We start from the raw sequence: 72089 nt of genomic DNA on the forward strand, positions 1-72089 counted from the left end.
TCAGTAAGTACTTGTTTTAAAAGAAAGATGTTCCAGGTATTTGTATTGATGACTGAACATTCACGCATGTATAATTATGGGATTATATATATATCGATTTTTACTGTTGAAGAAATCAGGGGCGTGACAAACACGTCCTGGCTAGGTTCGAGAATCGTATCCAGGATTCCATCGGCCTTGAGATGCTGGCGGACATCACAAACCCACTTGTGATATCCAGAGCTAGCTGTTCCCAATGGAGCAAAGTCCAGTTTGTTCAGGTTACTCATCTTGAAAGAGAACAAGAAAAAGGGTTAGTTTTGGAGAGAAAAAGGATACCATGAAAACATATAAAATTTATGAGCGTAGTCACTCCTAAGAAATTAGGGATTTCTAAGCGTAGTCGCTTCCAAGAAATCCGATTCCAAGAGGTATTGGATTAGATTGAAACAATGATGTAAGTGGTCGATCATAAATTCTCTACAAACTCTAAGTTTGGAGATCTCAACAATCTCCAAGCTTGGAGTAAGCATGAACCCCCACAGTTTGGCTTTTGGTCTACCCTATGAAGAAGAAAGGGCGTAGAAGAAGGGAGGTTGTAAGTCCCCGAGAAAAAGAAGAGAAAAACAATAAAAAAAAACTTCAAAAAGGGGAACTAAAAGAACCTTTAAAACATACCTCAAAAAGTGTCAAAAATTTGCAAGAAAAATTGCCGGAATTTGGTCTCCGAAGGTGGCTTGAAATTGTCGCCGGAATTTAGTAGCCAGAGGTGGTTGGAATTGTTTAGTGGTGGGCTGTCTTTCCTCTTTTTTTTTCTTTTTCTTCTAGCTGTGGCCTAGGCCTGATTCCCTCCCCCCTCCGCCTCCCTTTTTTTTTTCTTTTCCTCAGCCCAGGCTTGCTGAGGATCAGATGGCAGGACCTTGACTTCTTCTGGCCTGCGTGTCTTTTTCTTTTGCCCGCTGCCCATTTTTTTCTTTACTTCTTTTCTTTCTTCTCTAGGCCGTGCGTCTCCTTCCTTTCTTCTAGGCCGCACCTCCCTTTTTTTTTTTTCTTCGTCTCAGGGGGGATCTGGGCTGGGTGCCGTGCAGGTGAAGAGATCAATGGGAGGCTGGCTGTTCAAGAACGTGTAGCGGTTCTACCGGCCGGTTTTGGCCCTTATTTTCCCAGTTCTAGGTTTCTGGATTTAGGACGTCTGTGATGGAAAAATTTCACAGTAGGAAGCGGACTGGAAGGATGCGAACCGGGCAGGGGACCTTTTGTTTCTTTCGTGGGCCGATTCGGTATTTTTCTGGCCGGTTCTGGTGACTCCGCCGCCAGTTCTGGGCTTCTGGGGTTGGGGGATTCAAGGTGTGCGGCGGTGGTTGCTCGGATTTGAGGGCTATGAAATTAGGGTTTCAGGGTTAGAGATTTGTGCTGATAACGTGTTTTAGGAAAACTGAAATTGGGAGAGAATTGAGGCGTGCTTTCATTGATAATAGGGGCCTCTTTATATAGAAGATTACAAGCATAGAGATAGAGTTGTACATGGAAACATAATAGTATATTGATTGGATATGTACTAAGATTCTCCGAGATTGTCTCTAACATAAACTCTATTTCAACTAGAGCAAGTAACCTAGTGTTTGAGCCAGACACATATTCTGGATTTACTTGAACATTCAAATTTTTTCCTTTCAAAACACACTTTTTTTTTTTTTTACTTTTCAACACTTTTTCCATATCCATGTTTTAATCTGGTCAAATATAATTAGTTTTCTATAAAAGTAAAATGAGAATTGGAATTGGTCTACTCATTTCATTTCATAGTCCCATTATATAGGGAGAGAATTACAATGGAAATATTGATTAACATTAATTACAATAATGATAGTAAATATTTATTGTGTTGTGATTACAATTCCTTGATTCCCTCTTTCGTCAGTTTCTTTGACGAAGGCGCATAATGTATTTTTCCTTTAACACTCCCCCTTGTACCAAAGTCAAAGATGAAATGGTGCATGAGTTGTTGCCTCACTAAAAACCTTGCCAAGTAACAATAAAAACCCTGTGAACAAAAAAATACACCTTGGTCGAAGGAAAAGAGCACAACGTACCTTCTACATTTGAGGATGACATGTGTGTGTTAGACTCCCCCTAACGTGTACACTGATACGCGCATTTTAATGTGATATTTTAAATGTTAATTCCTTACATTTTGCTTAGTTATTCCTTAACGAATCGATTTTTAACTTAATTTCTATTTTTAGGTACATTGGAGTACATGAAGAAGAAATGAGTGTTACGTCCATAATTACCTAGAAATGATGGAGAAGAATGAAAATGCACTAAAAAGTCAACCTTGAATATTTTCTTACTCCGGCTAGGAGAATCAGAGCCAAGCAAGGGAGAAGAAGAAGAAGAAGGAGCCGTGAGCATCATCATCCATCCTCCACCTTGAAGCTTGCTTTCGAGATTCAAGAATCCATAACGTTTCATCCTTCATCCCCATCTCCATCTCACGGTGTAATTCAACCTCTTTCTTTGTAATCTTGCTTAGTTTCGTGAGAATTGTTTTTAGTTGACATTTATGTTTGAACAAGGTTTATATTCTGAAATTTTATGATTGAATAAAGAATTTCGATTCTTATGTTGTGATTCCAAAGTTGCTTATGTGTGATTGTTCGATTGAATTTGCTTTATAGATATTTTTTGTATTTTAATCTTATGTGGTTCCAAACACTTAGGGTTTTGATATGAATGGTGCTAGATTTAAGAACATGATTCAACTTTTTGTGTTATGAACTTAAATCAAAAGTAGTAAAGGTTTTGGACAAAAATCAAATTCAATTGACGAGGATTGCAATTAGGTGAACTTATTCATACTAAGTTGTACACTTGAGTTGATAGCCTTTCTATGTGTTTCATGCGTTGAACATGTCATGATTGACTAGCTTTCTAGAGCTTGATTACATGTTTGATAGGATTAGTCTATGTGCTTTCACTTAGATTAATTAGCATTGAAAAGTAAAATATGGGAAATCGTTTGCTTTCGAATGTTTCACATGATCAACTCGTTTCACATGACTTGGAAGAACAATGTATGGTTAATTCGAATTCAATGATAAACTTGGGTTTAATCTTTGTTTCTTATGTTTCATTCTTGTACATCTGTTTTTATATTTTCTTTATTTTAATTTTCAATTCTATAACTCTTAAAACCCCCCCCCCTTATTTTTGTTCACTTGTATATATTTATTCTTTATTTTATTTTTGTAAATAATACTTTTCTTTATTTGTTACACAATTACAGGTGTACCCTCAATCCCCGGATAGAACGATCCCTACTTACTTATACTACTAACGATATTTTCAGGGTTAAATTATGCGCTTGCTTTGAGCGCATCAATTTTTGGCGCCGTTGCCGGGAATTGAAAAATCACTTGCTAAATTGTGTCATTTATTGTATATATTTGTTGTTTAAAAATTGTTTAAAACTTAGTTTAAATATTATTTATATTATTGAACATGAATTTTAATTATAGGTTGTAAATTGAGAGGAATAGGTGAAGTCTCTTTTGTTAATATTGGCCTAAACCCCTTATTGGTACCTAGCTCAGGTCCCTTAAGGTTGAGGGCGGCCTTTATTAACACTTGTTGAACTGTCTTCACACTTATGAACTTTTTCATCTTAGTAAGAAAGCCAATGTGAAATGGTGTCTAGGAAGGGGACAACGTTCATGACGGGTTTTTGAATCCAGAAGTGCTTGCAAATGGGCCTAAACCACTATGTGGGAGTAGCTCATGCCAAAATGGATTTTTCCTCTCGTGTTCATCCTCCCCCACCTGGCCATTTCAGTAAGGTTGCCCAAACGATTTGAAAGGGAGTTTGTGTCTAGGCGACTATACTTGGGCCGCACGTCCACTTGATTTACCGCTTGGAATTTGATTCGATATCAATAATGTTTATAACAAAAGAAATACTTGTGAATACTCTATACGTGTAAATTATTTTGTTGTTTCACACTTTAAACTTGTAAAAATACTTTTCACGTTTTATACTCACTTGTGTACTTAACTTGTGTCTTATGTACAATATACTTGTTAATTATACTTGTAGTTTGTAATTAATAGTTATACTTGTTTTTATTTTGTATTTCTTTGTTAATTATAGTTACTAACTTTATTTAATGTAGGTACCGTCTGGCTGCAAGACGTAAAATACAAGCGCTACTTGGGAGGCAACCCAATTCAGAATATAATCAGATTTGCTTTCTCTTTCCCTATTTCTTTTTATTTTTCAATTTCTCTCTATTGTTTTTATTTTAGGATTTGTTTTCGTAAATGTCTTCTATCTATGCTTACTTATTTCATTGCATGCTTTTAATTGATTACATTGAAGATAATGCAATATTTAAGTGTGGGGGAAGAGATTTATATAATTGTCTGTCATTTTGAGTCCTATAAATATTTTTGTCTTTCATTTTGAGTCCTATAAATATTTTTGTCTTTCATTTTGAGTCCTATATATATTTTTGTCTTTTATTTTTGAGTCCTATATATATTAAAAAAAAAAACCTGCATTCATTCAGTCTTATTAAATTCAGCTATTTACAAAAATATATATATATATATAAAATAAAAAATATATATAAAAAAAAATTTTACACTATACTAAGCCATGTCTGCATCTCCGTAGGAGTTGAGGCTGAGCTCAAGGGAAATGCGAGAGCCACCGCCATAACCGCTACCTCCCTCGGAAGTAGTCTTCATGTTGCCAAAGATGTCCTCACCATGCATGGGGAATAGTGGAAGGGTTTCAATCTCCTGGTGATATTCTCCTCTTTGTTCCATGATCGATCCATCAACACCATAGCCGACACGTAACCCAAAATTTAGATCAATGGATCTGTCAGTACTAGTAGAACCAGTGGAACCAAAGTTCAGATCAATAGACCTACCATCATCAGTAGAACTAGTGGATCCAAAATTGAGATCGAGAGATCCACCAACCCGAACATTCCGAAATTCCCTCAACTTCTGCCTCTCACGAGCCTTGAGGTTCTGGAACCAAAAGAAGACATTCTTGTTCTCGATCTGCCCATACGGTTTCAGATGGAGACAGATCCCTTGAATCTGCTCTGGAGTTGGGTTCTTAAGCGCCCTGTCGTAGTAAAGCTCCTGGAGGATTCTTAGTTGATCTGGTGTGGGAGTCCACCGGTTATTGGTCGGCCTGATAGGCGTGTTGGCACTACTCCCGGCTGCTTGGATGCTTCCTCCCTCCTCGGTTGGTTGCTGGGCTTGTAATTCCATTTGTTGCTGGGTTTGTAACTCCATTAGTTGCAGAGTTCGTGGTTCCATGTTGATGAAGAAAGGATTTGAGTTTCGAAAGAAAGGATGAAGGGTTGAGAGAGAAAGGCTGGAACTCGGAAGAATTTTCTTTTGGAGTGAATAGTCGCTCCCTCAATATGCACCTATTTATAGAACGAGTGAGCAGATCTCCACCGTTGGATGGACGATCTCTGAGATTAAATCTACGCATTGGATTAAAGTCACCCGAAAACACGGAAAAGCTGTTGGCACGTGGAGGACACGTGGGGGAACCAAACGAATCTCGAGGAGCTGTGACAGACAAGCTACAGCCGAAAGCAGGTTTAATTGTTGTGAATCAAGGAAAAGAAAGGACGCGTGGGGGAATCAAATGAATCTCGAGGAGCTGTGACAGACAGGCTACAGCCGAAAGCAGATCTAAATGCCATAAATCCAGGAAAAGAAAGGAATATTTACACGTGGGGGAGTTTCTCGGGCCGTGAACTGTCATAACTCTTCTCCTTCCCGGAGAAGCTTTGTTAAAACCGTGTGCCTGTTGAGATTTCTACCCTATTTTGTGCTTTACATATACATCCTTTTTTTGTCTCCTCCAGATTTTACTAAGGTTTGTCTAAGCGTGCAGTTTCAAATTCCTTCTATTTCCTCATGGCTCGAACCAAGGTTACCCCTCGCAGGGGCGTCAATCAACGCCGTGTTCTCTCTTTGGAAGAAGAAGGTCGTCAAGCGACCACTAGAGCTGGGCTTACTGATCTAGGGGACCATCATCCTATCCGTGAGCGTACCCGCAGTCCCCCTCCTCTGCCTCGTCGCTCTCCCAGACTGCATCCCAGAGAGTCTTCTTCCTCACCAGCTGCTAGTGCTCCTCGACCTGTGGCCACCCTGGAAAGCTTGTCAGATTCGATTGATGATTTGCGCTCCTCTCTCCGCGATGGTATTATGGTGACAGATTGGAGAGTCACATGCATGATCGATTACATCTCTGAGATGAACTTCTCTTTGATCCGCTGTCACACTGCAATAAACAAGCTTGCTCAGGAAGTTAATAACTTGCAGAGTTATCCTCCTGGGTTTCCTCGCAAGGACGCTACTGTATCACACCATGAGGACCCTCCTCAGGAGGCTGAAACCAGCAAGAGGGCTGCCACTCGCCCACACACCGTTCCTCCAAAGGAGTAAATGGAGGTACAAGTCTAGGCTGAAAGACTTTAAACATTAAGCGCTGCATGGGAGGCAACCCATTTCAACTGTAGCTGTGGTGGAACCATCAAACGCAGATTTTCTTTCTTGAACTCTTCCTTCTATTTTATTTTCATGAATTTTAAGTTGTTTTAGGTTTCGTTGTGTTAACTTTCTCTTCTATGCTTGATTTATGCTTTGCATGCTTTATATTTGTTTATACATTGAGGACAATGCATGAATTAAGTATGGGGGACGGATTATTGCTTTTTTGTGTTTTTAGTAGTCAGTATATAAAAAAAAAATGTTTATAACAAAAGAAAATGTTGTGATACACTAAGGTATATTGGATTAAACATAGTCTTGAAAAAGGGTAGCTGTTTCAGTCTCATTGCACATCGAGACTCCCTGTTCCCGTACCTAAGTGTTGAAATTAAATTTTAAAAAAAAAATGTTGGTTTTAGAGTGTTTTTGTTTGTTTGAGTCTTAGGATGCCTCTAACGTCTAGGATGAACATGTCTCTGAATTCATGGCTGAAGGTTTTCACAATCGAAATAGGACTTAATTGAATTCTGTGGTTAATCGACATTGTGATGCTTGTATGAAGATTTGAGATAGGATTGTAACTTGGTTCATTAAACATGCTAGGATTAAGTCTGATTCATTTGACCCTTAAGTGAGCTGTTGAGCTAAAATACTTTCTTTTCGAGTGCTTACTGATAAATTCAAAATTTCATGGCTGTATTTGCAAAACCTCATCATTCTTTGGAAATCCAATGATCATGTGCCATAGATTTTAATGGACTAGAGAGTACTAGAACTCGGCTGTTGTGACTGTCAAAACTTGTATGCCATAATATGCACTGATCCTGGATAGGATAGAAGGCATTAGGATAACCACCATAGCCAAACAAGCATGTGTCCCCAATTGTGCCCGTCGTGGGACTCCTTAGAATGAACCCCTTTGAGCCTACGTTGAAAACCTTTGTTTCATCACCCTCACTACCCTACCATGAGCTTAGTACAGGATATCTCTACCCTTGTCTTAAGGACTTAGTAGAGCATGACATAGTATGTAGGGGTGACGATAAAAGACAAGTGTGGGGTGGGGAAAATCCAAGAAAAAAAAGAAAAAAAAATTTCCTTGAAAAAGAAAACTCTTGGGAAATTGTTGAAGTGTGATTTTGGACTTTCAAATTTGTAGAAGGCTCAAAGTTGAAAATTATGTCTTTGTCCATCCCCATGTTTGTTAGAGTGAAACTGGGCCCAAAACAATGATATTTGGTTTACAAAAATGATGACATAAGGTGGTCCTTATATGCTCTGCTAGGTCCTTAGGATTTTTTGTATCCTTAATCTTCATTTCGAAAACCTGAGCTTAGCCCCATTACAACCTGTTTTAAGTGTTGACTTGATCCTTGAGATGGGCAGCCTTTGGTTAGTGGAGTCAGTTACGCAGTCGAGCTTATGGTTTAGGTCCATTTGTGCACTTAGTCATTTCATGAGGTCTTTAAAAATTCTTCACAAAATGCTTTTATTGATGAAATATGCAAACTGTTTGTTGCCTTACAATTTGTTCTCTTGCATATACTTGAGTGTGAAGCTTTTAAGCATAGCTATTTCTGAGAGAAAAATCGAGAGTATGCCCTGTGAGTTTGGATTGGACTTGTTCGAAACATGCTATCATTCACTGTATAACTTAAGTTCTCCATATCTTACTTAGTCATATGAGTGTCACACGTTTATTAACTTTGGAATTATCTATGTGATTTTGATTAAGTGTTTAACGTGAAAGCCATGAGTTTGGAGTCTCTGAGACAACAGTTAGGGGCAGTAGAGTCATTTACTTACTTTTTGTTGAGTCTTTATTTTGTTTTGTGTTTTGATTTTGCTAAGGGACTAGCAAAAGCTAAGTGTGGGGGAGTTTGATATGCGCATTTTAATGTGATATTTTAAATAGAAAATTACAAACAAGTGTCATTTTGAAACTTATATTAGCCATAAGGCCACCTAAATTGTTTTGTGCAAATAAGGCCACTTGCCTCTTTAAATTATTTTTTCTTTGTCCATTTTACCCTTCTACCTAAGAAAACTAACCGCCTGGTTTCTTTATCAACCTAACGTACGACCTGAACGGCAAGAGGTCTCATCGTTCCAAGCACAGGGTTTAGAGTTTAGGGTTTAGGGTTTTATTTTAGGGTTACCTTCGGTTTCTTTATCAACCTAAGGTACGACCTGAACGGCGAGAGGTCTCAGCGTTCCAAGCACAGGGTTTAGGGTTTTATTTTAGGGTTTAGAGTTTTAGGGTTTAGGGTTTAGGGTTTAGGGTTTAGGGTTTAGGGTTTAGGGTTTTATTTTAGGGTTTAGGGTTTAGGGTAGGGTAGGGTTTAGGGTTTAGGGGTTTAGGGTTTAGGGTTTAGGGTTTACGGTTTTATTTTTGTTGGGTTTAGGGTAGGGTTTAGGGTTTAGGGTTAGGGTAGGGTTTAGGGTTTTTATTTTTGTTGGGTTTAGGGTTTAGGGTTTAGGGTATAAATGATTATTGTTAACTTTTTACTCTAGTGGCATTTATGTAAATATATTAATTTTTATATCCAAAATTTAATACCTTTTTTATTCTAGTGGCCTTATGAGGGAAAAAAACAGTTGGTGGCCTTATGGCTAAAAGAACATTCAAATATGCACTTATATGTAATTAACCCTATTTTAAATGTTAATTCCTCACATTTTGCTTAGTTATTCCTTAACGAATCGATTTTTAACTTAATTTCTATTTTTAGGTACATTGGAGTAGATGAAGAAGAAATGAGTGTTACGTCCATAATTACCTAGAAATGATGGAGAAGAATGAAAATGCACTAAAAAGTCAACCTTGAATATTTTCTTACTCCGGCTAGGAGAATCAGAGCCAAGCAAGGGAGAAGAAGAAGAAGAAGGAGCCGTGAGCATCATCATCTATCCTCCACCTTGAAGCTTGCTTTCGAGATTCAAGAATCCATAACGTTTCATCCTGCATCCCCATCTCCATCTCACGGTGTAATTCAACCTCTTTCTTTGTAATCTTGCTTAGTTTCGTGAGAATTGTTTTTAGTTGACATTTATGTTTGAACAAGGTTTATATTCTGAAATTTTATGATTGAATAAAGAATTTCGATTCTTATGTTGTGATTCCAAAGTTGCTTATGTGTGATTGTTCGATTGAATTTTCTTTATAGATATTTTTTGTATTTTAATCTTATGTGGTTCGAAACACTTAGGGTTTTGATATGAATGGTGCTAGATTTAAGAACATGATTCAACTTTTTGTGTTATGAACTTAAATCAAAAGTAGTAAATGTTTTGGACAAAAATCGAATTCAATTGACAAGGATTGCAATTAGGTGAACTTATTCATACTAAGTTGTACACTTGAGTTGATAGCCTTTCTATGTGTTTCATGCGTTGAACATGTCATGATTGACTAGCTTTCTAGAGCTTGATTACATGTTTGATAGGATTAGTCTATGTGCTTTCACTTAGATTAATTAGCATTGAAAAGTAAAATATGGGAAATCGTTTGCTTTCGAATGTTTCACATGATCAACTCCTTTCACATGACTTGGAAGAACAATGTAGGGTTAATTCGAATTCAATGATAAACTTGGGTTTAATCTTTGTTTCTTATGTTTCATTCTTGTACATGTGTTTTTATATTTTCTTTATTTTAATTCTCAATTCTATAATTCTTAAAACCCCCCCCCCTTATTTTTGTTCACTTGTATATATTTATTCTTTATTTTATTTTTGTAAATAATACTTTTCTTTATTTGTTACACAATTACAGGTGTACCCTCAATCCCCGGATAGAACGATCCCTACTTACTTATACTACTAACGATATTTTCAGGGTTAAATTATGCGCTTGCTTTGAGCGCATCATACACCTCTCCTGATACTTACTTTAATCAAGGGAGCTTGGAAAGTCTTCGCATTCCTATGTTTTTCACATGTTTCTCAAATGTGGCCTTAGGCAATGATTTGGTGAACAAATCTACCATATTCTCCTAAGACCTTACTTGATTCACTTGAATCTTGAGGAGAGCCTGTTGTTGCTGATTGTAGAAAAACTTTGGCGATATGTGTTTTGTATTATCACCCTAGATATATCATAACTTCAGCTGTTTGATGCAAACTGCATTATCTTCAGAAATGCAAGTAGGCTCTTCAGTGGTAGAACTCAAACCACTAGTCCCTCGAATATATGTAATGATAGCTCTTAACCATACACACTCACGAACTGCCTAATGTAGAGCAATGATCTCTAAGTGGTTCGAGGAGGTAGCCACAAGGGTTTGCTTGGTTGATCTCCAAGATATCGCCGTGTTTCCAATGGTAAATACATAACCATTTTGGGAACGACCTTAATTTATGTGAGTCAGAGAGGTACCCAGCATCAGCAAAACCAGCCAAAACATCATTTGGGGTTTCCGTGTAGTGAGTGGCGCTTTCACCATCAACATTTCCTTTAGGAATTGCAGTTCCATCTGCAGTCCCTCTTGTCTCTCTGTAGGGAAAGAACAGTCTCAAGTCAATGGTTCCTTTTAGGTATCGGAAAATGTGCTTCATATCACTCTAGTGACGCTGCGTTGGCACTGATCTAAATCTAGCTAACAAGTTCACCGAGAATGCAATGACTGGTCGAGTACATTGGACTAAGTACAATAATGCGCCTATTGTACTTAAATAGGGAATTTCAGCTCCTAACACCTCTTCGTCATCTTCCTTTGGACGAAATGGATATTTCTTTGCATCCAAACTTCAACCGATCATGGGAGTGCTAGCAGGATGCGCTTTGTCCATGTTAAATCCCCTGAGCATGTTTTGGACATACGCAGACTGGTGGATTAGTATTCCATAAACTCAGTGTTCTAGTTCAAGTCCTAAATAGAATCTAGTTTTCCCAAGATCCTTCATCTCAAATTCTGATTTCAAGTAGCTCGCGGTTTCTCTTATTTCATCAAGAGTACCTATTATGTTCATATCATCGACATATACAGCTACAATTACAAATCCGCAACTTGTTTTCTTTATGAATACACAGGGGCACAATTCATCTTTCTTATATCCCTTCCCAATCAAGTAGTCACTTAGACGGGTATACCACATCCGCCCGGATTTTTTCAATCAGTAAAGTGAGAGTTTCAACCTAATTGCAAATGCACTCCATGGTTTAGAGTCACTTGACTTGGGTAATGTAAGGCCTTCAGGCACTTTCATATATATCTCTGAATCATGATCCCCATAGAGATATGCAGTAACCACATCCATGAGCTGCATTTCCAGTCCATGAGCTGCATTTCAAAGTTAACTAAGTAGCGGAACGTTATAACGTTCATTACGGGAGAGTATGTCTCCTCGAAGTCAATTTCAGGGCGTTGTGAGAAACCTTGCACCACAAGGCGAGCCTTGTACCTCAGGACTTCATTCTTCTCATTACGCTTTATGACAAAGACCCATTTATGTTCTACAGGTTTTACACTTCGTGGGGTTAGCACTATTATACCAAATACTTGTCTCTATGCCAGAGAATCTAGTTCTGCCTGGATTGCTTCTTTCCATTTAGGCCAATCTGCTTTTTGTTGACATTCTGCAATAGAGCGTGGTTCGATATCATCGTGCTCTATGATTTCTTGACCAACAGTGTATGCAAATACATCATCAATGTGTATGGAAGATCTTTCCATTAACTCATCTGCACTCTCATAATCCATTGAGATTTATTTTTTCTCTGGAATTATTTCAAACATCGGAGCGTTCTCCAGTATTAATTCATGGACATAACTATAATCAGAGACAATCTCATGAGAGGGATTCTCTACATTGATGATTAATGGATCAGTTTGTGCCTTACTTGTCCTCTTCTTCCTTGGGTGAGTGTCAATCGAACCAAGTGGCCTCCACTAAGTGTGGTTGCAGTGCCTCTATCTGCAGCGCCATGCCCCTTGTTGGGGACTTCTAACCTTGCAGGCACATTTGCAACAGGTATATGTGATCTCGTCACTTTTGCGATATCAGGCATCGAATCTGCTACGTTCTGAAGATCGATAATTCTTTTCACTTCAATATCACATTATGAAGTGCGGGGATCAAAATGAGACAGAGTAGGGACAAACCACGACAATTTCAGTCGTTCCCTTGGAAAATCATTTTTCCTATCTCCCTCTAATGACGGGAAGACTGTTTCAGCAAAGTGATAATCCGCAAATCTAGCGGTAAAGAGATCACCTGTCAAGGGTTCCAAATAGCGGATAATTGTTAGAGATTCATATCCAACATAAATACTTAATCGTCTCTGAGGACCCCTTTTGATGCGCTATGGGGGCGCAATAGGCACATATACTGCGCAACCAAATACGCGTAAGTGTGAAATGTCAAACTCATATCCAATTACTAACTAGTACGCAAAAAATGGTTGGCTAGCAGTGGGTCTGAAATGAATAAGTAAAGCTGCGTGCAATATTGCATAACCCCAGGCAGATATAGACAGGTTAGTGTGCATAACCAGTTCCCTAGCCACCATCTGTAGCCTTTTGATGGTGGCTTATGCGAGACCATTTTGTGTATGCACATGGGGTAAATGATGCTCTACATCGATCCCAATAGACATGCAATATTCATCAAATTCTTTTGATGTAAACTCTCCAGCATTATCAAGCCTTATAGACTTGATAGTGTGATCAGGGTGGTGAGCCCTTAAATGTATAATCTGTGCTAGGAGTTTTGCAAATGTAGCATTTCTTGTGGACAATAAAGTGACATGTGACCAGCGGGTCGAAACATCCACCAGAACCATAAAGTACTTGAATGGTCCGCATTCTGGATGGATAGGTCCACAGATATCTCCTTGTATCCTTTGTAAGAATGGAATGTTTTGTTTTGTATCTTTAGCATAGGAAGGTCTCAACCCTGTTTTTGCTAAAGAGCAGGCTTTGCAAACTAGTGATGTGCCTTTGAAATAGTCAATGAGGGGCATAATGGGAGCGAGGTAGTGCTTCTGGTACTTCAGAAAGCAATGGCTGCATTTGAGCAGTACTAGGACCGACACCTTGCAGTGTGACGGATTTTTGTCCCATTTTTTTTTTCACTCGAAAGAAGGGATGTTCATGTGAGTTCTTTAAAATACGGATCATCATGTCACGACCAGGATGCACTAAGCGATCATGCCAAAGCCTGTATGAGTCAGTGTCCCACATTTCATTGTTGGTGACAGCAGAGGATTCAATTATCTGAACAGTCCACTAGATTGACTCATTAGTTTCTCAAAAATGCGTTTCTTCCACATTTTTTAGAGGTTATATAAAGGTATTCAATTTCATTCTCACAGTGCGTTTATGGATGATAACCGTTGGCACGAATATCTTTGAAACTTAACAAGGTTCGATTAGCTCTTGGTGCATTCAGAGCGTCTGTAACATTAAATATATCTCATATTCTTTAGAGTATATGTATTTTAGGTAGAATGATAATCTTTTCATTCAAATAATTTTTTTTGCTAGATGTATTGCTTTACATCTTTATAGTGCAATTTCGAACTATGTAAATATGTGTAGTAAATAAATTTAAATAAATTCAGTGCTTCAGAATAAGATTTGAAATTTATTAATAAGCCAACGATAATCAAATCAAGATATTGTTCAGAAATCTAATTCATCAAACCATTATTGAAATAAACTTTAAGACCAAGTAATAGTCTAATTAAAAAAAAAGAGGCATTATGCCTTCACAACTGTTTTTGAAAAATAAAATAAATAAATCAGATCAGTCAAAATCTGGGCATCGATTGACTGAGGAAGTTCCTTGTTGCAATTAAAGTCTGCAATTATGAGGTTGACGTCTGAGTCATGGCCTCCTTCTTCCATATAGTGAGTCTCTTGTTCTTTAGACTCCCTATACCTCTTGTAATTGGCTACTACTCTGTTGCTTGCTTGGCAGTTCTTATACCAATGCTCAAAGACTCCACACCTATAGCATGGTTCATTGCCAACTCTATCCTATTTGACTGAAGGATTCTTAGGTGATCTTTGCACCTTGTTTCAACTACCACTAGGGCCAGCACCACCATCTCTACGCCATACATTGGGAGGGCCTCCAAGGCCCATACCACGACCCCCACGTCCCTTGCCGCGTGGTGCATTGTTGCCATGTGGGTAGGGATCAGCACGTCCAACCCCCTTTGTATTGGAGTTCTTTCCACCTTTCACTTTGCCATAATTAGCCTCCAAAATTTTCTTTGTCCCAACATGCCTGACATTGTTGTTCAAAAGAACCTCATTATGCCTCTCAGGGACTTGCAGTAGGTTGATCAGCTTATTGAATGTTGTGATTTTTTTGTTGTCATACTCCAACCTATACTGGTTCGCTAGTGTAAGTGCTGCAGTAGGAAAAGTAGAAAGAGTTTTTTGGATCATATCATCTTTTGTGAGTTCCTTTCCACACAAATTTAGACGTACTTTTAGGCGTAACATGTCCTTGTTGAAGTCCTTTTGTAGTCAAGTAAGCGGATTTTTCATTCCACTGAACGGTCAGTTCTGGGAGCAAGGTGTCATGAATATTCCAAAACGTCCTTTAAGGGCATCCTAAAGTTCTTTGGGTGTCTTCAACTGAAGGTACTCCCAGCGTAGGCTAGAATAAATATGTCACCTTAGAAACATTAAGGCATTTGATTTCACCTTGTCAAACGGTCCATCGTCTTTGGGGTCAGTGAGAGTTTTGATGGTGGCAGTGTAGTCTTTTGCCACAAAGGCAGTGTCTACATCAGAAACCCAACGGTGGTACTCAAGTCCTTCTGAGTCCAAAATGTCAAATTCAAGTCAAGTTGGATCAGCCATCTACATAAACAAGAGAGAAGATATATAATTACGCAGTCATAAAGACATCCTCGTAAATTATTTTCCAAAAGTATGAATTAGATTTTAAGACCAAGATTCGTAATGGTCACATTTTTTCGATGCTATGTGAAAATGCTTTATCACGGTAAGTATGTATTTATAATGCGCCTGAATTTTCATTATCATGGCAAAATGCAATTTATATGTAGCATTCTAAATGAAATAATTATAATATAAAGGCATGCGTATGAATAATTATATAAGCGTAAATAAATAAATAAAACACAAAAGATGCTCAAAATTTCATAAATAATATATATAACAAAATACATATGGCCTGCTCAAAAATAATATATAAACAATAGCATAATTAAAACATGCTTAAACATAATTATGTAAAAATCACAAGGCATGCTTGAAAGTTTACAAAAAAAAAATTGTAAACAGTAAAATATATAAATCATGCTTAAAGATAATCATATAAAACATAAATTAAAGTAACAAGGCGTGCTTAAAAAAGATCAATGTTATCTAACTAAACATGCTCAAAATTTATAATTCTAAACAATTAAATATACTGGAGTATAAAAGAGAACATACTTGGTTTTGGGAAAAAAAAACAAGATCTTAGCCCACGCGCGTGTTGATGCAGGCGTGCGTAGCGATGGTTTTGGGCTTGAGAAAAACTGGGCCGCTTCCTCTATCTTTTCAGAAATGGGTCTTGTTCTTTTTTTCTTTCTTTTCTTTGTTTTCTGTTTTTTTCTTTTCTGGGCCGGGTCTTTTCTTTGGGCCTTCTTTTTTTTTCTCGCTAGGCCTCAGGGCCTTTTTCTTATTTTGGGCCTGCTCTTTACTTTGGGCCGAGTCACGTTTTTTTTCTTTTTTTTCTCTTCTTCTTCCTTCTTCGCGTCTTCTTTCTTCCTTCTGGTTCTCTCTTCTCCTTTTCTAGCAAAGCTGCTGCATCGGGCCAGTGCAGCAAGCCAGGCGAGAGTGAGGTGGAGCGTTGGACGATGAGCCGCTGGAGCTGGGCTGGGATGGGGAGCAGCAACGATGGGATCGCTGGGATCTGCAGGTTGGTGGTGTGTTGCAGGAGACAAGGTTAGGATGCAGGCTGCTGCAGGGGCTTGCAGGGATCACGGTGGACTGATGAGGGGTTGGCAGCGTGCTGGGTGAGGAAGGAGCGGGGGTTGGCAGCTTGTTGGAATAGGAGGCTCGAGGGGAGGTGATCCGGTCTGGACGGGAAAGAGATTTTTTGTTTTTTTTTGTTTTGTTTATTGTGACGGCAAAGAAAACTTTTTTTTTCTTTCTTCTAGGGTTTTGTTTTTTTTCTCTTGGCTATTTGCTCCGAGCGTGCTAATAATGTGTAAAAGTGAAATGAGAATTGGAATTTGTCTACTCATTTCATTTCATAGTCCCTTTATATAGGGAGAGAATTACAATGGAAACATCGATTAACATCAATTATAATAAGGATAGTAAATGTTGATTATGATGTCATTGCAATTCCTTAATTCTCTCTTTTGTCAGTTTCTTTTACGAAAACACATAATGTGTTTTTCCTTTAACATTTTCATTAATTTTCTGCCATGTATAGAAGGGATGGACGAGAATGGCTTATGAAAATTGATTTACACTTTTAAAAAGTAGTAGTCAATTTCCCCCTAGCTAGCCAGCTAAGGTTTGAAAAAATTTATGACGGAACAAGCTAGTAACTAATCCAATAGTCAGTAAATTTAGCCGCTACTACTCTTTGCAGTCGGCGATTACTTACTATTCTTTGCAGTCAGCGAGTAGTAATCAGGTAGTGGAATGAGGTATACCTAATCAAATATCATCGAGAAAATAGCAAAGCATGGACATTTTCTTTTCAACATTAATCACCGAAAGTGATTAAATAAAGTGTGTTCCTTTAAGTACTTAAGCAAGCACGGTGAACGATGATTTCTTGCACTTTTCTATTTTCGATTTGGGGATTTAGACTTGAAACCATCAAGATTCACAACCTCAATCCTCACTTAAATTAATCAGTGAGGAATTCATGCATCACAAATTTTTCTTGCTTAAATTTTCTCACGGATTAGCATAGATGAAGACTTTGGGCTTCCCCACAAATTAGTGATTGCAAAGAATCTCACAGATTAAGAATTTGATAACGAACCTTGATCACGACCTAATTATCCAAAAACATGCGTTCGCTTTTGATCTTTATCCAGCCATTGTGAGAATTTGACTTTAAGTTCACTACTCTTTAGTTACAAAACGTCAATTTTTGGTTCTTCAAACAGAACCCCTCATCATGTGATAATATACCAATCATTAATCTCCATCCGGTTTAGTAAATTATGACTGTTGGAGTCAGCTGACCAAACAAAACAGAAACAAGGTGGTTTAAATTAGTACAATGACACACTAGCAACAAGGTGGAATCTCTAGTTAACTCAAGTCTAGAATTCAATCATGAAGATTGAAGGGAGTTGAAAAGTATTGTAGATGAAGTAGAAGCAGACCCAAACTTGTCGTTATATGTAAGATCGATGAAACTATAGCTGCTACGTACATCATCCGTTAGTTAAGGTTGATAGCACAATCCAAAACAAAGTAGCGATGAAACTATGACATCATCCGTTAGTTAAGGTTGATAGCACAATTCAAAACAAGGTAGCCTGCGCAGTTGCTATCGAGTATTGGAGATCTGTATAGTTTAACTGCTCTAATCATTTATATTGATTACTATACCAATCAGTCAGCTTGACATCTCTTCCATGCTGGCAGTGCAATATTTTATTATTATTACTATTATTATTATTATTATTATTATTATTATTATTTTGTGTGCCTCAATAGACTTAAATTTCTGGCTCCGCCACTGCATCCCACTCTAATTGTAGAGGCGAACTGTGTAAAGTGTGACAAAGCACTGTACAAAGGATGGAATAGAGGGGTTAACTTCTTAGAGAGAGTATCAGTGCACCGATGTAAACTTATACCAACATAAATGGACAGTTAGAGATAACATCAAGTACATTTTTGTATTATTAAAAAAAGTTATAAATATCAATGACTGAGATCTGTTATAAATATCAATGACTGAGATCTGTTGAATTTGTTGGGTCACTTACACTGACGATGCATAGAAGAATTTTCGCTGCTCTTATTAATCTTTTTCGCTTTTGGCTCAAAACGAGGAGAAATTTTAAATACACACCCCTAACTACTTAAGGGTGTGTATTAAAAACTTCTCCAAAACGAGGGATAGAGAGGCAACAAACATCTTTATACGCAATGTAATATTAGAGAAAAATGAAGAGATACAAAGAGACAAATCAAAACCTTCCTAATGAAACACAACATACCAGGATGAAACAAGCTAACAAAACGAAACTGTGGAAGACCTAAATGGTCACTGTTACAGCACAGAATTCTGCTCTATTCATACTAGAATCTTCTACTCTTCAGCTTTTATTATCTTGGAAGTGAATGGATCAATGATTACCTCCGACTTAGGGCGCTTTTCCTCACATTTACTCAAGGATCAAACCGGACTCCTGGGATCTATTTGAGAGATCAGCTAAAGGACATTGCATCTAACAGGCTGAGAATTATCCTTCTAGCTAGCTCCAGTACTTGGAAATGAGTTCTATCTAGAGCTCATCTAGAAGAAGTTGGAGAAGAAAGAGAAGGTAGGGAAGGAAGCCACCCGGAGTTAACATTATGGTTTTTACTCGTTACTTTCGGTTCACGCCTAATTAACCTAGAAAATGTCAACAGAACAATATCAGCATTTTCTATTTTGCTGGTTTCACTTCAGTCTACAATGAGCATATTAATATATTTGTTAACAACTGAAGTACTGAACTGTTAAACTTCCACTACACATCAGAAAAATTGAAGTTTATATCCATATTACATTATCAGTGCATTTAAAACCACTCAGGGCAACTAGAATTCAGAAGAAACATAATCCATCCATCATACAAGTTCCCTACCACGTCCTACAACCATGTCACCTAGCAACAACAAAAAGCTGGGTCTCCATGGAAAAACTTCAACTGATAAGATTGTAGACTTCCCTTGCTCTATTACTCTGATTCAGGGGAGCCACCTGGGACCAGCTGCATTGTGCCCATAATATTAGAAGATTGATGAGTTAAAGCTTGCAGATAATAGTTTAAAGCGTAGATGATCAGATGCAAAGTTTAATGGGTGGAGAATTATCGGCGATATTGGAATTTCTCCTGCAAATCTTTTGCAAGGGTTTCGAAACGAGGTCACAGAAATTGGATCAACCACATGAAGACGAGCCGAACTGAATTCAACGGAAATCCCAATTCTTACAATGGCAATGTTGTTTCCGTTGAATAAAATCTGATCAAGCTTGGTTATCCTTTTTCCTTCTGCAGTAATCTCACTGCAATACAAAGAGATAAGCACACATTAAACAATATAAAAGCTTTCCGATATTAGCAGGTACAAAAATAACACAAAATGTTAGGTAATTATTCAAGTAAGTAGTCTAAAATGCGCACGCACACGCACAACAACAAAATAAAATAGAGAAACGGAGAGGAAAGGGGCCTGAAAAGCCAATAAGAGACTGTGACTAATCGGATATGTCTACATTCTATTGAGGAGAGTTTCCTAGCACCTCATATTAGCAAAGAAGCCAAATAGCCAAACAATAAGACCAAACATATGAGGCTATTAAGTATGGACAAGGGACTCGTCAGAACTAAAGATAGACAACTGTAAGACTAAATATGAAATGAAAAAAATCAAAATTGCAACTTGCAGGTGCTTGCATCTGTTATTATGTTCGGTTCACTGGAATTATTGACAGTGTTAAAATCGGCACAAATTTATTATCAGAATCTGCAGCTACTCTTTCTTATCTGCATTTTTCTTCTGCATAAAATCACTTGCAGCCGATCATTCATGGAAATATCAAGTCTTCTGATATATTATCCACAGATCGCTTGGTGGCCGAAGTCACTGGTTTTGAGCTTCTATGCTCGTCCCTAGCTACTACTGAATCCTAGATAAGCACATTGGTTCAGAGGACATGCACATAAAAGTGATGTCTGTAAGGCTTTGGATCAAGCGGTTTTGTTGGACAGGGGAGATGCCTGTGTGCTTAAAAAGACCTGAAAGTCAAAGAATCATAACTTCACATTTTGTTTAATTTGTCCGTGGAGTGAAGCTTGCCTACTTCAGATTCTTGTGCCACAAGTAGTTGTAATTGAGGGAAACAGAGAACTAAGTGAGAGAAGTTGAGTAGCGCAGAAAGGCCTGGAATGGAATGTTGTATGACACAGAGAGCAGCCTACATAGTTCAAATAAACAGCCCCTACATTACAATGAAAATGTATTTAAATTTGACTCACCCTGTATCTCAGTTACCAATTTTCTCATTTCCCATTTCCCATTTTCTTTTAAATATAATTAGGAGATGCTTTTTATGTAACAGTATTGGGTTAGGTTACTTGTATATTACTTGTATATCACTCAAACGTCTATGTTTTATGTTGTGTTTTTAAGTTTGGTTTGCCTTTGAAGGAAAGTTTACTGAACGTGAGGTTGTCAAGTACGCAAATTTAAAGACAAGTGGAGGAGGGCAAATCAATCTTTTTATAAATGACCTTAACATTCTTGCCCAAATCAACAATAAAAAAATGTGATCAAGTTGTTGGGCTACTGTTTAGAGACTAAAGTTCCCATTTCGGTTCTCTAATCAGAGCCTTTTCAGAAAAAATGGGAAGATTGCACTGGCATATTGGGATATCCTCATAGAGATAGCAGCAGGGGAATGTCAAAGTGTTCCAACGTATATAAATCAGTCAATAAAAGAGCAATCATAACTTCCAATTTCCTTCTTCCATCGAATTACAAATTGGCCGGTTGCAGAATCTTGCACTACAAGTAATGGAAGAAAACAGAGCTTGCACAAAGATGCCTCAAGTTGAATAGTCAAGAAAGGCTCACAGTGGAAGAAACGGCCGGAGGGTAAAAGATGGAAGAGGCTGTCGGAATCTTACAGTTCATGCTACTTGACAACTATCTTGGCATTGAGAGTAGTAGTTGATGGTAAATTAGAAAATAGGGCAGTTGTCCAATTGATTGGGTGAACGATAGGTAGCTAGCTACTTTAATTGTCATTTTCCTTTCTTGTTTTTCTCCTTCCTAAACTTTTGCCTCTAATAATGCCAAGGTTATGCAAAGTTGCAAACGTCCTTTAATTTCCTGGACACAGTGTGCTGGGAAACCCGTTGGGACAAAACAATCAATACTAAGGCTAGCAATCTTCTTCATATAAATAACTTTCCAAACAACATTACAAGTGTAGCTATCAATAACGATCTGCTTATCGGAACATATTAGGCTAAACCAAATAACTAAATCCATATATATATATATACAAACAAACATGTATGTTGCATGCCCAAATTTATTCAAATGAATCACATATTTGTGGCGAGCCAGCCTTCAGCAAGGTGGCATATCTGGTGGTGGAGGTAAGATTTGAGCTTTAGGTCCCTTTCCATTTTTAACTATAAATGTCGTATCCATGCCCCATGACATATGCCTATCCAGATGGCAATGCATAAACCAAACTCCAGGATTGTCAGCCTTGAATCTGATGGTAGTCCACCCATTTACAGGGACAGCAATTGTGTTTTGAAGAGGAGGATCAACAAGATTGTATTTCAAAGGGTCCTTATCCTTGTCAAAGTTCCCAAGCCCCAATCCAACCACATAGAAACTGTAACCATGAAGATGCATTGGATGGTCATCCCCTGCCACCAAATTAGTCCCCTGAAACACAAGCTCCACTGTCGCGTTGTACTCCAGTACCTGCACCTCTGTCCCTCGTTTTGGGGTCTGAAGGTACAGCGGCAAGTACTGTGCTGTAAAGTTAAACAGCAAAGGCGGGAAATCTGGAAACCGAGTTCCAAATACCCCGTTGACATGGTAATAGTAAGCTTGTAGTATGTCAATGCTAGGGTTCACAAAGCTAATGTTGTTTACACTAGCGGCCAGACGCGTCCCGTTAGGCCCAGCACATGAATTATTGGGGCACTGGAACGTGTTGACGGAGACGGTATAAAACAAGGGAGTTGTAATTTTTAGTGGAACGTCAATGGGATGGTTTTTATCAGCCAAGCTCCTGAGACTACCACTAAAATGAACTGATGCATTAGTGTCATTGTGAGCAGGAAGATTAGGAAACAAAGGGGTTGAAGAAGGGGTGTAACCCCGATTCTTGTATTGTAGTAGGGCTGTGGTGGTGGTGTTATCATAAGGAACAGCGCCACCTACGTAGGCTGTAGCGGCCATGTAGTAGTGGTTAGGCCTCTGATTAGCATGGAGCAAAAGGTCAATGGTTTGACCAGGTGAGATGGTGACATAATCCGTTGTGAAAGGCTTGGTGTAGCTAGCATCTGTTCCTACGACTGTGACTTTGTGATTGGCGACGGCGAAAAACAGAATCTCTTGCAGACCGGAGTTGATTAGTCTCAGTAGGTAGGTTTTGCCATAATCAACCATCACCTTGAACGTCTCTGCAAATCAGGCACATAATAATGAGAATTTTAGTACTAAGTAGGTGAAAGAATCTCAGTGCTCCAACAACATCATACATTGGCAAAATAACATACTGATGTTGATATCCTTGGGTTCGGTTTAGAGCTTAAACCGTCTCTGTGCCACAATATTCAATCGGTTTAGCAGTGCATTGAGCGTCAAGGCTCAATAGGCCAAAGACTTTACCCAAGATAAATGATTAATTATATAGTTGGAGTGCTGACCTGATTTAGAGCATGGATACAGATCGCCAGGTTGACCATTGATGAGATAAGCGTCGGAAGTATTAGGTTCCCCTCCGGCTTGAAGAGTTTGAGTATAAAGGTTCCCTATATCTACCTTCCACCACTCTCCTGCAATTTTCAACGCACAACTCAGTTCTTTACATTAGTCAAGCGATTAGAATGGATAATTAAAATGATCCATAGCTAATTAAGTACCCAATATGATTGGAATTTCTGCATGAGGCTTGCCAAAAGGGTAATTCTTCTTCTTGTTGGGGTATATGATGATGGGACCGTGGACAGTGGCTCGATCCCACTCACTGTGAGCATGCCACCAAAGGGTGCCTTCCTCCTTTGAGAAAATGATCTTTTGGGTGAACTTGGCTCCCGGTTGAATTGGGCATTGTGTGATATACTCTGGTCCGTCCGACCATGGATTTCTTGGTTGCGCAACACCATGCCTGCTCATGATCAAATAGCTTGTTATATATATATGGATTGAAAAGCTAAAAACCTGAAACAATCAAGTGAGAACGCACCAGTGAATAGTAATGTTACGATTGCCTTTGTTAAAGACATCGACGATGATAGTGTGTCCTTTATGAACATGCAAAGCCGGTCCCGGAAACTGGCCATTTACAGTCAAGATGTTCTTTGTGCTGCAGAGTCTTTTGTACGGAGTGTTTTCCACCTACATACACATTTAAATCGTTTTATTTAACTCGTTAAAACGATCATTATATGATACGTACACAACGCCGTATATGCATATATAGGCAATACAACACATACCCTACCACAAAAGTGTAACGAGCTGGCCAAGCCTGGCAATGGAGGAGGAAGCCATTAATAGCCAATAACAACCCCAAAAGTTGCAGATGCAGGCTAATTCTGGAAACCTTCATCTTCAAAACAACATGCACTAATTAATTAGTACAAATGATCGATGTATATATATACATATCGAGCAGTTATATATAGACATGCAGGGGCGGAACTACATAAAGCCTGAGGGGTTCAGAACACTCCAAGGAATTTAACACGGTAGCTAATTAATGAATACTTTATGTGTAAATGACATACTCCAGCCAATTGAACCCCGGCCCCAGCCTGCATCTTTTTTTTTGAAGGGGTTTGGAACCCAGTCTAGCTAGGAGCCTCAGCCCCACGCCCGGTTTCATTTATTGAAATATTACTGGGAGAACTTAAAACATGAACCCCGTGCTACATTAGAAAGATTACAAACATCCTCGTAGAGAACATCCCGAATAATAACAGAAGTCTCATCGAATCATATATCAGAAATATAATATAATTAAAACTAGCAAGGTGCGCTAACCTGTTGGCTATACTGTTTGCTTCACGGAAGATGTGGCTAACCTGAATTAAGTGAAAAGATGTCAAACATAACTTACAATCATCGATAATACGCCCAATTTCAGATATGTCTTCCACATCACGCTATAGAGCAGTGACAACAAGGGAACAATCGCTCTCAACATCAATAACGGTCATGTCCTGATGGATCGCCAATAAGATCACAACCCTACATGCCCATCAATAACGGTCATCTTCTTCTTATGTAGTCATAATTATATAAATATATATAAAGGAAAATGAGTAGTCATAATTATATAGATAATATATAAAGGAAAATGATTTGTGGGCTCAATCAAGTTTAAGATTTGAGATTTGAATTTTTTTATTTTTTTATCAAATAAATTCATTCATACGGAAGTGCTATAGGTGGTATGAATCGAATGATACAATCAAAGAGCCACTAATGACCGACCTATAACATCAGACTAACGGATCTAAACAAGACTTCCTAAAGGAGCTACTAAATCTCTGGTACATCGTGAGGCCGGAACAATGGTCACACTGACCAAGGAGACTCAAAAATCCGACATAGTGCCAACAACATTGGTAAGGACACGTCAGTATACCAACCGGGTAGCAACTCTGAACCCATGAAAGATTTACATGCACTCGAGTCAACCCCACCTCCTAAGTAGTGAATACACGTGATAAAAAGCGGGTGAAAACAGTCATCACTCGATTAGCTGTGTCTTGTAATCAGCCAACAACAGAAACAGTCAACCACAAAGGATCGAACATTATTCAAAACAAAGACACAGAAACTAGAAAAGAAAACAACCTAGAAAAAAACAAGGAGATTCAACAGCACTCCAGGGCTAAAAGAGAGGCCCAAATTTGAAGATACGCAGACTACCACACTCTGTACCCCACATCAAACCAAGCCTGCCCACCAGCCCAGGACCAAACCAGCTTCTGTTGCCCGTTGACCGCCGTGACCACTGATCCCTCGCACCTCCGTCGTCCAACCATTGGTTATAGATTGAGACACCTCACTTGTCTTCACAATCATCGATGTTATGGTCACATCCACTAGAATCACAGCCTCACCACTCTACCCATTAGCACAACCCCTGGGACACCCCACCGGAACCCAACTGGAGATCGATCTTACTTTAGATCACTAAGAAACTCCGACCCAAATTGTAGAGCACCCAGACCTGCCCGATCCAAACAAACAGACACCGGATCAGGGAACAAAACCCCTAGCCAAGCACTTTTCCAACACCGATCTGGTCCCTCCCTCGCCAGCAAAGATGGATCTACAACCTTGCCTCACTTCTGCCCTCCTTCTACACCATCACCAACCCACCAAAACAAACAAACACTGGGATAGAAGCAAAAATGCGTGCACTCCAAAACAACTAAAAACCCCTCCCGGACCGAGACATAGCGGCGTATTTACTGACTATGCTCGACCGGGAGAGACAAAGTCTCTATCTCTGTTTTTCTTTTTTTCTTTAACGCGTGAGGCGCGTTCTAGCTAATAATTAACTGTTTGTTGCTTAACTACTACAACCTTTTTCCAAAAAAATCATGACAACCATATTAAGTTGTTGCGACTATAGAGGCTAAGGAAATTGGAGCAGAGGAGGTTCAAGGACTTCTGCTTTCAGCCATAGGAGACGTCGTTGCTGGTTATGGTGGCCATTGCAGTTTTGAATGCCTTAACGATCACCAATTTGGCTTAAATTTTGCAGAGATGATCTATACATTAGGACCTAAAAATTGAACGGTTAAGATGTGAAAATATGATCGAAAAATGGGTCAAAACTTAAAATCCGTACCTAAGAAAAATTGCGGACGTCTGCAGTGGAGAAGCGCTATATATATATAACTATACACATCTCCCTGTCTTGATGCCTCTACACAATCCTTGGTCCTGCCTCTGAAAACATTTCCAATATTTTCATTCTCTGGGTCATGAAATACACTGTGCCCATGACCCATGGCACAAAATACACTGTGCTCGTGACCCAGATGGTGAAATTAACACTAAAAAGCAGTGAATAGTGGGTGACCTGGTGACCCAACTAGTGAACATGCTCTTAGTTTTGACACTATTTTTATTTTTTTATTTTTTTTTATTTTTTATATATCACTCATCGTGACCTTCTAGGTTTTTAAGCTTGATCAACTCATCATAAGGGTTGTAGAGTAACTTATAAAAAAGATTAAAAAAATTTAGTTGCTTGCTATGGTCGAAATCTAAAGAAAAATTACACGACTTTATCTTTTTGGTAAGATCTATTTTATTCTCGACCCCAACTAAGTTACAAGTCTTTGGTCCTGCCCCTGTAGACATGGTTTAAATAAGCATTGATCGAGCATAAATGTATTGAGAGAGTTAACCATATATATATATATATATATATATATATATAGACACACACACATTGTATATCATTATTGTTGACACTAATTAAAAATTATTATATCACTTATCGTGACCTTCTAGTTTTTGAGCTTGATCAGCTCATCATAAAGGGGTGTAGAGTAACTTATAAAAAAATAAAAATAAATTAAGTTTCTTGCTATGGTCGAAATCTAAAGAAAAAATTACACAACTTTATCTTTTTGGTAAGACGGCTATATTATTCTTGATCCCACCTAAATTACAACTCTTTGGTCCCGCTCCTGTAGACATGGTTTATATAAACATTGATCGAGCAGGAATGTATCAAGAGAGTTAACCATACACACACAGACTAGATGATCCGAGGAATAGGTCGAAAGCACGCATCTTCAACAATAAAAACTATTTTTTTAGCTAAATTTTCTAAAAGTTAAATTTGGTTAGTAAATTTCTAACTTTTGCTCCACTAGCGTTAGCTAAACTGAAAAAAATGAAACGTGGAGTGTTTAGCTTTTTGTTATTTTCTCTCTCCTCTCTACCTAAATTTAGATAGAGATCGATTTTAGCAAAAGCCAAATTTGGCTCCTTAGCAAACTCTCTATAAGCATTTTTAGCAGACTCTCTATTTTGGCTCCTTAGCTATTTTGGAGAGCGTGTTTAGCTTTTTATATATTTTAGCAATTATACCAGACTCCTAAGTGGCTCTCTATTATAACTTTTAACTATCTCACTCCTAAATATAGAGAATGAGATGAGGCTCTCTATAATTTATAACATTCATTTTTAGTTATTTTATGTAATTTTTAAATACATTTAAACTAGCTATGTAACCTTCCTTTAAAAAATAATATAAATTCAAAACTAGCTCTAATAGAGAGCACTGATGCAGACATATTTCTAAAGTGGCTAGCCAAAATGACTTTTTAGCTACTTTGGCTAAAATTTGACTAAAAAATGGCTAGCATTGCTAAAGATGCTCATATAGCTATTCAGCTGTATTGCTAAACTATCTCAAATTATTCAAATTTTTAACTTTTTGTTAAAATAGCTAGTCTCTTGGAGATGCCAATCTCCAACAATGAAAGTAATCTTCTTTAGCTAAATTCTCTAAAAATTAAACATAAATAGCTTTTTTTTTTTGCTCCACCAGTGTAAGTTATTTGTAAGTTAAACTAAAAAAATTTGAACGTGAAATTGTTTAACTTTTTTTTTATTTTTTCTCTCCTTCTCTAGCTAAATATAGCTAGCCATTTTAGCTAAAGCTAAATTTAACTTAGATATAGCTAGTCTGTTGGAGTTGATTTTGCTTTAAAAATAGTTATATATAACTAAAAATGCATTGCCTAAAGTACTTTATCTCTCGTGGACAAAGACCGACATGCCCTATATTTGCACGTTGTTAAGTGATAACAAGAACTTTCAAAGGTTCATTGTATAAGCATTTTTTCCATGGTTAACGGTTGATTAATCTCCGTAAGCACAAACTCATAGCCAGGCAAGTACTACACATACATGCTTTACTTTTTCTGATTTTCATTATTAGTCGAAGCCCCCTAATCTATACCAGAGTAGATTAACCATTCTTACCCACCTTTTGTTCTTTTCCAAGTTATAGTCAACAAAGTTTGCCACATTTCCTATTTGATGCCACTAACATCCGAGCCCTATAGCTCTAGCAAGACATTATACCCACGACAATAGGTGGCTAGGTGCATGCTCCATTTCCTGGGTGTCAACATCTTGGTAACTTGGTTCAAGGTATCAAGGCTCTATTGACCACTTTTTTATCACATATTTACATCTTAACCGTTCAGTTTTTAGGTATATATGAGTATATCACTTCTGTAAATTTTCAGCCATATTAATGATCGTTAAGCCATCCAAAACTGCAATTTTCACGAACGGTTCAGGTTGGACAGATTCGGTTCGTTTGTGTAAATTGCAGTTTTGGATGCCTTAACTATCATCAATTTGGCTGAAAATTTACAAAGATGATCTATACATTAAGACCTAAAAACTAAAGGGTTAAGATGTGAATATGTGATCGAAAAGTGGTCAAAATATAGAAATCCGTACCGTAAGGTAAGTTAAGGACCTCCTTAGCATAGAAGGATTGTATCACAATGATCCTAGTTTGTTTATTTTGTAAGCTTCCAATGTAATTTTTTTCCTGAATTTTAAATGCAATTCCTCATATGGTATTTGAACATATTCATAAATTATAACTATATGCATAGAGTCAGGTAGAGACTATTGAACAAATGGTTGTTGAGATAACTATTATACATCACCAGTTTCTCTTAACAAAAAAAGAAAAAGAAAAAAACGACAGATCAAGCAAGAGTTTGTTAGCCATCTCAACTTCAACTCTAACAAATCCGGCATCACATTTCATAAATATCATTGGTCAAATTTAAGACACAACACAATAGAGGGCAGTACTATATACAACCGATGTTTTTTACAATCATCTCTTATTCTAGCCAAGAGCCCTTATTCTAGCCAAGAGCCAAACATAGAGATCAAACAACCCTTTCATAAAACCTAAAACTCATCACTTCTTCAAGAGTTCCTTGGTAGGATTGGTGGCACATAATTTTGTGACTTAAACCACTTCAACCAAAGTAACAGGAAAAGTATCTTAGAGGACTAGAAATGACATATATTGGTTGCTGAATCTATGGAAATTGAAAGAGCATATTGAATGTTATAATTAACATAAACCAAGAACAAAATGGTTCTCTCACTACTCATTCAATTGTACCATTTTAGTATATATATAATTTCCTTTCGAGCTCTTTGTCTATTAACCAACTGTAGTAGTGGTCATGCATGACATGGTTTAAAATGATTGAGCTGATATATATAGACAGAGTAAACCATAGAACTGGTGATGATTGATGCTTAAAACGCATCTTCTCTTTATGTTCTATAGCTTGACTAGCTAGTACATGCACTTTTAACTTTTTTTTGGGGTAGATAGCTATCAGTTGATCTTTTCGTTATGATTAACTTGATTACTTGAAGAGTTTGTAGAGTTCAGCTTTGATGAGTGAGATCTACATATCTTCTAAGAGCAAGTTCATCTGTTGGGTCAGCAGGTCACCCACTATTCACTGCTTTTTAGTGTTAATTTCACCCTCTAGGTCACGAGCACAGTGTATTTCGTACACTGGGTCACCCTGTCCAATGTTCTGGGTCACCATGGTGAACTGCACAGTGTATTTCGTGCCCTGGGTTACGGGCACAGTGTATTTCGTGACCTAGAGAATGAAAATATACACTAAAAAGTAGTGAATAGTAGGTGACCCGGTGACCCAACAGTTGAACTTGCTCTTATAATTAAGACGAAGCTTCCTATAACACCCAATTATTGTTTCCTAGAAGTAGGCCAAGTTAATTTTGTATCTGGGTCACTTGAGGGGTTGACGTGTGACTGTCTATGCACCTGTGGTGTCGACGTGTGTCCTTTCCTCTCTTGGAGGGTTTGCTACAATTGGAATATGGGATGGATATTCCCTTGTTATGTCTATCTTCCTTTGTTTGTTTGTGTTTTCCCCATCCTGTGGGTTTTGTAACTGTTTTTGTGTTTGTAAGGTTATGTTTATCTAATAAAAATAGGACAATTCTTATATTCACCCTTACGGTGAACGAGCATATTCATCCCTATTATCGATTAACATACTTTTACTTAATAAATTTATAATCCAACTGTCCATATATTAAATTAGTCTTTAAAGATCATCTCTGTAAAAATCAATCGAGTCAAAAATTGTTTAATTATCTAATTGAATCAAATAAATGGATGGTTCTAACAACACTTACTACCATTAATTATGATGAACCGTCCATGTATTTCATAGAAATAAATAACTAAAAGGACTTCAATTTGATTGATTTTTTACAGAGCTAATCCTTGTATTACGTTATACAACATGGATGGTTGGATTAGAAAATCACGAAGTTATTATGTGTTAATTGCATGAGAGAGTGAATATGCTAATTCACCCAAGGGGTGAACCTAAGAATTGTTCATAAAAATATCCTCGCACCCTTCAAAAAAAAACCACACATTTTTTTTTTCTTTTCAACACTTTTTCTATATCCATGTTTTAATCTGGTTAAATATAATTAGTTTTCATTAATTTTCTGCCATTTCTAGTAGGATGGATGAGAAAGGCTTATGAAAATTGATTTACACATTTAAAAATTAGTAGTCAATTTCCCACTAGCTAGCCAGCTAAGGTTTGAAAAAATTTATGATGGAACAAGCTAGTAACTAATCCTATAGTTAGTAAATTTAGCCAGCTAATATTCTTGGCAATCACGGAGTAGCAGTTTAGTGGAATGACGTATACCTAATCCAATATCATTGAGAAAACAGCTAAGCATGTACATTTTCTTTTCAACATAAATCACTGAAAGTGATTAAATAAAGTGTGTTCCCTTGAGTTAAGCAAGCACAGTGAAAGGTGATTTCTTACACTTCTCTATTTTAAATTCAGTGATTAGACTTGAACCACTAGAGATTCAGAACCCTCGCTTAAATTAATCAGCGAGAAATTTATGCATCACAAATTTTTCTCGCTTCAATTTTCTCACGAATTACTATAGACGATGACTTTCGATTTTCTTACAAATTAGTGATTGCGAGGAATCTCACATAATAAGAATCTGATAACGAAGCTTGAACACGACCTCATTATCCAAAAACATGTGTTTGCTTTTGATCCTTATCCAGCCATTCTGAGAATTTGACTTTAAGTTTATTACTCATTAATTAGTTACAAAACGTCAATTTTTCGTTTTTCAAACATAACCCTTTAATATGTGATAATATACCATCATTAATCTCCATCTGGTTTAGTAAATTATGACTGTTGGAGTTAGTTGACCCACCAAAACAGAAACAAGATGTGGCTTAAATTACTCCAATGACACACTAACAACGAGGTGGAATCTCTAGATAACTCAAGTCTAGAATTCAAACATGAAGGGACTCAAAAAGTATTGTAGATGAAGCAAAAGCAGAGTTAAACTTGTAGTTGTATTTAAGATCGATGAAACCAAAGCAAGGTAGCCGCGGCCTGTTGCCATCGAATATTTGGAGATCTGCATAGTGTAACTGTTCGATCTGATCATTTAAATTGAATTATATACCAATCAATCAGCTTGACTGTCAAATGTTGGCAGTACAATATTATGTAAATGCCATGTCCGTTAACCACCTTCTTTGCATTCTCTGATGCCGACTGGGCTGGCTGCCCGGTTAGCAGCTGGTAATGATGACTGATATCATGGTAAGTAATAGATTATTCTGGCAAACTCCCACTAAAACGCAAACAAGTTTCAAGAATTGCCTCCCACTCTGATTGCAGAGGCTAACTGTGTAAAGTGTGACAAAGCACTGTACAAAGGATGGAGTAGGGAGGTTAACTAGCTTCTTGAGCTTCTGGAACTGGAACAATGCTTATTCTGCTCTTATTCTTTTTTCCTTTTTTCTTTTCTTTTGGCTCAAAACGAGGGATAGAGGTAGAGGCAACAAACATCCTTATACGCAATGTAATATTAGAGAAAAAAGAAGAGATACAGAGAGACAAACCAAAACCTCCCTAATGAAACACGACAGACAAGAATGAAACAAGCTAACAAAACGAAACTGTGGATGACCTAAATGGTCACTATTACAGCACAAAATTCAGCTCAATTCATTCTAGAATCTTCTACTCTTCAGCTTTAAATATTTTGAAGTGGATGGCTCTCTGATTACCTATGAGGCTTTGACTTGGGGGTGTTTTCCCCCACATTCACTCAAGGATCAAACCGGACTCTCGGGATCTATTTGAGAGATCAGCAAAAGGAGATTCCATCTTACAAGCTAAGAATTATCGTTCTAGCTAGCTCCAGTACTTGGAAATGGGTTCTATCTAGAGCTCATCTCGAAGAAGATACAGAAGAAAGAGAAGGTAGGGAAGGAAGCCACTGGGGCGGCTAGAGTAAAAGCCTGAGAGAGGCTTTTGTGCGTGTTAACAGGAAATTTCTTCCCCAGAGTCGACATTATGATCTTTACTCATTACTTTCGGATTACTCCCAATTAACCTAGAAAATGCTAACAGAACATTATCAGCATTTTCTATTTTGCCGGTTCCAATTCAGTCTACAATGAGCATATTAATATATTTGTCAGCAACTGAACCGTTAAATTTCCATTACACATCAGAAAAATTAAAGTTCATATCCAAATTACATTATCAGTGCATTTAAACCACTCAGAGCAACTAGAATTCAGAAGAAACATAACCCATCCATCATACAAGTTCCCTACCACGTCCTACAACCATGTCACCTAGCAACAACAAAAAGCTGGGTCTCCATGGCAAAACTTCCAACTGGTAGATTGTAGACTTTCCTTGCTCTATTACTCTGATTCGGGGGAGCCACCTGGGACCAGCTGCATTGTGCACATAAATATTGGAAGATTGATGAGTTAAAAGCTTGCAGATAATAATTTAAAGTGTAGATGATCAGATGCGAAGTTTAATGGGTGGAGAATTATCCGGGATATTGGAATTTCTCATGCAAATCTTTCGCAAGGGTTTTGAAACGAGGTCACAGAAATTGCATCAACCACAGGCAGAAGAACTGAACTGAATTCAACTAATTTCCATCCCAATACTTACAATGGCAATGTTGTTTCCATTGAGTAAAATCTGATCAAGCTTAGTTATCCTTCTTCCTTCGGCAGTAATCTCACTGCGATACAAAGATATAAGCACACATTAAACAATATAAAAGCTTTTCAATATTAGTAAATACGAAAATAACACAAAATGTCAGGTAATCATTCAAGTAAGTAGTCTAAAATGCGCACGCACACGCACAAAAACAAAATAAGATAGAGAAAAGGAAAGGAAAGGGGCCTGAAAAGACAATAAGAGACTGTAACTAATCAGATATGTCTACATTCTATTGAGAAGAGTTTCCCAGCACCTCATATTAGCAAAGAAGCCAAATAGCCAAACAATAAGACCAAACATATGAGGTTATTGAGGATGGACAACGGACTCGTCAGAAATATAGATAGACAACTGGAAGACTAAATATGAATTGAAAAAATCAAAATTACTCATGTACTGTGAAGCAAACAGAAAAGACTTCCTTTACATTCTAAAGAACCTAAAGCTAAGTATAACAACTATGGTAAGTTCTTTCTCCAAAGATCGGAGGCCCCTAGCTCCCACAGCTGAAATTGCTTAACTAAGGACAATATAAAGGTTTTGTCGAAAACTACATTAACCAATCAAGAGAGTTCTGAGAATCCAGGATCTCTCTACACCACCTTTATCTATTTGATTCCCTATACTTCCTTTGATTATACTCTGTTAGACAGAGATATCCAAGGTCAATCTTCCAGCTCTTCTGATCACATAACTCTACACCATGTCTGAGAAGACTTTGTGAAACTGATAGGGTTCATATAAATTTGTCAAACATTTGTTGCTTAAAAGAAAAAAGGATTTTGTTGAATTGAAAGAAAATTAACAAAAGACTGGACAAGCAATCCTCTAAGAACTCCTAATACACCAGCAAAAACACAGAGCTAAGAAGAAAGAAATGGCAAGTATAAGAGCACGAGAATTAACTCACTGCTGCATTCCGATCTAAGTGAACAGAAAAGAGGAGCTGCTAAAAATCAAAGAAATTGATGCTCATATAAAAGAACTCTATCCCACAATTAGTCAAACTCATCGCCCCTCCCCCCAATTACATCCAAATGACCCAAAACGCTACCATTCAGCACTTCTCCCCAAAACCAACCCCTTCTTTCTCGCTCTCCAAAGCAAAGTTGTATGCCTATCTCCAAAACAAGTATTTACCTGCCATGTGCAGTAATTCAAACTAACACCTGAACTGGGATTTAGCCTTCCAAAATACAAAATAGGGAATTCATAAACTGCTTAGAGTAAGATTGCCTAGAAAATTCACCATAGCCTCCAATATCCACCTTGTCTTGTCTTTATCTACATCAGATGAGCTCAATATCCTCAATCTGGGAATACAAAGTAGGGAATCCATAAACTGCCGAGAGTAAAATTGTCTAGAAAATTCACCATACTCTCCAATATCCACCTTGTCTTGTCTTGTCTACATCACACGAGCTCAATATCCTCAATCTGAGAAGGTAAGGGCAAAAGCTCTGCAGCTTCCAGATCATTCAAATAACGATATGAGTGGAAAACAGCTCTTAGCAACTCCACTTCCCAAAGAAATAACAGCAACAAGCCAAAAATGAAATAGTTCCTAGTAAAATCAGAAACCACTTCCCAAGTTACTGAGTAATTTTTTCTTCCTTCCTTTACACCTTCCCACAATAAACTCTCAAGTTCTCATTAATCTTTCTAACCTGTTAGCTACTCCACTTGGGATCCAAGAAAGAAAGAAATAGTAGGCAGGCCAGCTACTCAGTATGGATCGAACCTTTCTACCATCTGGATTGTTCAAGGTGGTTTGCCTTGGACTTTTATACTAAATCTCTACTTATCAGATTACACGCCCTTAGGGTTAGCCCAAGTGGTAAGGGAGGGTGGGGAAGTTGGTCGGGGACTCTTCCAATGCTCTTTCATATTGGCTTGGAAAGCAACCTAATTTCAGGTGAATTTCCCAAGGAACTCTGTAGACTACCAGTGTTGGTATCTAAACAAACACCAGGTCAAATAGACAATATTGATCTTGAATTGGCTAGGGAGGCCAGCTACTCGGTACAGATTCAACCTTTCTACCATCTAGCTTGTTTCAAGGTGGTTTCCTTTGGACTTTTATACTAAATCTCTACTTATCAGTTCACACGCCCTTAGGGTTAGCCCGAGAGGAAATGGACGGTGGGGAAGTGGGGTAGGACTTAGGACTAGGATAGGTCAGAGGTCCAATTGTTTCACAACGAAAAGGAGGATAAAGGAATATATATAAGTTTACTCAACACAGAGAGCCTCTATAAAAATCACTTGTGTAAATAGCATTGCATCCCAATTCTATCTGCCATATATGCAAAGACAACTTGTGATCAACATATCATATCAAAGAATATCCATGTTTCCTCAATGATAACCTCAACTCCAAACACTTTGGGCATCCATCAAACCAAAATCACCATCATATTATATTCCAGACATACATAATAAAAAATAGATATAAAAACAAAAGGCTTCACATAGAAGAATTGACAAAATGTGATTTTTATTACGAATCCTAACCCCAACTCCCTTCGTATCTATCTAACTGGGAATTGGAAGCTCCAAGGACCGTCCTGCAACCTCAGGGCTTCCTCATTGTTTTACCTCACACTCCACTACCCTCTAATACTCCATCAGATTCAGCTAGGTTCAGCCTCACAGAACTATGAACTACCAAATGAGAGTTGCAATTGCATAGAAGGCCAAAGCCCTAAGCCTTGTTTCCTCCTCTTTATTTTCTCTTAATTTCACCATCAACCAATATGAAATTGAACGCGTTTACAAACCTAAAGCGAGAAAAGAAACCCCCAAATGTTAGGGTTTTATGGAATTAGGGTACAAGGAGAGTGAAGTGAGGGAGGGAAACATACTATTCAGTGACGTCTTCAAGAACCATGTTGACGTAGACATCGAAACCCCTGAGAGTTCCGACGAGCTCCTTGTCGCCCTTCATGATCACCCATATCTTCGACCCTATGCACCGGTCGATCAACTCTGCCGTACCAAACAAAGATTAGATATTATTCCGTGTGATTTTGAGAGAGAGAGAGAGAGAGAGAGTGGAAAACGAAAAGAGTCGAGGAAAACCTGAGGGGAGTAGCTGCGACGGATTGTTCGCCATTCAAAGCCTTTGGCTGCCGGAGAGAAGAGAGAGAGAGAGAGCGAGACCGTGAGTTGTGAACTAAAGCGGGTCCTTGTTTAGAATTTGAGATTCTTGTGATGACGCAATAATCCCTTGCCGTTTTTACCCTTTTAAACCAATCTTCCTTCTCTTCTTTTTCTCTTTGTCCAATTTCGACCCCAAATAGGGAAAATGATCATTTACCCAATTTTAACAACAAACTTGCCCACTTGCTCCACTAACAGTTAACTCCATTTACCCAAAACATTCTAAGGGATTATTTCCCTACTACCCAATTAATTCTTTTTTATTCTTTTTATTTATTTTTATGACTTTTTTGCCCTCTCCTTCTTTCTCACTTAGAGAGAAAAGTCATCCTCCACCATGCTGTGCTCCGGTGACTAGTGGCTGGCAGTAGACTCCGGCGACCGGTGACAGGAATCCTGCGATCGATTATCGGAATCCGGCGACCGGTTACCGTAATCCTGCGATTAGTGACCTGAATCCAAAATCCGGCTACCGGACCGGTGACCGGATTCCTGCGTCTGATTTTATTACCCCCCCCTCAATAATACCCAGTAATCATATTATTGCCCCCCAGTAATCATATTATTGCCCCCAATAATCATATTATTGCCCCCAATAATCATATTATTGCCGTCTAGTGAATTTTATGAACTCCCAAAACCAAAATGAACACACTACAGGCACAATTGATCAATTTATTATCATATTATTGTCCCCCAATAATCATATTATTGCCTCCTAATAATCATATAATTGCCCCAATAATCATATTAGTACCCTCCAATAATCATATTATTGCTCTCAAATGAACCAAAATGAATACATTATAGATACAAAAAAATATATCTATAAAAATTTAAAAAAAATCTCAGTATACCAAAAAAAAAAAAAAATCCTCTGGGCAGCCAGAAATTGCTCTGGGCACCCACCGGAGAGTGAGGCCGATGCAGGAGTGGTCGGGGTGTGTTTTGGGGTGACGGCGACGTCTGGTGCCCAGAGACAAGGGCGGTGTTTGCTGTTGTGACAGAGGCATGGCAGTGGGAAGGGATCGGAGGGGATCTGGACTGTAACCGGATCTGGACTGGAACACGACGCCACTGGTGGAGGGCGCGACGATATCTTTGGCTTGAGGGGTCGGTTGATGGCGGCGCTTTGGTTTCTAGTTTGGAGCCCGGCATCTCTCTGTTCTGGGTGCGCGGGTGGTGGTGTTGTGGAGTGCTGGGACCGGCAGAGGGGAAGATGGGCTGTGTTTGGTGCGGCGTTGGCCGTAGATCTGTAATGCATAGGCTCTTTTCAAAGAAGCCATGGATTAGAGAGAGAGAGAGAGTGGGGGATGAGAGAGAAAGAGTAGATCGGGGAGAGTGGAGAGAGCCAAGGCACATGTAATTAATTAATAAAGTTAAGGGTACAACTGTCATTAAATATTAAATTGGGTAAATGGGAGTGAAAAACTCTTAGTGGAGTAAGTGGGCAATTTTTATCCTAAAATTGTGTAAATGGTCATGGCCCCAAAAATTAATTTCCGTTGCAAATATATATAGATACACACACACACACACACACATTAGCTTTCCTCCACACATGCTCTGCATGTGCAAATATTTCCTTTTTTTTTGGTCACACAATAAAAATGAAAAGACAATAGAAGAAAAACGGTGGACATGTGTAAATGATTGCAGCAAAAATGCTCTCTCTTTCTCTCTCGAGAGAAACCCTCAAGCCGCAGTCGGCCTTGATTGGCGGCAACAGTGTTGCAAATTTCTTGACTCTCGGTGGAGAGGTTTCCCGACTACGTAGTGGCTCGGCAATTTGGAGTTGGAAGGGTGGCAGCACTCCTCTTTCTTCTCCCTTACTTTGCAGCAGCGGCGATTGGCTTCGACGGTGTCTCATGATGGCGGTCAGTTTGGCTGAGAAGACACTAGTTTTCTCGTTCATTTTAAGCGACGCTGGGGCTTTTGTTTTGGGCGAGGTCGGATGGGAATTCATTGACGGCTGGGCTCAAGTCTATTTGGGTTCAGATCCGATCGGAGGTACCTTGGAGGTGATGGATTGTTGGGATCGAGCAGGAGCTGATGGTGTGGGGCGTTATCCCTATGGCTGGGTTGGAACAGGATCGATTTCCAATAGAAGGATTACTGCGGACATGGCTGTGTTCATTAAACTTCGTGGGGAGGACGAAGATGATGGTGTGGCGGCTCTGACGGTTAATGTCAGCAGCGGCGCGGCTGGTGGTGTTTGGCTGGAAAGACATACGTAGGCTCAATGGGTTAGGCCTTTGGTTTACCCTACCCTTTGGGCCTACATTTGGAATGGCTAGGCTTCTTGGGCCTGGAACGGGTCTGTGGGCTTCAACTTTGGGCTCACTGGGCTAGGGTTTCAAGTGGGTTGGATTACCCTTTTACTAGGGGGCTAGATGGTTTCGGGCTCCAAGGCCTGTAGTACTGTTTAATTTTGTTTGGGTCACAAAAATCAGAGCCTTAGCTGAAACCATTTTATATCTGTTTCGAGGTTTCTTGGTTTTTGTTAGAATAATGGTGCGTGGATTTCCTAAAAGGTGGGTGTACTCGGGATTTTTTGAGATGTTATTCTTCTAGAATAGGGTTTCATGAGGTTCTAAGGAACAATTCTGTCTGTCGACCCCTTAGGGGTGTTTTGTTTTTATACTCTTTGCTGAATTTTAATGAAAGGGCTGACCTATTTCCATCAAAAAAAGAATTGTAGAGAAAAGTTAGTAGAAGAGAAAAGTGGATTGTGGGATTTATTTTGTTTATTTTTCTTAATAAATATATAATTTTTAATTATCATAATTATCCCTCTGATTTAATTAATTCTCAAAGTCTTTTAATCTTTTAGGGTCATTTCTGTAAAAAATTTTGATTTTGGCTATCAAATCTTCTTCTCTTAATAATAGTGTGTGTGTGTGTGTCTATATATATATATATATATATATATATATATATATATCTGTGTGTGTGTGTGTGTGTCTTTATCAAGTAAGCCAACTGTGATGGTGTCCTTGGACTGTTCCCTTTTGGGCCTGTAGCTAACTGTTGGGCTGGGGTTCTGCCCTAGTCCATTGCTATGTTGGGCTGGGGTTTAGGCCTTTGGCCCAACCCTATGTTTTTAGCTTTTGTCTACTTAAATGGTATTAGGAACCTAAATCTCTAGCGCCTCCGGCGTAATACCAATGGAGGATCCCCGCTACCTCTTCGTATTTGATGTCTAATTGATAGGTCTATTGTATGTATCACTGTGGGTACTACCATTATCTTCTTGTGTGCTTATATCCTTAAATGGCAGCGAAATGATATGTAACGGCATATTCTGTTTTGTGATGAATGATATTATTGTCCCTCTGGCCAATTCAAAAAAAAAAAAAAAAGTAAGCCAATAAAGTTTAAGGTTAAATTTTCAAAATAACAACAATTGCCCTTCTTTAATCAAAGTCCAAAAATCAACAAAGTAATATGTGAAGGACATGATTATAAATGGGTCCTGTCTAATCAGATTAATAATGGACTTGATTATACCTGGAATAGAAAATACTCATGAATCGGAGACAAGTGGAATGGGAGAAGAAATGAATCGGTATTGATTCCGGAGGAATGATTTCTAAACCCATCTTCGCCCTTTGTAATCGAATTCCTGAGTATTCAGGAACCGATTCCTGATAAAGAGGTGGGGCCTACATTTATTCTGATTCATTCATGTGTTAGTAAACGCATGAATTCTTTTACCCGGAATCATTCCGATTCATTTATGTGTTAGTAAACGCAAGAATGTTTTTACCCCGTAATCATTCCCTTTCCTTCCAAGTAAGTAAACGTGCCCTAATGGACATTATTATTACTCCTAAGGACATGATTATACCTCTTATATAAAAGAATTTTGGCTATGTTTTACATTAGCCTTCATCATTTCTCTACCAATCAATGCAATAAGGGGTGGACTCGGTGGTCAGGGAGATTTGTTGACCAAAAGTCTAGAACTGATGAATGAACCGGCCTGCTGGTTTTTTTAATTTCCGGCACTAAAATCGGATAAGATTTATCACAACCGACTTCGTCGTGTAACCAATGTCAGTTTTGATTTGGACTTCAGTTCGGTTTGTCATTAAGTACAAAATTTTTAGATATAGTTCTTACTTCTTAGATCTATTTTTTTTCATTTCTATCATTATTCAATTGGAGAAGACCAATGTGCATTTGAAATCACCGACTTGTGTGCAGTAGAAATCACTGACCAGTGTGTAGTAGCAGATGATGAGAAGAACTATAAGAAAATGATGAGAAAAGAAAAGGCAGAGAGCATGAGAAAAGAAACAAAGAGTAGTCAATATTGTGGTCGAGGCAGACACGTCAATTAAGAGAAGTCCATGCAATCTGTTGTGTGCAACTCTAACAAAACCAATTTAAGTTTGGGAAAAAGATACAAACAGTACCCGACCTATGGTCCACTAGTAACTTCAGTACCCAAGTTTTCAAAACTATCACAATGGTACCCAAAATATCCTGCCCGACCCAACTTTCATACCCGCCGTCCATGACTGCGTTAACTATCATGTCACGTGGCATTTTCTTAGGGGTAAAACCGACCCTCTGTCTTTACCTCCACCATTCCCAGTTCCCACCATGGTTGCCATCTGCAAATTCAAACGCAGAGGAGACCAAGGCTAATCGGCAAGCATCTTTAGGGGAGGTTAGGGAAAGAATATAGGCTCAAATCCATTTTGCAATCACAACCCAAAGAAATCTTGTGTGTATGTTTCAAATGAAAAATTAGGAGGAAAAAATTTCTATTTTCAACTAGAGAGAGAGAGAGAGAGAGAGAGAGAGAGAGAGAGGGAGAGTTTAGGGAACTCAGTGAGCGATCTCGGTGGTGGAATCGTTGGTGGCCAGACGAGCACACCAGGCCGAGCGCTGGTTCCAGCAACCCCGTGTCTCCTCCTCTCCAGCCCAGCGTCCCCCCCTGCCGTGAAACCCCACAGCTGGCCAGACGAGCACACCAGGCCGAGCGCTGGTTCCAGCAGCCCCGCGTCTCCTCCTCTCTAGCCCAGCGTCCCCCCCCTGCCGCGAAGCCCCGGCCAGACCAGCAGCCTCGCCTACCCCCCCCTCTGCGCGTACATCTCCCTCCGCGCTATTGCCCCAGCATCAGCAGCCCTGCGTCCCGCTCCTGCGCTTGCGCAGCCCACCCAGCGCAGCAAGCCTACAGCCTGCCCACCCTCGATCTACCAGCAGGGGAAGGAAGAAGAAGAGAGAAAAGAAAAAAGGAAGAAGAGAGAAAGAGTGGAAAAAAAAATTGTGACCCAGCCCGAAGAAAAGGAAAAAAAGAGAGAAAGATGGGTGATGCCTGATCAGATCCAAGTCCGGAGAAGATGATGACAGAGTTAGGAGGAAGAAGAAGATGAAGAGACCTTGAGGAAGAAGAAGAAATTTAGTGAAATGACAAAAATACCCTTCAAAATTTGACAATTGACTAACTCCGTAACGGCCAACAGTGTTTTAGGTACTAAAGTTGGGTCGGGGTCCGAACTTCAGGTACTATTGTGATAGTTTTGAAAACTTGGGTACTGAAGTTACTAGTGGGCCATAGGTTGGGTACTGTTTATATCTTTTTCCCTTTAAGTTTAACATATTTTGACACCACAATTAAAATTTAATAATTTTTTAATTTTATTAATTCCGTGTCTTCAATTTATTTCCGATTTTATTCTCAGCTAACCAAAAACTGACACAAAAGAGGCCAGTTCGGTAAGTTTTCCGGCACCAATTGGATGGTAATGTTCACAGACATCCACAGGAAAAACAAAACAAAAATGAACATCAACTTTCGAGGTTATTAGCTTACTGGTAACACTTCGAAAACAATGCAAATACTCAATAAAAATTTCGTAGGATGAAGATGCAATAATGTCATCAACAGATCAAATTAGTTAATACATTAATGATAATGCACAAAATCAAAAGGCAATAGACAAAACCGACCGAAGTACAATTCTAATGAAAAAAAAATACAAAACAACTAGTGTGCATTTGAAATCACCGACTAGTGTGCAGTAGCGGTACTCGCATTTCGCAAGCTTATCTTATGATTATGATTTGCTAGATAGAAAGTCTAGAAAACAAGATAGTTGGTTTATAAAGAAACATTACAAAATTATAACAGAGTTCTTAAAAGACATTTTTCTTTCATGGTTCAAACAATTGGTGACTAGTTAAAGACCATCAACTACATTTATGATTCAAATAATAGAAAAGAAATCATAAAAAACTTTTAGAATATGAATTAATAGAAGAAGAGGTGGAAGAAAGAAACAAGGAAACTCTAGTCATCTTCATCTTGTTAAGGAAAAATAATTGGCTAAGGGATCAACATTTAGAATCACACTAACCATAAATTGAAAACAAGAAGAAGGGTATTTGTAGGAAACAGGGCCGACCCTAAGTTTTTCAAGGCCCGGCCTGGGCGAAAAATATATATACATCAATAAAATGAAATGAAAAAAAGAAATTTTCAATAATTGACATCTCTAATAAAGAGAAGCCAAACATCAGTCTACTAAACTTTGAATGTAAATACTTGAGCATAGAACAATAAAACGTGGAATCAACTTTGCTCCTTCTTATTTTTCCTTTTCTGCTCAAGATCGACTTGGAACTCCAACTTCCAATTGCACCTAATATTGAAAATTGAAAACGAATTAGCAATCAACAGAACCCAGAAATCAAGTAACCCAAAATCAAAATTGAAAAACACCTAATACGTATTTTGATTTGTACCTCAGCCTACATTGATGGAAACTCGAAGAATTCATATGAACACCATAGAAGAACATAAGCATAGAGAGGAGAAAGAGTGGTGATGATAAATGATGAGAAGAAATTGAAGGATTGAACAACCATTGAAACCAATTCAAAGAGAATTTGCTTGATTTCAAGGTTTGGGAGAGAGTAAGAGACGTTGGAATAATGGCATCGTGCGTGCAATTAGAAAAAGAAAGAAGACAAGATGCTGGAATAATTGCGTCTAGAAATCTGCAAAAAAAAATTTTAACGTTCCTTACTTATTTTTATATATAATTATATATATATATATATATATATATATATATTAAATCTTATTTTAAAAATCTGGTGCCCCCTCTTTGTTGTGCTCTGTGCGGTCGCCAATGCTGCCCAGCAGCAAGGCCGGCCCTGGTAGGAAAAAGATGACAATAGCAATTACAACCTGAACTACAAAACTCTAACTAGCAATGTGGTTTTTTGTTTTGTTTTTTTTTTACAGTGGCCAAAAAATATTTATACAAGATGAACTGAGACTATCATATTCACATTTTCACAATCTTATTTGGAATTTGTTATCATGTCATTCAAAATGTAAATTCTTTTACTTAAGACTTAGAGAACAAGGTAACAATTAAACGTATGCAACTAATTAGCATCAAAACTAGAGGTTAACAAAAACAACCAGAAAAGAAGGTTTTTAAAAACAAAAAATTGAAAGGAAAATAAGCTGTGTTTGGTATAACAAATCTAGAAAATATATCCCCTGAGGTTGATGCAGCCAGTGAATATTTCTTTGCCATTCAGTGCAATACAAACTACACCCTGACTTCTAAGGATTGAAACACCTATTCCATTTAGATTGACACAACCTGTGCACAATCTGCTGAAAATAAAGACAATTTCAGTGTCAGATTCAGCGATCGAGGGTGATTTAATCATAATCGAGGGTGATTTAATCATAGTGAGCATCTGAACAAGATAGGCGACGCGTGTGGTAACAGTTTGTTCCAAAATGTGGTTTTGTGCCTCATGCTGTTAGTTTTGATGACTAGTATGCAAATAATGTCCTCTTCACACTATGCCAAAAAGTGCATCAGACGACAGAACAGTTCTGTCGTCTGAACGAACAAAAATGTGTCGTCTAGTACGGTGTTGTCTCTTGGGGGCATCAGACGACAGAAGTGTTCTGTCGTCTGATTTTTCAGACGACATAAAAAAATAAAAGTCTTGTGTCGTCTGATGAGTTTTGCATTTTGGGAACATTGTGATATGTTTCTTTAAAAGCATTCAAACAACAGTTTTGTATTGTCTGATAAACAAAACAACCACAGTATTTTTTAAATACTATTGTGTGAAGCATATTTGCAAGACTTATTTATGTGGTCTGAATGCCCTTAAATAAGAAATATGAAGACTCTTATGTAGTGTCTTCTCTCATACAACAGCATTTAAAGGTTGTGCTAATTTACTTTAAACGACAATTATATGTGGTCGTAAAGAGCATCAGAGGACAATTAAGTGTCGTTCTAGGGTACATACATACGACACTTAAGTGTTGTGTGAAAGGTCTTTTATGAGGTCTTTTTATGTTGTCTGTGATTGATTCCAACCACACTTATTTGTTGTTATTATACGTTTTAGCCAACACTTTCGTCTAACTTATGTTGTTGTTTTGCCCTTTAGACTACAATTTTCTGTCGTCCCAATGCCAAAAAGACAATAGACTTCTATTTGATTTTTGTGTTGTTTTTGTTTAGCTGCAACCACACATTTTGGTGTGCTTTTGTTGTAGCTTGCAATTTGAGATAACACATATTAGTAGTCCCCTGTTACAATTGGTATGCATGCATTCTGGAAATTAAAATTGCCCATTCATGAAAGTATGAAACCCACATCCAAAATCATTCATTGCAATTTCTATTAATCCACCATTGTCTTATGTACACAACCTAATCATGAGCATCGATCAGTTCAAAATGTCTCATATCTACTAATCTGAATCTACAGACAAGTCCAAATGCTTAATGAATGAAGAATCTACTAGACACAAGTTAATAAAGGAACTACCTAGCTACACTGCTGTACCAGTTTCACAATCTGATCATGAATTGAATCACCCGAATCATAGAAGTGGTCATAGAAAACGGAAGGTATTCCGGGCTGCGTGAGTATATATGCATAACCCTGCAGATAATATGCACATAGAATGAAGTTATATCCTTGTTTTGCTGGATCAGATATCATGCAACCAAGGACAAAGCAGTTTAGCAGAATAATAAACAAAATATTGAAGAAATACAATGCAATTATATTAAGCAAGGTACCAAGTGTCTAACCTAAGAACTGTAGTTTCATCAAACCAAAACTATTCTGCCGCAAAATTCAGTTACAAGTAATTCTAAAGAGACAGCTAATTAGGTAGATAGAGAAAGAGGACGTAAGTCTCATATGATCGAAAAGCACTTGAGGCCTACTCACTTCGAGTTCTGAATATGACATAGCATGAGAACTCGGACCAACTTGACACTTCACTAAGTGGAAGGATCCACTTGCAGGTTCAATAATATTTAAGGCCTCATTTATCAGAAATTGATCAAACAAGTGACCACTGAGAGATACCTATCATTTAGAGTGCATTCATCAATGTTCATCAATAATGAAAGAGGAGCAATTAGCAACACCCAAGTATCATGATCCAAAAACTCTTTAGGTACTTACTAACGTGGTGTACTTCTTGTTAAAGTGGTGACTAGCATGGTCTTTTGATGATTCTCTGCAAATGCAGAAAGATAACATGTAACTAGTACATAATTATTAGATCAACAAAGAAAAGACAAGAAAATGAAGGCAAGGCAAGTATATAGAGGGGTGGGGTAAGACATGAGATGGATTTGAAACTTACTTTGAGTCATCACATTTTCGCATGGATAAATGTATCCATACAATGGGGTAAGTGTTCCTCCATGGGCTATGCAAGTTTTTGTCAAGTGTGCAAGTAACTTTTTAATGTCTTTTGTAGAAGCCAAATAGCCAAAAATTTCTGATAATATGTCTCCAAAGTGTTTGGAAGCCTTTCCACTATAAAACTGCAAGTTTCATGAAAATGAGAAGTATTTCACATTCTGGTCTTTTAAGTATCCTAAAAATTATTACATTTACTGAACAAAATGCCTTGATGAAAGGTACCCTTTTTGCAAATTCTGTTGGAAAAATGTCCACAGCTGAACATACCACACCATCACCTTCCATGTCTTGATGGTAAGAATCTTTCATTGGATCATATCTGAAAACCATGGTTGAAGTTGATATAGAACAAATATAGCCTACCATTTTTAATAACAAATGAATGTGTTAATTCTGTACCTGAAGAAAGGTGAGTCAATTTGGGTGGTTTGATTAACAAACTCTATTGACCCCCTACATCACGTGTTATATCAGAGATACCAACAAGCTTACATCCTTTCCTTGTTAAATCTTGAAACTGCTTGGTACTCAATAATCGAGGATATCTTTTCTCCCAATACATACAATTCACTGCCAAAGAAAAGGAAAGAATAAAATATTAAACAAATTTACCCACATACGCATTGAATCATCAATATGAACTGTAACAGACTAATAGCATATTATTTGATGGAAGAGTGTAATACAGACCAATTACAGATGCATAAGGAGCTATTTTTTTCATGGAAAACCGGGTTGTAGTGTTCTGCATGTACATAATAATCAGCCTGAAATACAATGCAATAATTGGGTTAGTTATTAGACCATGACAACAATCAAGTCGATAAAAAATGACAAAGAGGGAACTTACTTTGTCAAATGATTTTTTGGGATCTTTGTGTTCAACCATGTCTTTACAAGTCACAACACAACCATATACTTGGAAGACCCTTGTTGAAGTCCTGGTGGGTTGAGCAGCATCCTTGGCCTAACCATAAGGAAAACATATAAAACTAAGGGATAAGAAGGGATTCCTCATAAACATATATGCAGAAAGAGTTTTCGTACACACCATCCCAAATATCCCTGGGAGTCTGCTTCGCTCCACAGAAGTATGAGGGAGAAGCTTGAATATCTCTTGTGCACCAGAAAAAACTACAGCAGGGAACAAATTGTGATCAAATCAGTTCATAAGAACAAGTAAAGTCTTATGTATAAGCTGATAAATCAGTTCACAGTGACAATGAGAATATCAGAAAGCTGACTATATGTAACCTTGACCAAAGAAATACAGATCGAAAAGAACAATAACATTAGATGCACTTGAATTACAAATGACCAATAAAATGAGTTTACATCAGCATACAAGACTATCCAAAATGAAGGGAATCATACCAATCAATGCAAAATAGTGATTGCAGCAGGACAACTGGGAAAAGAACTAATTCATTAGCAACAACGTAGCAGCAATACAACGCAGCAGGACACAATCAACAATCCCCAACCTATAGCATTAATTAGTAGACCTCTACCGTTCGTCTAATAAATTTTTTTCATAAAACCCATTATCAAAACCACATAAATTACCTAAAAAGTTAAAAGAAATTGCAGAAATTAATACCCCCAAAAGTCTTTGCACAAACCCTTGAATTCAATTACCTTATCTGAACCAAAAAAGCAACACTGAGGCAGAAAAATAGAAAGTGAGAGAAAGTGAAACAAAGTTCGGAGGACTTACCAGACTCTTCCTCTCCCTCATCTACCATCTATGCCTCCTTTCAATCTATGTCTCATCTATCATAGTTCAATTGACATCGGCCTCTCCCTTCTGGAAATCTTTCATATTGAGCTTTCGTTCCATATTTTGTAATTTGAAAAGTACATAAGAAGTTCCTCTGCATTAAGCTCATCATGTTACAATAAGAGTTGTACAACAATGAGCTATTAATTTGCTATAAATAAAAAGGTAAAGAATATGTTCACAGCAGAACTAAGTTAGCAATTAGATCCCAAAAGGATTCCAAGTGGTACTTACAAACAAAAGTGCTTTTCTTTTACAAGAGTCGACCAAAACAAGAAAACCTACTCTCCACTGCCCCGTTACCCAAACTCTTCTAAAACCGAAACTAAAAGAACGTAAAGCAAGTCAACCGTAGATGCTAAACAACCCAAATGCAAACCCTTCACTTTTTTATTGTGTTAAATATCTAATAAGCTTCTGCAAGAACTGCTAGGGATCCCATATTTGTGTACCAAATGATCGGGCAGTGTCTCATTTCTTTAACAAATAAGCTACTAACATAGACCATCATTTGGTAAACAAGTACGGTACACAAACTTTGGATCCTTTGGACTACTGCTACAAGAAATTTCCTTAACATCAAAATGGATGTACAAATGTATCCATCATTGAAGCTAATTTTTCGAAATTCCTACTTATTTCCTGTGATGAGAAACAAAAAGAGAAAAACAAAATACTGATTGCAAAGAAGCAACTAGACATACAAATTAGGGAGTGATAGCCTAAACTTTCTGGTACCATAGATAAAGAATTTCTGATGACAAAACAAAAACAAAAAGCTAATCTTATAGTCTACAAAACAAAAAAGAAAGGCAGTCTACGAGATATAAGCATATAAGTCATATAAGCAAGCTGGAATTCCCAACCAACAACAAAGCTGCATTATCCAACAAAATAGCAGGATCCCACCTGATTCTTCAGTAGATCAATTGTTTTACTGAAAGCACATTTCAAGATATAATATCTACATTACTGTTTCACTTAATAATCAACTTCTGCTCCTCCTGTGTATACATTTGCAAACATGTAAACAAAACATTCAACTTATAACAGAGAGGTAAGCATACAAACCTTGAATCTGTAACTCCCATCCACGTTGACGTAACAATGATAGACGTGTGTGCTTCCAGAATCCCAATCAAAACTCTATAATACATCAAAAATATAAAAGGGAAATCAGGCAGATATAATAATGGATACGAAGGTTAAGAGTATGACGGACCTTGAAACCTCTCATGAAGTTGAACAGGAACATTAGCAGAGAGTCTCTGATAAGGCGAAATGCATACGGCTTTTGATGGAGAACCAGAGGGATACGCTGATTGTCCATGAACAGATGTTCGATCAGTAAATACCCCACCTTATTTATGTTCGATCAAAAAATAAACAGACAAAGAGGCGAAGGGATCTGATCAAACAAAACCTTAAGAATGAGGGACTGCCATAAGAGAGGGATCAACCCAAATCCCAGAAATCGCCGAGTCCCTGCCAGGACCTACAGAAACGACACACTGGTCTTGGAATCGACGATGGAGGAGTTGAGTGCATTCTGGAGAAATGGATGTGTTGGGTTCGTGGGGTTAAGTGTGCAAGACGACAGCGACTCCGCCGCCTTCGTCACCTCCTTCTCCAACAACTCCTCCTCACCGCCTTCGTCACCTCCTTCGCCACCTCCTTGTCCAACAACATTTCAGATGAGGGACTGGGGGAGATTGAGAGTTGTGAGATGAAATTTCAAATAATTAAATCTATTAACTGGAGATCGATGGGTCGGAGACCAACATCCCAACAATGAAGTATAGAGAGAAGGTTTACTTACAGTGGGTCGAAGCAAAGCCGTGGGTCGGCGGTTCAGCGGTTCGAGATTACGAATAGGAGCTAGCTTAGAGAGGTTGAGGGAGTGAGATGACTGACTGAGAGGTTAGAGCTAGCTTAGAGATAAGGCCGAACCGTCGAACTTTGCGGTGGGTCGGCGGCGACTGAAACTGAGGGACAGAGGGAGTGAGTCGAAGAGAGGCTGAGGGTCAGGGTCAGTCAAAATCTCGAATAGAGGCTGAGGGAATGAGGGATTAGGGTTAGCGACTAGATTTAGGTGGGTTTGCCACGCCCAGTGGCGACGGCAGTTGGTTTTTGATTGAAAGTGATTGCGGTGGTTGTTGGGGAGGTTGCGGGGTTTGGGGAAGGAAATGAGAGAGATGGAGAGGAAGACGGGGCCGGGTTTTGCTGAAGCCTGAAGGAGAGAGATTTTTAGACAGAATTTGTGGGAATGAAAAAAAACACGAAGGGTTTATGTTATGCCAAAAGAGACCTAAAACAAAAAAAGTCAAACTCACCTTATTCAGACAACACTTATATGTTGTCTAAATATCACCCTATTGATTAGTTAACTATAAGGTTTGGGCGCTTAAGAGGGAAAAGATTCAACTTGTTGGAGGGAAATCTAAAATTTCTGCTAGGGTTTTTTCCCATCTTTTCAAACAACATATAAGTGTTGTCTGAATGCTCACCATTTATCTAAATTTGAGATAGGAAATCACCACCTTTTACAACTACACAAATATGTTATCTGAATGCTCACCATTTTTCAAATTAAACCAGTATGGTTTTAGTGTATATTCAGACGACAGAAAAGAAAATTATGTCGTCTGAAAAACTCAGACGACATAAAACAAAACTTATGTCGTCTGATGCGTGTCGTCTGAATGACTTTTTGGCATAGTGTCAGACTTCCTCTCTCTAACAGAAAGAACATATTTTTGCAAATTCACACAACAGATGAAGGAAACAAGAGTCAAAATTATCACATTCATTTACATGTAGGAACTCCAACTATAGCTTGTAATTATAAACAAATAGTTTGTTCCTCATCCCAAAAAGACAGCTATAAAATCTGTACAAATTCAAAGAATATAGGACGATGAACAGTTGATTACTCACACCTTTTAGAAAAGTTTGATCTTTGACCAACTATCAAAACAAAAGTTCTCGTGTATTACAAACGCAAAGAGTATAGGACTATGAATAGATAATTACAAATATCATGCAAGAATTCTGATGTTTGACAAACTATTGAATGTGTATTAGCAGGACTAGAAGATCAAACAGGTTTGTCAGCAAACATGTCTTTCAGGATCGTAATTATGAACATGTCATAGTTGGACTTGAAAAGATTATATTCTAAATAACAACAACCGAGTCTACAAGAGCAATCAAATGAACCAGACTTGATAAGATTCCAAGAGAAGGATCAAGTGTTAAGTCCAACAACAATAACAACAAGCATAATTTAAACAAACTGGTTTCACTGAATAAATCAATAGACAAATTAACAAACAAAATTTGAAAGTGGATCCAACAATTACTCATCATTCGAACAAGCAATAGATCATAATCACAAGTCCAACACAACAGCAAATCGAAATATAATTCAATCTTTGTATGGAAGCATAACGATTTCCGAATTTAGGAACCCAACAGAAGAATAAAATAGTTCTGATCAATAACAAATCAAAGTTCGGAAAATAATTCTAGAGTCAAACAAACTGATTACTTGACAGTTTTCGGTGTTATGAAACACGAGAATCAAGACTCCAGACGAACTTCCAAAAACTTTTTAAAACATCACAAGACTTCGTTTTCGAATCCCGAATATTTAAAATCAGACTGGAGTTAAACAACAATTTCTGCTAAACTTGTCTTTCCTACAAAACGTATTTTCAAGGTCGACTCATATATAAACACGTAAATGGTCGAACATCGAAATTTGAAACATTTGAACACTATCATAAAACTAATCCTTCGCTAAAAGGCTTTTCGAACACTTTCTCGAAATGCTTTCCGAAACCATTTTGGAAACATTTTTCTAAAAAAATTTCCGAAACATTTTTTCAAACTCGATCTTCGAAATCAGAAGTCGAACATTTCAAATCATAATTGGATGTTCTCACTACCTTCAAAACTCGATGGCTGATTAAATATTGAAAACACGTTCTTGTAAAGATCAATTTTTCAAGTTAGACTTCTCAAACAAAATTTAAAATTTTATGAGCTGACAAAAACATTTCTAGCCAGTACCAGAGGTTATAAATTGAAGAAAATCAAAAACTTGGAACCAAATCGAAAATTTGGAAGCATTACTCTGATACCACTTTCTGTAATGCCCCAATTTCATAAACCCCGACTTTCTGAAACGAAAACCCCCAAGTTCTCTGAGAGAGAAAAACCCTAGAAACTGAAATTCAACTTCAATTGGAGATCGGAGCCCCTCTTCTCCTGCATTGGTTGCTCAGCCGTGCCTGGAAAGCTGTCGGGAGCAATCTTCATTTCTTGATCGCCACACTCCATCTACATTCTTGGTCTGTTTTCGTTCCTACTCTACTATCTATTAGTAATGGCGCCTATCACCTTTACCAGAAGGTATCGTCTTGTTAATCGTCTTGGACTCTGTAGTTAAAATGCACAGCGTAGAGGTAGCCAAGAGTGATTCTTTGTGAAAAAGATTTCTCTAGGAAATCCCAGAGAGTTAAGGCACTCTTGGGAAATCTCTACCTAGGAAGCCATGCCCCAACATGATAACGTCGTCTTTCTCATTTCTCACCGGGAATATACTAAAAAGAGGTTCTTTTACATCTTGTATACTCTGGTTTCATCTAATCTGAGGTCTGTACTGGATAAGTAGGATGGAGAAGGTCTGTCATTGGCCTAAGCTCTTACATGTAACGTCCCAAATTGCACCTTACCAGCTTCAGCACGTCATAGTGCCACGAGACCCTAAAACATAAACCGAAAAGTTGATTTACGTAAATGCACAGCGCAAGGTTATAAACTTTTTTGAGTTAAAATTCTTTAAATTATTAAATTCAATTTGTTCGTCCAGAACTTAGTATGAACGATTGCTCGAGGAACAACGAACCTCAAGAAATAAGACTTTAGAAAAACTTTTGATACAAGATTAACTTTCGACAAGTTCTGAGAAACTAACTTCAAGAAATAAAAATTGAGATTAAACCAAAGGGTCCACTACCTAGCTACATGACGCGCTCGAAGCAAGCGCGCAATTTAACCCTGAAATATCATTAGTAGTATAAGCAAATAGGGATCGTTCTATCCGGGGATTGAGGGTACACTTGTAATTGTGAAACAAATAAAGAAAAGTATTATTTACAAAAATAAAATAAAGAATATAAATATATACAATTGTATAAACAAATAAAGAATTAAAATAATAAAGTATTATTTACAAAAATAAAATAAAGAATAAATATATACAAGTAAACACAAATAAGGGGGGGGGTTAGGATTCTTAAAATTAAAATTAAAATAAATAAAACAAAGAAAATGTAAAAACATATATACAAGGGTGGAACGCAAGGAACAAAGATCAAAATCAATTCCATGTAATCAAATTCGATTCAAACCCTATAATTGTTCTTCCAAGTCATGAGAGAGGAGTTGATCATGTGAAACATTCGAAAGCAAATGATTTCCCATATTTTACTTTTCAATGCTAATTAACCTAAGCGAAAGCACCTAGATTAATCCTATCAAACATGCAATCAAACCCTAGAAAGCTAGTCAATCATGTCATGTTCAACGCATTACACATAGAGAAAGGCTATCAACTCAAGTGTACAACTTAGTTATGGAAAAGTCCACCTAATTGCAATCCTCTTCAATTAAATTCGATTCTTGTCCAGAACCTTTACTACTTTTGATTCAAGTTACACAAAACGGAAAGTCGATTTCATGTTCTTAAACCTAGCACCAATTACATGCAAATCCTATAAGTGTCGACCCAAATAAGATAAACATATAAAAGTTTTCTGTAAAGCAAATTTAATCGAACAAACTCACATAAGCAACTTAGAATCACAATTATAGAATTCGAAAACTTTATTTAAACATAGAAATTGGGCTTAAACTTTGCCCTAAACATTATTGTTAACTAGAATTCATAGTCTTACAAAATCAAACAAAGAAAACAAGAGAAAGGATATAATACACCTTGAAAGATGAATGATAAAGCCTTGAGACAAAGAACTTGAAGATCCTTGAAAGCAAGCAATCTTCTAGGGACGACACAAGGGTGGATGGCGGTTAGGAAATTGATGTATTGCATGGCTTCTCTTTCTCTTGGCTTGAAAATGAAGAACAAGAAAACTAGAGAATGGAAAAGAAATATGGAGAGGAAATGGAGAGACAAAGAAGATGAAATGGATGAAGGAATTGGTGACTAAGGAAAATGGAGAGGAAATGGTGAGACAAGAAGATGAAATGGATGAAGGAATTTGTAGGAAATGGTGACTAAGGAAAATGGAGAGGAAATGGTGAGACAAGGAGATGAGATGGATGAAGGAATGTGTTTTGAGAGTGAGAGGAGAAGTGTATTTATAGCCCAAAAAATGATGAATGGAGGGTGGAGATGAACATAAATGAAGGGCTAGATATGTTAGACAAATTTGTAAAAAATATCTTCCCACATGTTTATCACTTGTTCAACTTGAATTGATTTTCCTCCTCAAGTTTTTCCACTTGGTTGCAACTTTGATTTTCCTCCTCAAGATTTTCCACTTCCTTGCAACTTTGATTTTCCTCCTCAAGATTTTCCACTTGGTTGCAACTTTGATTTTCCTCCTCAAGATTTTCCACTTGGTTGCAACTTTGATTTTCCTCCTCAAGATTTTCCACTTGCTTGGAGGTCCTAAAAAAATAGAAACTAATAAGAAAAATAGAAACTTTCCTAAAATGAAAAATGGCAACTTACTAAAAATGATAAATAGAAACTACAAAAATATAAACTTTCTACAAATAGGAACTTTCCCAATCAAAGAATGGAAACTTTCCTAAACAGGATTTTAATAAGGAAATAACGTAAGAAATGTAGGGAAATGCAGTTAAAACGTCGCATTAAAATGCTCCTATCAAATTCCCCCACACTTAGCTTTTGCTAGTCCCTTAGCAAAATCACACTAAGACACACACTAACACTCAACGAAAATTAAAGACTCTACAAAAACAATGACTCTATTGCCCTTCAACTTTTTGTCTCAGAAATCTCCTACTTTCACTACATCAAGATTAGCACTCAACCAAGAATCAATATGTAGATATTCAAGAGTTAATTAAAACATATAATCCACACATACACAAGTAGGACTTGGTTGTGACAATGGTGATGGTTTCTGTTAAGCATGCTTCGAACAAGTATGATTCATATCCTCACAAGGTATATCCACTCTTTCTTCTCTTAGAATTCAAGACAATGCTTAAAAGCTTATAATCACTCAATTATATGTGAGAGAAAATATTTTGAGGCAATCAAATAGCTCACATATATAAGAAACGAAAAGCACTTTGTGAATATAATTTTTTGAAAATATCTCATGAAGGATATCAACTACTTGCACGGATGGACCCAAGCCATAGGTTCAACTCTTGTAACTCATCTCCACAAATCAAAGGCTGTCCCATCTTAAGGATCAAGAAGGTCTTATTAAGGGTTGTAATGGGGCCAAGGCTCAAGGTTTTAAGAAACGAAAGGTAAGGAATTTCACAAAGTGTCATAAAAACCTAGCAGAGCTCATGTAGATGTAGAGACTTCTAGAAATCCACCAAGATATATCAAAACGTCACATCCCATAGAGGTTTTATGAAAGGGCCTAATGTCTTCATGTTGGGCCAAATCTTCACTCTAAACTTCCCTCGAACTAGTGAATTGGACAAAGACCAAATTTTCCAATAGTGGGTCTTCAATTCAAAACAAACTCCAAACTCACCAAGTATGGAGGACTAAAATCCATATACATTTGTTTTTTCTTTTCTTTCTTTTCATTTTCTAGCCGTACACATTTTTTTTTTTCTTTTCCATTTCTTTTTCACGGCTTTCACATAATTTTTTTTTTCTCATGGACAAGTCTACCCCCACACTTGAACTTTCACCTCTTCTCAATCTTCTTTCTCAATGCCAAATCCTCAAGTAAAGTCCCAAAATATAGCTCCGCTAAGTTTTTAGAACAAAGGGTAGGAGTGTAGCTATACTAAGGTTCAGGGTTAAGGATTTAAGGGTGATGAAAGAAAAGGCTTAATGTAAGCTCAAAGGGGTTTATCTAAGGGAGTCCCACGACGGGCACAAATAGGGACACATGCTTATTTGGCAATGGTGGTAATTCCTAGGTTGCCTCTATCCCTTCCAGAATCAGGGCCATGTATTGACAAAAGTCTCAACAAGCACAAGAGCGAATTCTAGCATTCTCTAGTCCATCAAACTTAATCTATGGCAAGCAATCAATCAAATGAAAGAATAATGAGATCATCAAACATCGCCAAGAAATTAAGAATATATTTTTCAATTATTACTCCAAGAAAAAGGGACATGGCTCAAATATCTCACATGGGCTTTTATGAATCAAAACTTATCCTAACATGCTCATATTCTGTACCAAGGTTACGAAATCCATATCCACTACACATGCATGCATTTTTCATATATCTCAATTAACCAAAGAATACCATTTTAAAAATCATCTCAATTTTATGATCCTCTTTTAATCATGATTTCAGAGATATAGAATCATCCTAGACAGTTGAAAGGGCATTCTAAGACTCAAAAACAAAAACAAAAGTAACCAATTTTTTTTTTTTTTTTCAACAATTTAATTTAATTTCAACACTTAGGTACGGGAACAGGGAGTCTCGATGTGCAATGGGACTGAAACAGCTACCCTTTTTCAAGACTATGTTTAATCCAATATACCTTAGTGTATCACAACATCAATTAAAAACACAAAAAACACAATCCAACTTCAACTATTTTTTTTTTTTTTTTTTATATACTAACTACTAAAAACACAATAAAGCAATAACCCTTCCCCCATACTTAATTCATGCATTGTCCTCAATGTATAAACAAATATAAATCATGCAAAGCATAAATCAAGCATAGAAGAGAAAATGAACACAACGAAACCTAAAACAACTTAAAATTTAAGAAAATAAAATAGAAGGAAGAGTTCAAGAAAGCAAATCTGCGTTTGATGGCTCATCCACAGCTACAGTTGAAATGGGTTGCCTCCCATGCAGCGCTTAATGTTTAAAGTCTTTCAGCCTAGACTTGTACCTCCATTTACTCCTTTGGAGGAGCGGTATGCGGGCGAGTGGCAGCCCTCTTGCTGGTTTCAGCCTTCGGAGGCGGGTCCTCATGTTGTGATGCAGTAGCGTCCTTGCGAGGAAACCCAGGAGGATAACTCTGCAAGTTATTGACTTCCTGAGCAAGCTTGTTTATTGCAGTGTGACAGCGGATCAAAGAGCAGTTCATCTCAGAGATGTAATCGATCATGCAATTGACTCTCCAATCTGTCACCATAATACCATCGCGGAGAGAGGAACGCAAATCATCAATTGAATCCGACAAGCTTTCCAGGGTGGCCATAGGCCGAGGAGCACGAGCAGCTGGTGAGGAAGAAGACTCTTCGGGATGCAGTCTGGGAGAGCGACGAGGCAGAGGAGGGGGACTGCGGGTACGCTCACGGATAGGACGATGGTCCCATGGACGAGTAAGCCCAGCTCTAGTGGCCGCTTGACGACCTTCTTCCTCCAAAGAGAGAACATGGCGTTGATTGACGCCCCTGCGAGGGGTTACCTTGGTTCTAGCCATGAGGAAGTAGAAGGAATTTGAGACTGCACGCTTAGAAAAACCTTAGTAAAATCTGGAGGAGACAAAAAAGGATGTATATATGAAGCACAAAATAGGGTAGAAATCTCAACAAACACACGGTTTTAACAAAGCTTCTCCGGGAAGGAGAAGAGTTATGACAGTTCACGGCCCAAGAAACACGTATGCACATGAAAAACTCCCCCACACGTAAATATTCCTTTCTTTTCCTGGATTTATGGCAATTAGACCTGCTTTCGGCTGTAGCTTGTCTGTCACAGCTCCTCGAGATTCGTTTGGTTCCCCCACGTGTCCTTTCTTTTCCTGGATTTATGGCATGCTTTCGGCTATAGCTTGTCTGTCACAGCTCTTCGTGTCCTCCACGCGTTAACAGCTTTTCTGTGTTTTCGGGTGACTTTAATCCAACGCGTAGATTTAATCTCAGAGATCGTCGATCCAATGGTGGAGATCTGCTCACTCGTTCTATAAATAGGTGCATTCTGAGCGACTGTTCACTCCAAAAGAAAATTCTTCCGAGTTCCAGCCTTTCTCTCTCAACCCTTCAGCCTTTCTTTCGAAACTCAAATTCTTTCTTCATCAACATGGAACCACGAACTCTGCAACTAATGGAGTTACAAACCCAGCAACAAATGGAATTACAAGCCCAGCAACCAACCGAGGAGGGAGGAAGCATCCAAGCAGCCGGGAGTAGTAACCGGTGGGCTCCCACACCGCCTCAACTAAGAATCCTCAAGGGCCTTTACTATGATAAGGGTTTTAAGTACCCAACTCCAGAGCAGATTCAAGAGATCTGCCTTCATCTGAAACAGTATGGGCAGATCGAGGACAAGAACGTCTTCTTTTGGTTCCAGAACCTCAAGGCTCGTGAGAGGCAGAAGTTGAAGGAATTTCGGAACGTTCGGGTTGGTGGCTCTCTCGATCTCAATTTTGGATCCACTAGTTCTACTGATGATGGTAGGTCCATTGATCTGAACTTTGGTTCCACTGGTTCTACTAGTACTGACAGATCCATTGATCTAAATTTTGGGTTACGTGTCGGCTCTGGTGTTGATGGATCGATCATGGAACAACGAGGAGAATATCACCAGGAGATTGAAACCCTTCCACTATTCCCCATGCATGGTGAGGACATCTTTGGCAACATGAAGACTACTTCCGAGGGAGGTAGCGGCTATGGCGGTGGCTCTCACCTTTCCCTTGAGCTCAGCCTCAACTCCTACAGAGATGCAGACATGGCTTAGTATAGAGTATTATTATTATTATATTTTTTTTTTGTAAATAGCTTAATTTAATAAGACTGAATGAATGCAGTTTTTTTTTTTTAATTTTTTTTTTTTTTTTATATAAAGGACTCAAAAATAAAAGACAAATATAAATATATATTGGACTCAAAATGAAAGACAAAAATATAAATCTCTTCCCCCACACTTAAATATTGCATTATCTTCAATGTAATCAATTAAAAGCATGCAATGAAATAAGTAAACATAGATAGAAGACATTTACGAAAACAAATCATAAAATAAAAACAATAGAAAAAATGAAAAATAAAAAGAAATAGGGAAAGAGAAAGCAAATCTGATTAAATTCTGAATTGGGTTGCCTCCCAAGTAGCGCTTGTATTTTACGTCTTGCAGCCAGACGGTACCTACATTAAATAAAGTTAGTAACTATAATTAACAAAGAAATACAAAATAAAAACAAGTATAACTATTAATTACAAACTACAAGTATTAACAAGTATATTGTACATAAGACACAAGTTAAGTACACAAGTGAGTGTAAAACGTGAAAAACATTTTTACAAGTATAATGTGTGAAACAACAAAATAATTTACACGTATAGAGTATTCACAAGTATTTCTTTTGTTATAAATATTATTGATATCGAATCAAATTCCAAGCGGTAAATCAAGTGGTCGTGCGGCCCAAGTATAGTCGCCTAGACACAAACTCCCTTTCAAATCGTTTGGGCAACCTTACTGAAATGGCCAGGTGGGGGAGGGCGAACATGAGAGGAAAAATCCATTTTGGCATGAGCTACTCCCACATTGTGGTTTATGCCCATTTGCAAGCACTTCTGGATTCAAAAACCCGTCATGAACGTTGTCCCCTTCCTAGACACCATTCCACATAGGCTATACTTACTAAGATGAAAAAGTTCATAAGTGTGAAGACAGTTCAACAAGTGTTAATAAAGGCCGCCCTCAACCTTAAGGGACCTGAGCTAGGTACCAATAAGGGGTTTAGGCCAATATTAACAAAAGAGACTTCACCTATTCCTCTCAATTTACAACCTACAATTAAAATTCGTGTTCAATAATATAAAGAAAAATTTAAACTAAGTTTTAAACAATTTATATACAACAAATATATATACAATAAATGAGACAATTTAGCAAGTGATTTTTCAATCCCCGGCAACGGCGCCAAAAATTGACGCGCTCGAAGCAAGCGCGCAATTTAACCCTGAAATATCATTAGTAGTATAAGCAAATAGGGATCGTTCTATCCGGGGATTGAGGGTACACTTGTAATTGTGAAACAAATAAAGAAAAGTATTATTTACAAAAATAAAATAAAGAATATAAATATATACAATTGTATAAACAAATAAAGAATTAAAATAATAAAGTATTATTTACAAAAATAAAATAAAGAATAAATATATACAAGTAAACACAAATAAGGGGGGGTTAGGATTCTTAAAATTAAAATTAAAATAAATAAAACAAAGAAAATGTAAAAACATATATACAAGGGTGGAACGCAAGGAACAAAGATCAAAATCAATTCCATGTAATCAAATTCGATTCAAACCCTATAATTGTTCTTCCAAGTCATGAGAGAGGAGTTGATCATGTGAAACATTCGAAAGCAAATGATTTCCCATATTTTACTTTTCAATGCTAATTAACCTAAGCGAAAGCACCTAGATTAATCCTATCAAACATGCAATCAAACCCTAGAAAGCTAGTCAATCATGTCATGTTCAACGCATTACACATAGAGAAAGGCTATCAACTCAAGTGTACAACTTAGTTATGGAAAAGTCCACCTAATTGCAATCCTCTTCAATTAAATTCGATTCTTGTCCAGAACCTTTACTACTTTTGATTCAAGTTACACAAAACGGAAAGTCGATTTCATGTTCTTAAACCTAGCACCAATTACATGCAAATCCTATAAGTGTCGACCCAAATAAGATAAACATATAAAAGTTTTCTGTAAAGCAAATTTAATCGAACAAACTCACATAAGCAACTTAGAATCACAATTATAGAATTCGAAAACTTTATTTAAACATAGAAATTGGGCTTAAACTTTGCCCTAAACATTATTGTTAACTAGAATTCATAGTCTTACAAAATCAAACAAAGAAAACAAGAGAAAGGATATAATACACCTTGAAAGATGAATGATAAAGCCTTGAGACAAAGAACTTGAAGATCCTTGAAAGCAAGCAATCTTCTAGGGACGACACAAGGGTGGATGGCGGTTAGGAAATTGATGTATTGCATGGCTTCTCTTTCTCTTGGCTTGAAAATGAAGAACAAGAAAACTAGAGAATGGAAAAGAAATATGGAGAGGAAATGGAGAGACAAAGAAGATGAAATGGATGAAGGAATTGGTGACTAAGGAAAATGGAGAGGAAATGGTGAGACAAGAAGATGAAATGGATGAAGGAATTTGTAGGAAATGGTGACTAAGGAAAATGGAGAGGAAATGGTGAGACAAGGAGATGAGATGGATGAAGGAATGTGTTTTGAGAGTGAGAGGAGAAGTGTATTTATAGCCCAAAAAATGATGAATGGAGGGTGGAGATGAACATAAATGAAGGGCTAGATATGTTAGACAAATTTGTAAAAAATATCTTCCCACATGTTTATCACTTGTTCAACTTGAATTGATTTTCCTCCTCAAGTTTTTCCACTTGGTTGCAACTTTGATTTTCCTCCTCAAGATTTTCCACTTCCTTGCAACTTTGATTTTCCTCCTCAAGATTTTCCACTTGGTTGCAACTTTGATTTTCCTCCTCAAGATTTTCCACTTGGTTGCAACTTTGATTTTCCTCCTCAAGATTTTCCACTTGCTTGGAGGTCCTAAAAAAATAGAAACTAATAAGAAAAATAGAAACTTTCCTAAAATGAAAAATGGCAACTTACTAAAAATGATAAATAGAAACTACAAAAATATAAACTTTCTACAAATAGGAACTTTCCCAATCAAAGAATGGAAACTTTCCTAAACAGGATTTTAATAAGGAAATAACGTAAGAAATGTAGGGAAATGCAGTTAAAACGTCGCATTAAAATGCTCCTATCACTACATACAGAGGATCAAGCCGTCATTGCGATCGAAGATACCGTCCAACCAGTGTAGCTAACCCTCCGAATATTAAGGAGATCGAATCCATGGAAGTAAGTGCCAGTCTTTGTCCTCAAGCCATAAATTAATATCTATCATCGAGTGGTTAGTATGCATTGGATTTAATGTGCATCATTTTATATGAAATGTGAAAACAACTAACCAAGAAAGGCCTCAACTCCCCTACTTGGATTCAGAAACTTAGCTTGTCATGTCATCCGATGATCACGAACCTTTCATTTCTCCAGTAATTGGAGTCTCTAGTTTCCGACATAACTAATGTTAATAATCCATCAAACAAATATTTAAAGTCTTGACGATTAAATAATCATCTGACCAACTTCTCCTAGTTGATAAGGGTTGACCAATCGCCACTAATTTCACAAACAGTCCCAATTACCGGATACTTTACTTGAAATTGGAATATTATCTAATACTCATACCATTACTTTCTCTTCAAAATCTTATAACATTAGATTTTTCTTAGTAGCATAATAATTCATTCGAATTATGATGGATACCTACCGTTCAATCTGACAATACTGTTCAAAATATAAGCTGATTTAAGTTTGATTTGGCTGAATCATAGTCAGTAATATTCGGATTCAGGACGGAAATTAAACGTCAAAAATACGTGCGTGAATAATTTGGTAAGTTTTAGTGAAAAATACTTTGAAAAATTGGGTCATAATATACAGAAACTGCAAATTGTAAAATTCGATACGTACGTGTTTAAAACGAAATGTAATGAAAAATACAGACGTAAAAATATGGATTGATATTTGTCATTTCTAGTACTTATAAGTGGTTATGACTTCTAAAACATAAATTTTGAAGAAAAATCAAGGTGAATTATAGCTTTTCTCAAATATTACCATTTTGATATACAAAAGTTCAACACATCTAAGTTATTATTTAATAAATAAAAAGCGTAAATAATACTATTAATTGTATCATTTTTTTATTATAAAAGTTTAATATTCATAATTAATCTTAAACTGTTATAAAGTAGAGGAAAGATAAAGAGAGAAAAGTTGGGACGAAATAGAAGTGTCCTCATTCAGTCTCATTAGCCTCCTTTATATAGAGGTAGGGTTTACATCAAAGTACATAACTAATGAGTATTTACGTGGATAGCCACACAGATAATAATATTTACAACACTTCCCCTTGAATGTCCACTAATGAATGATGGTATTGGACGCACTTATTGTTGCCTAGTTAAAAACCTTGCCAGGTAACAAAAACCCAGTGAGACAAAAATAACCCTGGTCGAAGGACAAAAAGAGCACAACGCGCATATGTCCTAGGTAGCATACTTCCGAATGCTCCCCCTGATGAAAATCCCCCCCTGACTATTGCAAACCTCAATTATGTATGTGATAAGCTACATGTACCATGTATAGTGGTTTGATGTGTCTATTACTGAGGTGCGAACATGTGTGCTTTGCATATGGGGGCTCATCACAAATTTTCATACCTGCAAAGTTAAAGCAATACTAACAAAGCTAGACAATATAAAGAAATTGATACATTTATCTTTGTATAGTTTAAAACATTGAAAAATCATCATGGCATACCTAGCCATACACATCAATATCTTTGTGTATTGATATGTCTCATAAGCTCTTCAAGAGCTCTAAATAATTCATAACTTTGCGAAAGTTAGAATATGTTACAACATTATAATCATAATTCGAATTCGATAGTGGTCTCGTCATAATATTCATTAAGGCAATTTAGATCTCGTTGACTAGAACGAAATGAGTACATATGAGCTAGCTTTAGACTCTTTGATTCCATGAGTTAGCTTTAGACTCTTTGATTCCATGAGTTAGCTTTAGGCTCTTTCAACCTTTCAAGCACTTGCATTTGAATCATTCATGTATTTGAATCCCTTGAGGATTGATAAGCACTACGCTTATAATGACACTTTACTTTTGAGATTTTGCTTTTAGCAATGTGTCTTTAAGATCTTCATAATATACGATGACAACGTGCTATAAATCTCTCGTCAATATAACAGCTATATGTAACACTGTACTTATAGAAAATTGTCATTCGTATAAGGGAAGATATTCATAATCTCATGTCTCGATAAATAGACATTGTGTCATAGTGATTTATCTTCACTTTTGATAAATAACCTTTTTGTACCATGTAGGGTTAAAGGTCCAAGTATTTCATCACGTTTCAATTATTCAATTTCATTGGAATTGCCTCTTTCCAATTTGGAATTGCCTCTTTCCAATTTGGCCAATAATATACTTTGTTGACATTCATGGTGAAACGTGGTATCACTACTAGAAAACTTGTCTTTTACGACGCGCAAATTACAGCGTGCATTTGTTGCACGCCGTAAAAGATTGTCTTTTACGGCGTGTTTCTATGTGCGCTGTAAAAGACTCATCTTTCTGATCTTTTACTGCGTGCATATGGTGTGTGCCGTAAATGTCACATTATATTTACGGCGCACAATGAATGTGCGCCTTAAAAGACCTTTCTTTCTGAACTTTTACGGCATGTTTTTCATGTGTGCCGTAAAAGACTTTCTAATTTTTGACGAGCCCGCTATTATTTTTCTCTCAAATTCTAATTTCCCTCTATAGTCTATACTGGAAGTTTGCTATGAAAAGTTGAAAACCACGAGATTCGCCCTCCGCTCAGAAAAAAGGGGCGAAAAAAACTCTCCCAAAATGGAGGTGCTCTCTCTCGTCCTCCTTCTCTATCCATCATCGGTAACACCCAAAAATCCAAAATCACCTACCCATGTAATCGTCGGATCTTCCACTCTCTAATTTCCGATGGCGTTTCCCTACTCAAGCCTCTCCCTCTTTCTCTACCCTCTCCCTCGCCCTCTCTGCCTTCTCTCCCGTCGACAACTACACAGCGGCTCCACCGTGGACTCCCCCTTCGATGATGGCCGCCGTTTCGTTTCGGACTCGTCCACTTCAGCTCGCTCAATTTCACTCAGAAACAAAAACCCCAATCCCAATTCCCCCTAAATTTACCAAACCGCTAAGGTTTTCCGGCGGCCGTCCTAGCATGATTTCCAGATCCGCGACCAGGGGATCCATATGGTACGATTCCATTTCCAGGGCTTCAATTCTTGTAATTTTGATTGGAATAGTTCTCAGTTCCATTTACCAATCTTTCATGGATGTCTGTTTTTGATAACGTTGTATCCACGTGCTGTCCGTCTCTTGTTTGTGCACATGCCACAGAGGTGAGGAAAAGTCAAGTCATTGATGGGGATTTTATTAGTTTTGTTGCTTCCTGAACGAAAAAGATTGAAAATTTAGGTGCAGAGGAATCCACAGTGCAATTTATATGCTGATTTACGAATTGGGTTGGGAGAATATTAACTTCTCTAAGTGAACCTAAACTCCTGCCTGTCAAAACCAGTGCATAACGTTTTTGTGGCCTTGCAAGATTGGATTTGAAGAGCAACATTACTTTAATCATTGATGAATCTGGGGTTGACTATGTATGATTTGTTTATGTTAGGCTTACACTGGAATTTGTTGTCAGTCTTGTTTTAATACTAATCAAACTCAGCAGAGACTTTAAAGCCAAATAATCACATATGGTATCTTTGAAGAGAATCTATTTAATTTAAACTAGTTGTTCATAAATGATTTCCACAGGTCTTCTCTTGTCTACGTGACTGTGCTTAACTTGCTTAAACTTGTAGGGAGCTGGTTGAAATCGGAAGCAAGAGTTCATGGCTGACCTTGATGATTATGGACAGCCACAGATTCAGGTTTGTGAACTTTCTCCGGTCCTTGAACTAGAATGAAGTTGCTTTTAGTGTAGCTCACTACCTCTATTTGTTTATCAAGGAGTTTCTGATATGCATTTGTTATGAATATGGAAGGGGAGATTTGCTGCAATGGTCGTCTGTTGGCTTCTGGGAAATGGGTGCCTTTTTCCTGGAACAGTGTGCTTACACTCCAAGATTACTATGTTGCCTTGTTCCCGGTAACTTTTGTATCCCTGAAAATTTCTTTTAATTAATTAGCAGAGCAAATGATCTCCAAAATCCCAAAAAATTTACCAGTATCTAGTTTAGTATGTTAGCTTAGTGTCTATAAAATTTCATTGATATCTGAGTAGTATAGGTTAGGTTTTTATTTTCGTTTTGGTTTCTGGTCAGAGTAGTGAATCTGTTTTGTGTTCATTAGTTTAGTTGTTATTTAATCTTCTGTGTTTATTAAAATTTCATGTTGCTTCTGCGTAGGTGATTTTGGGTTCGCAGCATAGCGTACGTGGACAATGCCAAAGCTCAACATGGTAAGTTAATTGCTTACTTAAGATGCAATTTGTCTAACTTAGACCAACTTCATGACTTGAATGAACCATAATAATTGTCTAGAATTATCTCGCATGTGGGGTTTGAAATAAACATAATTGGTTCTCTACTTTACATCAATATGTGGTTGTCATTGCTGCACTTTTACATTGATTGTTTTGAAGTTCATATTTTGGCTTTCTTCCAATACTCAGATTGAAACAGGGAAATGATCACTTGAAGGCTCAAATAGAAAGTTTTTAAAGGGGATTTCTGGAACTGATGAGTTGGGATGACTTTTCCCATACTAGAATACAATCACCCCAGGCTTCAGTGATTGCATTTGTACTCGTGTGTATCTTGATTTTGCTAATCTTGTTATAGATTAGTGTAGTCTCAATTGTTGCTATAATCCTCTCTGTGACTTTTGTCCTGTTTTTCAGAGAGGTAAGTTTATTTTCATGATTTGGCATTGTGGTTCTAACCTTTATATGCGTTTGTGGATGGGGCGAATCAGAATTTGATTTGGAGTTTGCTTTTCCAGGTTATTCCACAAGCAATATGCATTAGATATGGATTTGCTGTGGGCTCCAACTTTGTATGGCTTGTCCGAATTTTGATGATTATTTGCTACCCAATGGCTTATTCAATTGGAAAGGTATTCTTAGATGAATAATAGTTGAAAATGTTTCTCTCCTATGCACCTTGTCTTTTAGTTTTTCAATACATGTATATTGCTGATGCTGTTTGATTTGACATGTAATTGTTGATACTAAGAAACTGTATGTTTCCAGATATTGAACTCTGTTCTGGAACATAATGAAGCATTATTTAGGCGAGCTCAGTTTAAAGCCCTCGTCTCCATCCAAAGCAAAGAGGTAAAGTGAATTCCATGTACAACCAATATGGTATCACTTGGGTGAGACCATTGAATTTATTTCTTTGTAATTGTCAACATAGTTCACACTTTTAACAACTCTATGGGTTAATTGTCAATAGATTGCTTCAGAAGGACTCAAGCAGAGAGTATTTGAGACATCACTTGTTGATCTTCAGGGAGATGAGCGGCATGCTTACAGAAAAATGCGGTTGAGATCGACTCAGATTATCCCAAGATTGTTTTTGCTTGCTATGGATTTCTCTTTGCTTGAAAGCAAATTTTATATGATGTACAATAAATAGATTAATGAAGTTTATTTTACCAACAAAAATATAGTAACATGAAATATATAAATTGTGAACTTTTGGATTTTTTTTTAAATTTTTTAATCATCATTTACGGCGTGCATGTATGTGTACTGTAAATGTACCCCTCTTCTTTTACGGCGCACATTTGAGTCATTTACGACGCACATGGTGACTCATTTACGGCGTGCATTTAGGGCTTGCATTTGTAGGCTGTAAATATGCGGTTGGTAGTGCTTTTATGGCGCTCAGTTTTGTCTTTTACAACGTGCTTTAGATATTAATTACGGCGCACTTATTTGGTCATTTACGGCGCATTTTAATGTTTCAAAATTGAAATTTAGAATCTCTAAAACTCTTTTACGGCGCTCTTTTATGTCTTTCACGGCGTGCTGGTGGGGTCTATTACGGCTTTCTGGAAACACGCCGTAAAAGAGAGTTGTCTTTTACGGCATGGCCATTTACGGCGCGTTTTTGTGTGCTATAATTTGTCTTTTACGGCGCTCTTTGTGGGCCGTAAAAGACCATTTTTCTGGTAGTGTATAACATCCATATAGCCCTTAAAGATTTTTGGTAGCTACCAAATGTAAATTATCATTGATGATCAACAATCATAGATCTCACACATTCTTATATGCATGCATTAGCTATAATAAGCTTATTGATATTGGGTACTCATGCCACTTCTGGGGCATACATTGTCGTTTCTAGGACAATCATCTCTCATAGATGAATTATGTAGCGAATGTGGATCTTTTTACTTATAATCTCATATAGAACATTATAGGGCTTGTATAATCTTCCCTGTTTTGGGAGTTTAAAACTTTAGATCTGGTGGATACAATCCACACAAATTCACGCCGTTATTCAAATGACAGTAGTCTTTCCTCCCCCTAAAGGCGGGAAGACTGTCTTATTATGACCATGCTCAAAAGATGCATTCAAAAATTTATCACTTTTTTTTTTTGGAGTGAAGATGTTCATTGGCTGGTGGCAAACCCAAACCAAGTTCTAGGTCAAAAATATTTTGTCCATTAGCATCAACCATATTGATTTATTATTGTATCACTAAGACATCATTTCCTAATGGCGTACTTACACTCTCTGTATGTGTAGCCATATTAGGAGCTGTGATATTGTTTAACGACATTCTCTTCAGGAGAACCATTTCAAATGGATACATTTGCATCCCACAAATCAAATGGAGTCTACATTGTTTGTATTAGTAGGTCTCAAGGACTTTGACCCAAGCAGATGCCATTGCATTTAGCATATAACTTTGTCAACTTTGTTTTATCAATTCACTAGTTTTGATATTTCTCGAAGTCAAAATGAGACGGTGGATAAATATCTCACACCAATTTATATCGTTCTTCAAGAACAATCTTTCTCCCCCTCATGGCAGGAGGATTGTTTCGTTAAAGTGACAACTCGCAAATATGCGGTAAATAAATAATTTGCTTGTATATAAGGTTAGCAGTCATCAAAACTTGTAAGTGATTCCACGCAACATGGTAGACAAAACATGATGTAACCGGTCAAGCCAAATAGTGTATTTGGTTCAAGGAACTTCAGGTTCATGACATCATATGCCTTAGTTTACTGTAGAAAATTCGATACAGTATATATCTGATGACATAAAGTTTTCTCCAACCATATAGGAGGTAATTTATGCAACATGATTTCAAATTTGGTAACATGATAGTCGCTCATTCGAAGCCATAGATCAAGATCTGCAACTCTTGATATGGGTGTTACCTTAGCTTCAGTAAATATTAATTGTGGAATACTGATAATTGGAATGGACCAATTTCATTTTGAACTGCTGGCCAAAATGACATATTCTAAATTTCAAGTTGAAGACTATAATCCATAATAATAGAGTAACTTCATCATGTGGAGAACCTCAAGTTTTGTGTCACATATAAATGACGTAGTCATAAAGAGGAGAGACTTCAGGCCCTCATATAATTGGAGATCCAAGAACCATGAGGTTTCAATTTTTTTCAATTTATAACAATCTCTTAAGGAACATCAGGTTCCTAGATAATCGGATTAAGAAACATTTAGTTTCAATGGGAACTCAAAATGTTACAATAAATCTATGGAGTAGCACAATAGTGCTTTCAAGTTGCTTATTGTAAGCAAAAGACATCAGGGATGTGTGATGATCTCAATGTTCTTATTAGTCAATGAAATTTAATTTGACTAGTGCCATTTTGAAAATGGCTTGATAAACATCCACCATATAGTGTACCATAGGTGACACATGCCCAATTTTTAATTTCCTTACATGTGTGGATGTTAGGGTAGTATTTACCTTGACTCCTGATTTCTCTCTTGCCATGATCCACTTCTGGTGGCATTTCATGGTGTAGTCATGTCAATCGGCTTTCTTGCTATACAATGAGATCCATGAGACAGGGAGATTATATATCTCTGGTAATATTGGAGGCACAGAATGCAAAGAGACATTAATGTGTACTCTTCTGGAGCCATCAATCAGATATGTAAGATCTGAGATGATTGTTATATTAGCCTTGATGCGCCTAAAAGCAAGCGCATAATTTAACCCTGAAAATATCGTTAGTAGTATAAGCAAATAGGGATCGTTCTATTCCGGGGATTGAGGGTACACTTGTAATTGTGAAACAAATAAAGAAAAGTATTATTTACAAAAATAAAATAAAGAATATAAATATATACAATTGTATAAACAAATAAAGAATTAAAATAATAAAGTATTATTTACAAAAATAAAATAAAGAATAAAAATATATACAATTGTATAAACAAATAAAGAATTAAAATAATAAAGTATTATTTACAAAAATAAAATAAAGAATAAATATATACAAGTAAACACAAATAAGGGGGGATTAGGATTCTTAAAATTAAAATTAAAATAAATAAAATAAAGAAAATGTAAAAACATATATACAAGGGTGGAATGCAAGGAACAAAGATCAAAATCAATTCCATGTAATCAAGTTCGATTCAAACCCTATAATTGTTCATCTAAGTCATGAGAGAGGAGTTGATCATGTGAAACATTCGAAAGCAAATGAATTCCCATTTTTTACTTTTCAATGCTAATTAACCTAAGCGAAAGCACCTAGATTAATCCTATCAAACATGCAATCAAACCCTAGAAAGCTAGTCAATCATGTCATGTTTAACGCATTACACATAGAGAAAGGCTATCAACTCAAGTGTACAACTTAGTATGGAAAAGTCCACCTAATTGCAATCCTCTTCAATTGAATTCGATTTTTGTCCAAAACCTTTACTACTTTGATTCAAGTTTACACAAAACGAAAAGTCGATTTCATGTTCTTAAACCTAGCACCAATTACATGCAAATCCTATAAGTGTCGACCCAAATAAGATAAACATATAAAAGTTTTCTATCAAGCAAATTCAATCGAACAAACTCACATAAGCAACTTAGAATCACAATTATGGAATTCGAAAACTTTATTTAAACATAGAAATTGGGCTTAAACTTTGCCCTTAACATTATTTGTTAACTAGAATTCATAGTTTTACAAAATCAAACAAAGAAAACAAGAGAAAGGATATAATACACCTTGAAAGATGAATGATAAAGCCTTGAGACGAAGAACTTGAAGATCCTTGAAAGCAAGCAATCTTCTAGGGACGACACAAGGGTGGATGGCGGTTGGGAAATTGATGTATTGCATGGCTTCTCTTTCTCTTGGCTTGAAAATGAAGAACAAGAAAACTAGAGAATGGAAAAGAAATATGGAGAGGAAATGGAGAGACAAGGAGATGGAATGGATGAAGGAATTTGTTTTAGAATGAGAGGAGAAGGTGTTTATATAGGGAAGAAAAAGAAGAGTGAAATGATGAGTGGAAGAAAAATAATGAAAGTGGAGTATGAAAGTGATTTGTAGAATATGGAAAAGAAAGAGAAATGATGAAATGAAAGCAAAGCATGAAGGTGCAGCAACATGGAAGTGATGATGATCTATTAAAGAGATTGTAGAAAAAATATATCCAAGGAAAAAGAGAGAAGCATCTAGCTTTCTTTATGTGGGTGGGAAACATGAATATGTGGTGTTGAGCTGTTTTCAGGTCAGTTTCTGCCCCTTTATTCCTTCAATTATTTCTCCAACAAGACTTCATTATATGCCTTCGACTTCTTCATATGAAATGTTCCACTATGAGTGTAGATCATTGTGGTAAAATTTCATAATGTATTGCCATGTGGTTGGGCCGGAAATGCTGCTGGACCTCTTACAGGTCCAGTTTTCCGGTTTTGCTTCTGTAGAGAATTGGGCTGATT

The 72089-nt window shown here is 37.4% G+C and overlaps 3 protein-coding genes, 1 long non-coding RNA gene and 1 pseudogene across 11 annotated transcripts; 1 reads left to right on the top strand and 4 right to left on the bottom strand.

Annotated features, from left to right (window-relative positions):
• Window positions 1–19172: 19172 nt before the first annotated feature.
• Window positions 19173–36834, bottom strand: LOC112188373 (sm-like protein LSM5). Of its 2 annotated transcripts, none has more exons than XM_024327478.2 (4): window positions 36677–36834; window positions 36460–36583; window positions 33539–33611; window positions 19173–19435 (listed from the first exon to the last, which is right to left on the bottom strand). In XM_024327478.2, exons 1-4 carry the CDS (start codon window positions 36708–36710, stop codon window positions 19403–19405), a joined length of 264 nt encoding a protein of 87 aa, XP_024183246.1. In that variant the 5' UTR covers window positions 36711–36834; the 3' UTR covers window positions 19173–19402. The 2 variants fall into 2 exon arrangements, with proteins under 2 accessions (XP_024183246.1, XP_024183245.1); XM_024327477.2 differs by lacking the exon at window positions 19173–19435 and adding an exon at window positions 33010–33309 and having other exon boundaries at window positions 36677–36833.
• Window positions 21601–24061, bottom strand: LOC112188372 (laccase-15). The gene is made up of 5 exons (XM_024327476.2): window positions 23923–24061; window positions 23665–23816; window positions 23342–23586; window positions 23126–23254; window positions 21601–22879 (listed from the first exon to the last, which is right to left on the bottom strand). The coding sequence occupies exons 1-5, from the start codon at window positions 24028–24030 to the stop codon at window positions 21804–21806; spliced, it is 1710 nt and encodes a 569-aa protein (XP_024183244.1). The 5' UTR covers window positions 24031–24061; the 3' UTR covers window positions 21601–21803.
• An 8582-nt stretch (window positions 36835–45416) lies between the features above and the next one.
• On the bottom strand, window positions 45417–45803 carry LOC121048945. Its single transcript, XR_005805441.1, has 2 exons — window positions 45608–45803; window positions 45417–45523 (listed from the first exon to the last, which is right to left on the bottom strand). It is a non-coding gene; the product is annotated as an uncharacterized LOC121048945 (long non-coding RNA).
• Window positions 45804–45853: 50 nt separating this feature from the next.
• Window positions 45854–48231, bottom strand: LOC112184182 (annotated as a pseudogene).
• Window positions 48232–64931: 16700 nt separating this feature from the next.
• On the top strand, window positions 64932–67836 carry LOC112184488 (putative DUF21 domain-containing protein At1g03270). 7 transcript variants are annotated; one of them, XR_002930061.2, is made up of 8 exons: window positions 64932–65384; window positions 65999–66067; window positions 66182–66285; window positions 66545–66597; window positions 66811–67042; window positions 67140–67253; window positions 67390–67473; window positions 67595–67836. XR_002930061.2 is itself a non-coding variant. In XM_040513837.1 (7 exons), exons 4-7 carry the CDS (start codon window positions 66580–66582, stop codon window positions 67775–67777), a joined length of 399 nt encoding a protein of 132 aa, XP_040369771.1. In that variant the 5' UTR covers window positions 64932–65384; window positions 65952–66067; window positions 66147–66285; window positions 66545–66579; the 3' UTR covers window positions 67778–67836. The 7 variants fall into 7 exon arrangements, 4 of the variants coding, with proteins under 4 accessions (XP_040369771.1, XP_040369769.1, XP_040369770.1 ...); XR_005805769.1 differs by having other exon boundaries at window positions 66811–67253; XR_005805770.1 differs by having other exon boundaries at window positions 66821–67253.
• The last annotated feature ends 4253 nt before the right edge of the window (window positions 67837–72089 follow it).

Source organism: Rosa chinensis, chromosome 2 (assembly GCF_002994745.2).
Source record: "Rosa chinensis cultivar Old Blush chromosome 2, RchiOBHm-V2, whole genome shotgun sequence".
NCBI lineage: Eukaryota > Viridiplantae > Streptophyta > Magnoliopsida > Rosales > Rosaceae > Rosa > Rosa chinensis.

What these genes read in the sequence shown, in the direction of transcription:
- LOC112188372 (XM_024327476.2), bottom strand. Translation starts at nt 24,030, where the DNA reads ATGAAGGTTTCCAGAATTAGCCTGCATCTGCAACTTTTGGGGTTGTTA. An exon ending in CAGCTCGTTACACTTTTGTG is followed by an intron (nt 23,817 to 23,922) that starts GTAGGGTATGTG and finishes ATGTGTATGTAG; the next exon opens with GTGGAAAACACTCCGTACAA. An exon ending in CGTAACATTACTATTCACTG is followed by an intron (nt 23,587 to 23,664) that starts GTGCGTTCTCAC and finishes GATCATGAGCAG; the next exon opens with GCATGGTGTTGCGCAACCAA.
- LOC112188373 (XM_024327478.2), bottom strand. Translation starts at nt 36,710, where the DNA reads ATGGCGAACAATCCGTCGCAGCTACTCCCCTCAG. An exon ending in GTCGCAGCTACTCCCCTCAG is followed by an intron (nt 36,584 to 36,676) that starts GTTTTCCTCGAC and finishes TTGGTACGGCAG; the next exon opens with AGTTGATCGACCGGTGCATA. An exon ending in CTTGAAGACGTCACTGAATA is followed by an intron (nt 33,612 to 36,459) that starts GTATGTTTCCCT and finishes TTTGTATCGCAG; the next exon opens with TGAGATTACTGCCGAAGGAA.
- LOC112184488 (XM_040513837.1), top strand. An exon ending in TGGCTTATTCAATTGGAAAG is followed by an intron (nt 67,254 to 67,389) that starts GTATTCTTAGAT and finishes GTATGTTTCCAG; the next exon opens with ATATTGAACTCTGTTCTGGA. An exon ending in TCTCCATCCAAAGCAAAGAG is followed by an intron (nt 67,474 to 67,594) that starts GTAAAGTGAATT and finishes AATTGTCAATAG; the next exon opens with ATTGCTTCAGAAGGACTCAA.